Below are 72,089 nucleotides of genomic sequence, written 5' to 3' on the forward strand. Positions count from 1 at the left end.
TTTATAGGGTTTTTGAATATAACACTAAATTTAAAATTAAATACTTCGGACAGTTGTTGTACATTTCTGTGTTTTTTTTCCCAGAATGAATATGCACTTTTAATAAACATAGCTATAGGAACTGAGGTGGTCACATTTAAAATTTTATTTCGTAATTTTCACCTTTTGTTTTAATTAGCAAATGATATAATATGAATATTTTTCTTAACTTAGAGCATATCCGTAAATGAGAGTACATGCCTGCACCAGGTTAGAATTCAAAATATCGCGGAGAAAGCAACGCAAGGCGAAAACGTCGTGGTACAAAACATCGTGGAAGAAAAGAAAGCAAAGAGAAAACATCGCAGTTCTAAAACATCGTGATACAAAATATCGTGGTCGAAAATAAAGCGGTTCAAAAACTTCTCAGTTTAAAAACATGGTCATAGAAATTATCGTGGTAAAATTAAAGTACCTACAAATCATCGCATGACGATAAACTGACACAGATGCGTCTTTGAAATCCCACACTGACGTATTATGTAACTGTCGTCATAACTAAAAAATAGACGTCCAAAAATTGATTGTACGCTATACATGAAAATGTTAACGACACTTTAAGAGTAAATGGAAACAAAATAATATATAATTTTCACTGAAAAAATATCAGTTTAATAAATGTGAAAGAAAATAATTTGATCATTAACTAAGCAATTTTTATAGAGGTAACCTAAGGTAGGCTATTTATCTTCCTTTGTCTAAGCATTTTTAGACTGTATTTTTCATAAAAAATTATGAGCTAAACTTTATAATAAACGGTTAATTTATTAATGAGTTTTGTTAATTAACTATTTAAATTTAAAATTCTATTAAGTCATATAAGTTGCATTAATTTTCTACTCATTTGCAATTTTTAAATGCTTAATTTTCCTTCTTATGTTTTCACCAAAATTGATTAGTTCGTTCAAAAATATGAAATATAGAAGTAAAAGAATCCCTTTTTCCTTTCTACGCTCCCAAATAATTATGCGGACATGCATATACAACTTTTAAAACCTGAAAACGCATATGTGCAATGTTATAGTAATGCAATGATTTGTAGGTACTTTTTTTTACAATGTTACAATGTTTTACACTATGTTTTATAACTACGATGTTTTCTCTTTCATTTCTTTTTTTCCATGATGATTTTTACCACGACATTTTCGCCTTGCGTTGTTTTCTCCGCGATGTTTTTGGGGAACACCCAGCGACCTACACGATTGCAGAAATCCACATAAACAAGCTTAAGAAAAGGATGTATATCGCAGTACTAAATAATGTGATGTAAAATATATTGCACCCTAACATCATACTTTCCATTATGTCTATGAAGGCAAAAATTTGAAGTTTTAATTTAATTTCCAAAGATGCGTGAGAAATAAAGAAATTCAGTTCTAATATTGGCGCAGTATAACTCGTTGCTTCCAAAACTGGTAAAAGAACTATTGATTTCCTTATCATCAGCTATTTACTAGTAGTTTTTCCAAGTGCTCATAGCATCACAATGCTTATTTTACGAGCTTAGTGTTGGGATAAACTGAAGAAAGTAACGTAAATGCTAGAAGCAAGACAGTATGAAAACGGGGATAAGTCAAACACTGTCCACTGACAGCCGAAGTGTACAAACATACTTATGATTATCAATTTAGGGTGTGAGATCAGAGATTAAAAGCTGTCTTGCAACATCAGAATACACATTTTCATGCCCCATATTCAATTATAACGGTTCCAAACGATCATGCAAGTATGTGAGAAAACAATATCGGGGATCCCTGAACCAGTATACTAGAGCTTGTTGTTACATCATTGCATTTCGAAATTTAAGGCAAACCCTCTTCCCTTTGTCGCTGAGGAAAGCGAAAAGAGGAAACAGAGGCATGATTGTATTTTATATGCTACGCAGATAACTTTACTTGCATTTTCGAAATTATTAAATTCCAGTTTATAATGGAATATTTCTGTGGTAATATCTGACATGAAAATTATTGATCATTTATTGTCTTTGGGGCGCAATGATAGACTTTAGTTCGGATAACATAAATTATAGTAATTTTTCTCTTGGTTCAATAGTAATTCTGAAATTAAAGTAAGGATTAAATCAGTGCGTTAAATAAAAGTAACATATGGATTAAAATAATAAAATTACAAATGTATTGCTAGGTTTAAGTAACTAGAGAATGCTTTGAAGTATTCTTTAGATACAGCTTTTCTCTAATAAAGTTATAAAACTAAAATTTAAACATAGATTTATAATAAACTTTTACTGCTTAGCCATTAAAAATGTTTTATTTACATATACAGTAACACTACTTTTAACTGGCAACAACGTGAGGTCGCAGTCAGGATAAGAGGTTTCTGCGAAAAATTAAATATGCTTTTCTAGAACTTACTTCTTCGTGTTTTGTGATACTATCTCTTGGTATTGCAGTAGACGTCTGTCGTTCATGCTTTTTGATCCATCGGCCACAATTATATAAATAATATAAAAAATGGTACTATTATTTTAATGTTAAAACACTTGATTTTAGATTTTAGTAAGCAAAATTAAACAGTTTTTTAAAATTAAGATATTTATTAAGATATGAAAATTAGGAACTCCTTCTTAGTGTGATAGATATAATTTAGAATGTTTGCCTGCTTACACGATTGTCACCTTAAGTTTAAAAACTTCTTGCATGTACAATAAAGCTTCATTACGCACTGATATAGATGAAGATTTCTCGCAAATCTTATGAAAGTCTGCAATATTTCATTATGCAATTCTTCCGTGTAATTTTCTTATATTGTATATCATCTTTCTTTTCCTTCCCATCATCTTTCTTCTTTCCTAGTATACAATCCTCATATATATGATTATTTCAGCCTTATCTTGAGACAGTGTGATGAGGCAGAATTGTTTATATCCATCCGAGCTTGAACATCTTGTTTGTTAGTACTAACATTCATCGGACATTTATCCAAATGAAGATGTCTGCCGCGGCCTTCGAACATGCTTCAAAACCAACAGAATTTTCCGTCATTCAACTCATCATCTAAAAACATGATCTTAGACTGCAGTTTACGCCAACAGCGACGTAAAGGAATATTCTTTTCATCTTTCGGTGCAAAAGACGAAATAAATCTTGTCTCTTTCATTGTAAACTTCTTCTCAAAATCATAGATATGACCTTCAAATCTTACTCATCAACGCGAAAAAAGGATTAGTAGTTCGTTTTTGCATCCTAGATAATTCATTGATTCCATTAATTGGATAAGGCTTGTTATGCGTGGCAGCAGGAACTTAATGGTTTTCACATTAAGTATTTAGAATTAATATATTTGTTATATCATTAGTTATATCATAAATTTGGAATAAAGTTCGATCTTCAAATGAGGCATTATTTTAAAATTGCGCCGAGTAACTGGGTGATGGTTGCAAGAGATTTTATGGCTTATGCTTTCACATACAGGACAGAATGGAATGACATGGAAGCCTGACGCACATGACTATAGGATCAGTCCAGCAACTTAGTGTTACTCATATCTTAACCTATGAAGAAATCTTTCAGTTACGATTAGATCAGTGAGAATAGCATCTCAGTTGTAAATGAAGCATGAAATAGGTGTGATCTCCTATTGGATAGAAGTATATACTCACTTAAGATTCAACTTTAAAAGTAAAACTTTAGAGAATTAATTAAATATTATGTAAAAGTAAAACACACTTATGAGGTCAAAGATGTGGAATTAGTCGTTTCAATGTGCACAATTCAGTCCTTACCTAAAACCGGTCCGTAATTTAGTATTTTGGTATTTATATCGTATTGCTAAGTGTACTATTGGAAACTATAAGAAGGCATAGCATAAATCAAATTAATTTCACGCAAATATCTGCTGCTGAATTCCCCATTTTTAAAATTTCTAAGCACAGAATATTATTGAAATTCCTTGATATTTATTCACATAGATGGAAGTTTAGAATATGATGGGAATTCCAAATACGTTCTTTTGAATTCGTGTTTTCTTTACTCCAGTACGACGTGCTAACTACTTTCATCAATCACATCTTTTGAAAACTCTTTTCAAAGCCACATTTCCTTCTCCATTTTGCTTATGAATAGAATACCGGGAATGGTAAGTTTTAAATATCAAAGTATGCGTGCAATTCCAGTTTATGAATTTGTTAAACTCTTTTAATATAAAGGGAATTTGAACCTTTATCAACAAGCAAACTAGAAATGTGATTTAGGCATGTTTATACTTCTTCTCGTTTTAAGAAAATCTCGTACTTACAAATAATTGCGCTTAAAATCCTTTTTACTCTATAAAACTTCAATTTGAAAGGAAACTTTAAAATGTCTTCAACTGTTGAAACGCTGTAGCATTATTAGTCGAAATAGTGCGTTGCTTAAAATAATTCACTTTACTTCGATAAGATTGAGATTTAGGAGTTTTAAAATATCGCTAATAGACAGTACTACTTCTGCATCAATCTTAAATTTCGTAAAATACATAAATCTCTTTGCGGTGAACAGCTGAAGGCTGTGTGGCTGTTGTTGTTGCTGTTTGTTGAAGACAGTGCACAGCTGAGGTTTTTGAATAGCATTGCTAAAGGCTGTTTGTTCACGGCAATTTTCGAAATTTCAATTAGCAATCACCCTCTTGAGGCACTTTCATAATGATTATAGAACAAACCTACAAGTAGTTAAGAACATTCATGGATGATATCGATTAGTCAAACGAAAATTCCTATATAAATCTGCTTTGCCATCATGTCGTTTTACACCATAAGTCTGATACTGGAGACCGCGGAAGCAATTTTATGCTCCCCTCGATTAGATTTCAATTACGTGTTTGTTTCAAATACAGCGTTGCAAAGATTTCAAGATCTTACTTAATTGAAGTCCGAGTTTACATTATTTGCATTAGCATTTAAAACTAACTAATTGGAACTAATTAATTTACAATGTGATGTAAGATACTCAAAGATCTGAAAATACAAATATTACTAGCTTTTATTCTTGCTTCTGTCAAAAAAATAAATAAATTCAGTTATTAATTTTTGCACTAAGAAAAATCGCTTCGTTTGGGAATACATTTATATGTGAAGAGCTAGTCTTGACATTTATATATTTATTTATTTAGGACGCAGTCCGGCCTGCCTGACGAGCGAAGCTCGTCTTATGACACGAAGGAGCTGCGCTCATATTACATAACACACACGAAAAAAATACAATACAATAGTAAATCAAGCTATAAAACAAACAAACATTGTCTTATTGGTTTTTATAGAACAAAGCTTGTATATAGGAATTGGTAGTTGAAACTTTGGCTTGTTCAGATTTATCCACTTTATCTACTTTGTCCACTTTATCTGTAATTTCCATATTATGTAGATCTGCATTTTTCAGGTTACTAAATAAATTACACATTGTTACTAAATATATTGGTTTAAACAGCCAAACTGCAATCTCACTTCAGATATATTGATAAAATGCTACATCAAATTTATGACAAAGTAGTACTTCATCCGTTAAGATGAAAGCCTGGCTTCGTTTTCAAAGTAACACTTCACTTAATTCAGATGTGAAAATACATACCTGTTTAGCTGAGAAATATGTGCAAGATGAGATGATTCAATATTAGATATTGTGAAAGTGAACTAATTAAACAATTAAAGCACTTTATGTTAGTTATCAGCTAAAGTTCCTATAATTGAAAGCATGCTGCATAGTTGCTTAAACTTCTAGTTGTTCTCATGAATATGAATAAACACTCCTGCACCTGTAGAAAATCAAATTTGGTTAGATTATTTGATGCCCTGGAATAATATGAATTACTGCTTTTCATCATCATACTTAATTAACAAAGACAGTTGATAAGCGAAGTAATCAATACAGACTTACATGATACTGGAAATATTTTTGAATTTGTCAGAAATTTTTTTGAAGTAAATAGTAAGAAGATATAATAAAGGTGAGTATTTCATGTGTAGTATCGGATTAGCAAGAAAGTAATTACGGTTTTTTAGTGTGAAATAAAACTCAGTTATTTTCTATATAAAAGAAGACTTTTAAAAATAAAATATTTTCCATTGTGTTTGATGAACTTGTGGCATCTTTTTGGTAATTTAACGATTCCGCGCTCACAGAACTTTTGGTATTTATCAACAAAAATCTCAACCAAGTGTGATTTTAATTCAGCGTTTTTACTGAAATTTCGATCATTGAAGAAATTTCGTAAACTTCAAAATAAATGATAATCCGATAGTGTAAGGTCAGGGCTATATGGGAGATGTGACATTACTCTCCAACCAAGCTCCAATAATTTCGTACGCGTTGCTAAAGTTGTGTGAGGCCTTGAATTGTCATGGTGGAACACGACTCGTTTACTAATTCCAATTCTGGTCTTTTCTCTTTGACTGCTTTTTCCAGCTTCTTAAGTTGTTGGCAGTCACCAGAGTTTAACGTTTGGTTGCTTAGAAGCAGCTCAAAACACACAACACTTTTGTAATCCCAGCAAACTGACAGCATAATCTTTTCTGATGTAATCTAGTTTTCGATATGATTGTGCTGAACTCATCATGCTTGGGCTATAACGTTTTTTGGATTAATGCTACTGAAGACGATTAATTTTTTATCACCAGTGATAATTCATTTAAGAAAAGCATCGACTGCATTACGTTCGAAATTAATATCTCAAATATTGATTCGTTGTGTTAAGCGAATTTCTTTCAGTTCATGAGCAACCCAAATTTTCGGCTTTTTAAAGGTTTAGTTTGGTTTATTTAATTATTGCAAAGCACGCGAGAGCTGAGCTCTCTGTCTAAGGAATGGATGTTTTCATTGTGGACTTGACATTGTTTTCATCGTGTATACGAGGGGAAACTCTCGTATACACGTTACACATGGGGAAAACCACAAAAACATGGAAACCTCCATGAAGCCACTTCGAAAATAATGTCCGATTTTGACAAATTGCATACTATATTAGAAAAATGCTATACATAAATCTGGTTTATAACCTAAGTCGCGCTTTCAAGTTCTAAAAACGCCAGTTAAATTTCGTCAATCGGCTCATTGCTTCATTTTTCTTTTGTGCAAGATGTACAATATGTAGTATATAATGTTTCAATTGAACGTGAAATTTCTTGCTGATGATACAACATTTGAAAATGAGCCCTGTGGCTATCGACCGAAACAGTTTCAGGTAAACTCCAAAGAATAACGTGCCAAAATTGATTCAAAGTTTTTACGCTATATCAGACAAGCCTGATGTGCAACGCCTCCACACTTCTTCGTGCTATAAATAAAATGAATAAATTAACACAAGAGTGCGTCATGAATTGATGCCAGTCAAAAAGGCACGTCTTCCGGAAGTTTGTAGTAGTTTTACTGATAGTTTGTTTTCGTTTAAAAAATAACTGAGAAGGAATTTTATATTCGATGTTTAAAATATCATTACGATCATAAACAATGAACAAATAAATAGATCGTGTACAGTACTCATAACATCATCCTAAACAATTTCTTCACTCACAAAAGATGCTGCTGATTTTATGGCAGTCTACTGTTGAAATGATTCATCGTATTGTCTTCTGTGTGGGCGAAACTTCCATGGTTGATGTTATAGCGTTACATTGCATAAAAGGCAATACCAACCTGTCCTCAAGCATCAAAATATGATACATCTCTCTCTTGTTGCACGACATTATCTCTTAGCATATCAATGTAGAAATCTGTGCAGACTCTCCATAAACTTCAGTATGAAATATATCATATTTTTACCATAATTTATTTCCCACATATTTTCATTTTTTCTAATATTTTGAGTGCTTCTTAGTTTTAAAAAACTTTTAAAACGAATAAAGAGGTCCACTTTTCAGCTGAACAACTGAAAGCATCTCCGCAGGGCAGAATTCTGACTTCATTCTCCATTTGTCTCCATTCTCTCATTTGTTGGCAAAGCTATGATAGAAAAGTTCTGATGCTGAATAAGATTACTATGACTAACTAAAAATATTATTGGTTTATTAATTGTTTACTATTACATTATTAATTTAAAGCTGCTTGTCGGACATTTTATTCGCGTCAAATTAATATACAAATTAGTTAGAAAAGAATATTTGTATAGTCTTATAGCATTATCTTATGAACACTTATAGTAAAATGTGGTGAATATAAGCTATCTTTTTTAAATTCGTCTTATTGTCCTAGAATTATACATTTACGAGAAATTTGAATTATTTTATTATACATACTTTTGTTTAAAATATGTCTATGTGAAATGCATGAAAATACATTTCCGCAATCCATATAAAGAGCTATAAAGCTGCAAAACGATGCATAAAATTGAAGTTTTGTATATGATTATTACTGAATCAGTATTAATTATTTGCATAATAAATATAAATTTATATAGTGTGTAAATATTAAACTTTCCACAAATTTCTGTAAATAATGAAACTCATCACTTGTAGGAACATATAAAATGCTATGCAGCTCAGCATTATTATAGACAAATTCTAAATTAAATTTGAGAACTTAAATCCAAGAATAAATACGATTAATATATAATATTGTGGTGGTATGTTAATATTAATCATATATCACTATGAATATTGAACTAGAACTTATTGTGTGTAAGGAATTTGTCTCAAGATCTAGTAAATCAGATTGGAAAAGAGCAGAACGAAGTTATTTAACTCTGCCTCTTCAGTCCTCGATTCATTTTGTTTAAATAGTATCTGTACAATAATAAATCTGCTGCCATGTTTTATCTTACAAATTTATCAGAATATTATTTTATCCTTTAACATATGCTGTCATACTTAAATTACCCTAAAATCTACTACACATTTGAAAGTATTAGTAATTCATACCCAAAAAACATCAAATGATCTAGTTTTTCTTAAAAGTAGCTGATAATGAGTGAACTTGAAAAAATATTTTGCTAAAAAACTTTCAGGTATTTTCTAAAATACCGGTTTTCCTTTCACGAATAAGAGATCCAATATTTCTTGGATGTATTTGGAATTATTAACGGAAAAAACTATAATAAAGCGATTTAAATAATGTGCGCTCATGTGCTGAATGATCTTATAAAAGGAATATAAAAATCTGGTTTGATAGTATCTATAATGAAAACTGAAATCGAATTATAGCTACTTTTCATATCTATTAAATCCAGAACCATATCCTCCAAATGAGATTACAAAAAGTGCTCACAATGCATTAATAATACGTCTAATTCTCTACGGTACAACCTCAAGGAAGAAGATCAGTAATTTCAGTACGGACATTCAAGATTTTTGAAAGAAATATATCATTTCGAAATGTCTTAAAACAGATCAGAAATACCATTTACTCTTTGATTATCGTATCGTTTTCCATAATGATCGATGCCATAAAAATAAAATTCGGTTTTAAGTGCTCATAAGGGAGAAAGCGTAAGCATTAATGTCATATTTATGCAGATTTTATTCAGAATAGATCAGATTTAACTCCTTGAAAAGTTTCCTTTCATTATTATTTTTCACTCGATGAATAGAAACTTTGCTGATGCCTTTAGAAATAATTTCCTTTTTTTCTTCACGATTTTCTAGATTGGTTCTTTTCATAGCTGATTTTAATGATGGACACGTGGGGCAAGAACTTGGTTTTAAATCGAATTTCGATGCAGATTTCAAGAAATAATTCGTTATTCTAATTTTGCCAGAAAGTGCCATTTCTTGTTATTTTTAATCTTTAAAACTTAATTAAAGTTTCGTATTAATTAAGATGTTAATGACATTTTTCGCGATTTTCTAACATTGGAAATTATTCTTTGGTTATCGTTTCACTTAGAATACGAAAGCAGTTTAAAAGATTACATTCCAAAACGTAATGACAATATAATTAGATTATTTTTATCGTTATTTTATTAATTCTCAGCATTAAAAGGAGGAAGTTTGTGAAAATGTTTCTTTTGTATTTTAATTAAAAGATTAAAAATTGTTCGTCTTTATTTAACATCATTAATTAAGTCTAACTTTTAATGTATTCCGGTAAGTTCTCAATTTTATTAACAAATTATTTTTAAACAACTATTACAATTGTGTGATAAATGCGGCGCATCATTCCGAAACAAAATTCTAATTATAATTCTTCATCAGTATTAATTCAAAGAGATTTCAAAAGAATTTTGAGCTTTTGTAAGAATTGATTGTACATGTGTGTTCATTTAATGAATTCGTTACCTTTTTGATTTTAGATTTCTGAGTGTTGTGATTCAAATGCCCTCCTGATAGCATTTCCTTAACAAGTGTCAAATTATACCTTTTACTTGTTTCCATTTGCTTCCCATCCTTTTGAAATGTTTAATTCGTTTTTTACTTTTTCCCTAAATTCCTTCCGTTAACTTTTGTTAATTAGTTTACAACGTTTAGTTTTATTAATTAGTTCCCTTTACAATATTTTACATTGCCGAACTTAGTTATAATTTCTCTATATTTAACTGAACTGATCAATACTTTTTCTGCAATTCGTATAATAATCTCTAATTCAGTTATAAAGAAGAATACTAAGAAATAATGCAAATTGTAATGAGAAAGAGCTATGATGATACTTCGTACATAGATTTAATTCATATCAGGTATAAGAAAGGCACATTGTTATGAGAGATTATTTTTAATGTTCTGGTATGTTTATTGAACGTTTTAGTAGATTAAAAGATAACTACTGCGAGATAATGGAATATTGTACGAATATCTCTAAGGAAATTTAAGCATTTGGTTTTATTTGTTGTGATAAGAATAAATTTTATTAATGCACGCAACAGTATTGTTGAAACATTCATGACCAGTTTTTCATTAACACATAGCTTACCAACCGCTTTTTGCCCTTTTATAATCATATCATCATGGGCGAGTTGTTGGAATTGTTTAAGTTGTGTATGAACTATAGGCCTTGGTATTTTCATCAGAAGAATTATTTTACATTTTTTCCTGAATATGAAAATCGAAAATTATAATATACTTTTTAATAATGATAGATAAATGAATTCCAACGTACTTTTCGGAAGGTAATTCGACAGTTTAATGAGATAAATATGATTTTTAAATAATTGATATAAGAGACTTATATCTAAATTTTGACTAAGCTATTTCTTATTAACTTGCCAAATTGTGATGCATAAACACTTCGTAGCTTCAGCCTTTTTCGTCCGGCACTTAATGGTTGGTCAAAATGAACTGGTCATAATCCAAAATATGCGATAATCATTCGGTACTTCTCAAATCTGAGGAAATGTCTACATGGGTAATTTATAACGGAATGTATTAAACAATGAAAATTAGTCACCGAATATTTTCCTATTGAAAAGGGTATAAAAATAATTTAACAATACATGATTGTAATTAATATTGCCCATTTTGACTTTATAATGAATAATGTCCTTTTCACCGGTTAGCAAATAAAAAACTCTTTATCACATCACATTTGTATTTTATGAGCAAATAGAATTTTTACGAAATACAATAATGCTTTTAATGAATATTGTCCATTTTGAGCTTTCACCGTTTAGCAAATAAAAAAAATCTTTATCAAATCACATCTGTATTTTAAGAGTAAGTAGAATTCTAACTAAATAGGTTTTTAGATTCCATCTACTTACAGACGAATTATATGTTACTTACAGATCAAAATAAGTTCACCAGTATAAATATGAAAAGCACATAAAGAATCGTGTGCAGAAATAAACAGCGTAACTTTAAAGCTTAAAGAAAGAATGCGTTTTATACCTATGTTAAGCAGGGTAAAAACATTTTGGTCTGAAAAGCTTCATAAGATAAGATAATTTCTTCACTGTATTACATAATGAATTTTTACGACGTATGACGTCCACAAGCCATTTTGAATCACAGAGCTTGATATCCACTTACATATGGGAATTATTTACCGTTTGACTTCAGAATTATGCATTCCAACAACAAGTGGCTTTTGACTTTAAGCAGGCGTTTCTAAAACTTCCATTTTAATTTCGAAATAACCTTCCATTATTTACTAAAAGAATTTTTCCATTTAATAAATTTTGAGAACTTTTATGAAATATCTATATTTAAATTGTTAAATATATTATGTAAAATATTCATGTCTAGATTACTAAACATGAACATTTAAAATTTACATATAGATTTTTATTAGATTCGGAAAATACTCGTACTGTATTGTTCAAAATGTTCAAAACTTCCATTTGCGCTTTTGCAGCTGAGGATGATGGTTCGATAAAACCATCGAAACTAGTGCTGTGAAAGTTTAAAAATATAACCATGATTTTTGTTGTTTGACTATAAGGTATTTCACCCACTTTCCTAGCTTGCCTTTGTGGTGTAGTGATTCTGAACGCTGGGCCAGTATTCTAGAAATCCGTAGTTCGATTCCCGGCGAAGGCTTTGCTAATTTTTCATCTTTCCAGCCTCCAAAAAAATTCCTAATGTCTCTACATGACTTCTAAATTAGGATCATATTACTTACTTTGTGTTGCGGGTTTATTTTTAAAAAATCTATTTCGCACATCTTTTAATCAGACTAATTTGTGTGTTAATAAGAAATTCTTAAAAATAAATGATATTTTAATTTAAAAAATGCAGAACTTGTTCCAGTAGTACATAGAATGCACATATAAATATGGTTGGACTAGTTGATTTTAAGACTATAATCCTTACAATTGTTATTTCTGTGTACATATTACTTGGAGCTTTATAGACAAATTGCTTTCAATGCAGGAACAGCCAAAACTGTAGCTGACCGTACCCAGGTTGTAGGAATATAAATAAAACGCCTCTTCAATCCTATTTTCTCTACCAGTAGCATGGATTAAAAGATATGGTAAAACGTTTAGCAACATGGCTCGTGAGAAAGCATCGTTAATGAGAAGATATCCTCTGAGAATACAAAGGAGCACGTTCAAATGCAATCCTTCATTCCAAAAGACAAGAAAATGTACTTTGTTTTGTTAAATTGTGTTTGGTACATTCACGCATACCCTCAAACTTCGCAATATCAAGCTTTTCTTCCAGAAACAGTATTTTTAAGCTAACATACTCCCTTCCATTGCTATTGGGACTATAATGAAGGGCAGAAGAAATTGTCGAAGGGTAGCACTATTTATTTTCTCTTTACATACTTTTAATGTTAGGTTACCTTACTTTTTACCCTAGAGATCTTACTGAAAACATGGAAACATGGGAAATGCATCATTGTTTCAGCAATCGCAGTAAAACGTATGCAGGTTATAACGACTGAGTTGTCACTTATGCAACTAACAAATGTTTAGCTGAAATTCTATTACATACTTTATTATGGGTATATTTTCTACTTTTTATCATAATTTTAGATTTAACATGTATAAAATCTATGTAAGATTTTTTTATCCTTTACATCTATATTGTTCAATCTAAGTAACATGATTTGTGATTTATAACTCTTTAATCCTCGTTTTCTCTACTTTGCTGCTAACTTATTTTAATTTTTTTACTATATAAATCGCTTATTTTATTTTAATGTTTACTCGCTTATTTTAATTTTACTTTCTTAACTCCATTCCATGTACAGTGTGAAGGTATATTCATGCCATTTTGCTGGCACGATAATAAGAATGCCTGCTGCTTACATTTTTATGTCATTTCCATCTTGCCTTGAGGATTCAGCTAATAAATTAATTTAATTAATTGAAGTTAAGTTTCAATTGTTAAGTGCCATTCAGTAATATTTGTCTGTAATTTACTAATGTGTAACTTTCATTAATTAATACTTTTGTCACAATTGGTAAGCTGAATGAAATTTCGTAGAAGTTTGGCTAAAACTTAAAAATACTATGTTATTCACATTCTCATGAAGTTTAAAAACTTTAAAATCATTATCTCATATCCATAAAAAATCGATTAAACCAGAAATACTTTTAGTTTTTAATTCTATCCAAATACGTTTACGAGTTTTTACCAATTATGAAGCCTGCTAGTGTTCCTCGAACACAGATTCTATACGATTCTGCGACTGATATAGCCGTTTGAAACATATATATATATATAGATCAATACTTTTAATGATAATACGCATTAAAATGTTCACTTCTTAATTAAAATGTTCACTATTAACATTACAAATCTTTCCTTAAGTCGATAATTTATTTGTTAAGTATAAATGATAATATTTATTTTTTCAATTTGTGTACGACTCTTGAATACGATTTCTACTTAAAATTAAATATCTCAATCAATGGTTATCGTTAAGAAATTTTGTTAAGAAAATTTGCTTATTATGTCGAATTTCTAAAATGCTAATGGACATATTTTAATGAAATTTGGTATGAATATAGATTTATAACATAGAAAAGAGATGAACCATTGAAACCTCATTCTATGTACGAATGATTATTTCTAAAAGCTCATAGTGCAGCGATCTCCAAAATCCAAGTTCTGATATCGAACTGAAAATGAGTCTAATATGTGGCATGGTGCTTTCTTACAGACAGATAGAGCAGTGTGACGGCATACTGTACAGGGGGCAACTGAGCAGTCCGTGTGACAGTCAATCCGAATCTTATTTCGACTTTTTGCAAGTCTTCTAGATATGGATCCTGTGTTCGAAAACTGTTTTTACAAATTGCAGACTACAACTAACGTTACATTGAGATTTGTAACCCTCTGCAGCTGTGTTTGGATTGTGTCCAATTTTCCGACAGTTTTCCTTCTCATTCTTGTCATCCTTACATTCGTAATTACGCAGAATATCGTGAAGGAGTACGAGACACAAATGACAGAAACTACCTCGTCCGTTTAGATCCCTTCCACAATCATAGCTCCGCAGATAGACAAGGGTACGTTTATCTATTCGACTCTGAATAATTGCATAATTCTTCGGTGGCACAGTTAGTACCTTTGGTTCAATATTTTCCGTAATATTTGACATAATTTGCAGATTCTCTTAACTGTGCGCATAACTGTACACACACACACACACATGTATATATATATATATATATATATATATATATACATAAGAGGCTAAAATTTAAAAGCAAATTTTTATACTCACCCTGCGCTATAGCTGCAGAATTGAAGTAAAATAGACTTAAAGCATCTAAAGTTAAAAATAAATTGGAATCAAAGCAAGACAATTGCTTAACAATATTAATAATTGCAACCGTGTATAAGAAGTTTCAGGAATTGCCTTGCTTTGACTCCAATTTACTTTTAACTTTAGATGCTTAAATCTACAGATTGATATATATATATATATATATGCTATATATGCTATATATATATATATATATGTCTAAAATTCATCATTTAAAGTGCCTAAACCAAAGTAGACATTAGAGTTCTTTCTCCATTTGTGTCTTACTTTTCTATCAAGATATTTTTAACGTAATAGTTTTGACTCATATTTACAAGTTATTATTTTGGATAATTATTAACAGCTGTAGACATTTTATAGAAAGCTTGTGACAAATAGCATTCATCGTTGGTAAATGTTATAATAAGACACAAAATATACGTATTCTCCATGAAGATTTCGGATATTAACGCTTATCAAATTCATATTATTTCAATGTGCGTTTTTTAACTCTATATTTTCTTGAATCTTGTTTGAAATTCCCGAACCTTCTCTAGTTCCAAATATTCGCCCTCTATTACCCTTTTCACCCTTAATTTATGAATAGCAACCTAAAACCTTGTTCTTCTATCAAGTACAAAGTCAAAACTTTTCCGCAAATTTCTTCTCGCAACGTTCTGCATTTGTTACGCTACAACAAAGCATTATATATAATATGACAAGTTAAGTCATAAAACAATTGAAAGCTCACGTACAGTTCTTATGCACCCGAAATACTCTGAGTGAAATTTTATCGCACATGCATTGAAAATAAGTCCAAAGATTTGATAACATGTTTCTGCGTTTTTAACACAATCCGGAAGTTTCTCGTAAATAATAACAGAGAGTGGCCTATTTGTTTAGTATAAATAGTAGGAATGCGTGTAGAATGTTAAGAATATAGCATTCTCTTCAAGAAGAATAGCTCATTCAAGCATTTGCTTCAAAGAGATTTAACTAATTAATACGTAAGTATAACTTGCACAACATTTAATTTATAAATCTTAAGTTGATACGTGTTTGTCTTTTTAAATTTCTACATTAATAATGGAATGTTTATTTTTTGGGTGATATTCAGTTTATTTATTTGCGATATGCATGTATTTTAATCTTCAAACTAATTTTAAAAAATCAAATATATATATAATACTTAAAATCGTATAGGCATAGATATAAAGGTTATTTGAAAACGTATAATTTTGAAGCATGCACTTGAAGCTCTTAAGTAGTTTTTCGGTATTAGTAACGCTTAAGACTACAAGCATATTTTTTGCTCTCCTTTATGAATTAAAGAATAATGTAATGTATTCATGTATTCACTGTTGTAAAAGATGACTAACAATAACATCATGAAGACGAAATTTCGAATTAAGTAAAAGCAACAGTGTCTGTATCTTATTAACCTACTTACTTTCTTATTCAATTAGGTTAATTAATGATAAATATTTTTACCCGAATGTACAAAATCGTACTTTTAATGTATTTCTCTCTTTCCGACCTACTCTCAACTGCAAAATAAATCCATCGTAATTTCAAAAAGGAAATTAGAAGAAATGTTACGCAATACAACGCAAAGAGTAGCTTCAGCTGGTCTTGGAAAACATTCGAAGAATAGTTAAAATTCTCCGTTAAACATAGAACAAACTTCTGAAAATATTTTAAACAAATGCCACAACTGACGTTAAAACACTTTCATATAGAATAGTGAACTAATAAATTTAGAATAAATCCTAAAATTAAAAATACGCATTACTGTAGAGTCATCTGAATAATACAATTAACATATCTGCTCTATGTGTTTTAAAAATTAACATTTCATATAAACTGCAAGGCATTTCACAGCTCTTACCTAAACTTTTAGATGGATGCTTTGTTTAGCTGTGTGATTGATGAGCTGTGAAATATTAAATAAATTTGCAATTTTTCATTTTTACCGGTGCACCTTCTTAATAGCATAAAATGCATTGTTAAATTTCATTATCCCTATATATGTATATCTACATAAATATATATTACAAATATATGCTATTTTATATTAATTTTTATATGCTTCTCTTATCAAAATAAATCACTCGCAAGATTCTATGATTATAGATTTAATTTTTGAGAATTAAACTAATTGTTAAATCTTCTAACCTGCAGCGTTTGGTACTGTAATGGCATAAATCATTTCAGGTATTTTACGAAGCTTTATTTTGATATTTCAATTTTTTTTCCCTGCATAGTTAATTTTGGATCAAAATTTAAAATTTTACCATGCTTTAGAATTCCGAAGAAAATATATTTTTTGAAACTTGCGAGAGATTTCAGTTAAAATGAATATAAAAATTTTAATTACTTATAACATTTATTAAAAATTTAAAACTAAAACAGTTCAGAATTAAAAATATAAACAGTATTCGTAGCAGCACAGTATTAAAAAGTAAATACATTAGTTTCATTAATGAATATCAGTGTTCTATTGACAGTGAAATTGTGAGAAAGTTTACAAAATATGCATGATCCTTCTTTCTCTCAAAATTTTCTTATTACGTAGTATAATCATGCTTAACGAAATTTAATAGATTAAGAAAGTTTATGTATAACTGTCTTTTAAGCAATACTTAACTGGTATTTCTAGTTGAGATTAATATCACATAAATTTTTAAAATTTAACTTCTTAACAGATTGAAACTTTGATGCAATAATTCAACAACACATGAGAAAATTAAAACAAAATTCAAATTACAATTTCATTACAAACTTAATTATTTAAAAATTCATTTTTACGTTACAGACAAACATATCTCGAAATTTTTTATCCGTCTGAGCTTTCCTTCGATATTTTTGAGTGAAAATAAAACTTGAAAGATATTTAAGTATTACCCATCATAAAAGAAGAAAACAGACCATTTTGAATTAACCTTACATTAAATTAAAAAAGGTAACTAATGTTACTGCATAATATTTAGCATAAGCAGGAAATAATGTACTTCGAAATGGAAGTTACATCACTCTTAAACAAAAGCAAATTTTGGTTTTTAAGAATCTAAGTTGACGTTAGTAAGAAATCAGATCTATTTGCATTTGCTTTACACATTAAAATAATTTGAAATTTGGCCATAATTATTGGAATATTATGAAGCGAAGCTTTTAGAAATTTTACAGTTCCGCACTTTCAAAATTTGTGGAGATACAGGTGATATCTATTCATCTATGTATTTTAAGCAGCAGAATCCTTACAAAAACGCCCACCAGCGGCCGAGCGGTAAAGTCGCTGAACACTGGTAGTTCGGTCCGAGGTTCGAATCCCGCGAACGGGCTGGCTGCATGGGTGTTTTCGTGGTTTTCCCCATGTGTAACGTCTATACGAGCCAGTTTCCCTTAGAATGTCCTCCACGAAGGCATCCCTCCCCTTAGGCAGATAGCCCTAGTGTGCTTTGCCATAATTAAATACACCACCACCATACACCACACCACCTTACAAAAACATTTGAAAAACGTATTTCGCTTGTATGCTTAAATAATAGGGAGAATTACTGTGATGACTCATAACAACTGTGAGTTTGATACAGTCCTATTGTTACCCATAAAATTTAGATAGAAATTCTTTGAATTTTTTCATCTTTTTTAATTATGTATTTTCTTTTATGTATATAAAATTTAGAAAAAAATGTTTTCTTCAAGTATTTAGAGCAGAATGGCTTTTCTAATTTCTACCATCGGATGGATTGTTATCGGCGCATTGGTGCTAAGTGTTGGTGGAAACAAAAGGGATGCATGTAAGTAATCCTACATTAAATGTTTATATTTCGCATTTAGTAAAGCCCTGCAATGCTAGTTCTAAGGACCTCCGTTTCATAAATGATGTTTTAATAACATTATCTTAATATTATTGCATAATTACAATAACTTAATATGATTCTATTAAGGATAAGAATATACCGATTGCCCATATTTAAATCATGATCTTAAGTGCAATAATATTACAAAAATATTTCGTAAATAACTATAACTACAGGAATGTAATAAAGAAGGAATGCTTTGTAGCTTGTTAAAATGTAGCAACTTATATTCTATGCATTTTTTTTAGAATTTATAGACTATAATTTAAGTATGTATAAAGGGTAAAATGCATGTATGTATATAGTATTTAAATTTTACCCTACCTGTCTGGGCAAATGTTATTTATTTATTGGCATTTTCTTCATAATCTGAAATTTTAAATAATAGAAATCAAAAGACACCACTGCACAATTATTAACAGATGTATTTAAAATATTTTGACAACAATTCTAGAAATATTTCTGCAGACATCATTCTTCGTTTTTCATTGCTTCCTTAAATAAAAGGCATATTTGGTAATAATAACATAAAAGATGTATTTGATAACAATAACATAAAAGGCATGTTTGATAATAATCTAGCCTAATTAAGACTTTGAATATCGAGCATTTTTGCCCCATGACTTTTATGTCTGATATAGCATGTAATATAAATTATTTGAAATATTCCTAATTTTCTCATCACAGGAGCTAACTAATAGTCATGTAATCAAATTTATTTAATCTACAATTTTTTTCTTGGATGCTATCTCCATTGCAAATTAAGTTAACATTTCATATCGTCGTATCGAGACCAGTGGTGTTAGAAGTTATAACATTTTTGTTTTAGTTTTATTAAATAATTTAATTGATTTAAAAAATTTTTGAAGAAAATTTAATTATCATAATAATGATATTACACTTATTTTATCAATTTAATATATCCAAAGAGATGAGTTAAAACATTTTCCCAAAATATTTGTTTATTGCTTATAAATTGCAAACGCAATGAAAAGAATATCTTTAGCTGCTTATAATGAGAATAAGAAGAGAAACAAAGAAAGAAATAAGAATAAGTATAAATGAAAAATCCACCTTCCGTGGTTTATTTGTTCAATTTCAAGGTCGTATCAGAAATTCGGCAAGTTTCCAGTTCAGGTTCCGTTAAAATAAAAAGTTTGCGAAAACATTTTTAGTTTTCAACAAGAAATCCTATTTGCTTTTTCAGAAGGATATCTACAAGTGTACTCTTATGATACTCTAGCATTCTACTTAATAATTTGAGGTAATAGTAAAGCTCCCTGTTAATGATACAAATCTTAAGTAGCAGTGGCTATGTATATGAACTTAAAATTTAATTATGGTTCAGTGAAGTTCTGATAAATAATTCGAGTGTTTTACGGGTTACATATACGGATTATATTTTGAGTTTTTTACAGATCAGAGTTATTTTCACTTTATAAGGTATAAAAATTATAGATCTTGAACGCTTTTTAAGGTCAATGTTTGGTGCATTTATGCATGAAATATTTTTACTTTTACATGTGTGAATATACTAATCGTCTAAGTAAATTTCAATTAAAATTCAATCTATATTAATGTATTTAGGGTACAAATATAAGAAGCCTTTTATTAAAAATATAAATAGTCACAATATCAAAATAGTTGTATTGCGTTTAACAATTTAACTTTATTATTATTATATAACAGTAATTACTACGCATCATTTTAGGTAAATAAATTTTGCTAGTTCTTCTTATAAAAATAATATAAATTCTGGTCAACGTTTTCGAACATAACTTAATATGAAACATTGAAAATTTGGCAAGTTAATCCAATTGATAAGAATGTGAACATGAAAGTATTTTTTTCCCTCTTTTAAGTTGAATCGCGTCAAATGGGCGTTCCAACTCAACCTAATATGCCAGGAATGGATGTGCCTACACAGCCTAACATGCCAGGAATGGATGTGCCTACACAGCCTAACATGCCAGGCATGGATGTACCTACGCAACCTAATATGCCAGGAATGCCCGGCATGGAGAACGTGCCAACTCAGCCTAACATGCCAGGAATGGATGTACCTACGCAACCTAACATGCCGGGTATGGATGTTCCTACACAACCTAACATGCCAGGAATGCCAGGAATGGATGTACCTACACAGCCTAACATGCCAGGAATGCCAGGGATGCCAACACCACCTAACATGCCAGGAATGCCGGGCTTACCTTCATCGCGTAATTCTAGATCATCCGGAGTTTTATCTCTGAAACGTCGTTGACAGGGAATATATTTCGGGCCATTGATAACTTATGTTTTGGAAAAATAGTAATGTTATCTCGATTTTTAATCAGGGATATATAATGCTATGTTTAATGTATCAAGAATTTCTGATTTTAAATATGAAATAATATAATAGTTATGAAAAAAATACAATTTTGAAAAAGACTTGACAAATGTTTATATAGCTATTGATTCCTTCTTGGTAACCTTTATAATATTCCTGTTGTATGATGTACTAAATCTATATGAGAGTTTTGAAATAAACAATATACAGTATTTAAATAATTAGCATAAATTTAATGCAGACACATATTTCTTTAGAATTAAATAAATACTGCTAATAACTCATTTTAAAATGATCAAATAATAGAAACAATATGAGATATCAAATATTTATTACTCACAAATAAAATTTTATTTTCAGAGTAATTGGTGATATGATACACTCAAGAAAATAAAACGAAGTTTGACGCAGAAACCAATTTTACATAGTTTAAACGAAAGTCCTATGAAAGCGACAAAGTAATGAATAAAATAATGGAAAAAAAAAGAATGAAGTATATGCTATGGACAAATATGTCACATCAGAACCGCTTGTACTATAAAATAATTCAGTTCTTTTGCATTTCTTAGCCATTTGAATTAATGAAAAAAGAATAAGAGTTCTTAGAAAAACCTAATTCTTCTTTGATTAAGGAATTTATCTATTTCTTTACTAACAGACTACGCTAAATATATGGAGTATAATCAGCCAGTATAAATGGAAATTAACTTAATGTTCAAAATAAGACATCATCAAAAGCATGTTTAGTATTTGCAAAAAGAGAAGATTTCTTCGATGCAATACAAAATTTATTTTAACATTTCGAAGATATTTAAGATATTTAGAACATCTTTTGAAATTCTTAGACTTTCGACACCGAGATATTAAAAAATGTTTACTTAAATATGTTTATTTGATCACTCATGATCTCCAAAAGTCTATCACAAACACCGCCGATGTTATTTACAAAAATTACTTCAACATTTTGTTTTTAAATCTAAAAGATTTCTAAACGCTATTTCAACTAAGCAAAAAGGAATTGTTCAAATGTTTGAACGTTTACTGTGGGAAAGACTTGTATTTGTAAAACATTGTTAAATTTAAATTATTATAAATAACATAAAACTTTTCTATTGCGTATTGCTTCATTTAAGTTCATTATTTAGAGTATTTTTTTAGAAACCAAACCAATTTGTTGCATGAATAATTAAGTAGAGATATGCTTTTTAAATATTGATAAATATTTAAAATAAAATAAATTAAATATGATAGGTATATTTCAGTAGACAAAATTCTGAAATGATATTTATTTCACAATGTTTGACGCAGAAGCCAGTTTTACACAGTTCAATTACTACTTATTTATCTGTTGTAGACATTTCATATATCAGTATATTATTGTAATGCATTTGATATAGAAGCCATGGAACATTTAGTCAAAATTAGATGAATGACAGCATTGAAAAATACACAGACATTAAATTAAAAAATAAATTAATAGATTAGTTTGCGCTAAAACGAGCGTATTAAAACACGAAACGTACAGTAAGTACACAATAGTTCAAATAAAATACAGATATAATACAAGAATAAACGGCTTGCTTATTGCTGTTTTGCATTAAAAAACTATTTTAAGTTGATGTTTAACAAATAACGTAATATGATGCACTACATCTTTAAACAGGAAAAATATCAACGAAATTAAGAAATATGTTGCAAAGATAATTAGGCTTATTTAGGTAGCGAGGTAAAACATAAAGTATGTCCAGATTTCGTTTATTTAGTTATGGCAAAGCACACGAAGACTATCTTCGTAACGCGACGGAGTCCTTCGTGAAGGACATTCTAAAGGAAAACTGGCTCGTATACACGTTACACATGGACGAAATCATGAAAACGCTCATCCAGCCACCCCGTTCGCCTGGAAACGAACCCAGGTCGTAACTACGAGTATTCAACGAACGTCCGCTTGTGAAGCTTCAGCTAGAGGGTGTAAAAGAAATAAAACAGGACAGTATTTAAAAGCTCACAAACATATAAAATGTAACTAGCTTTTCAGTTTTATCCTTACATTTTTTATAATAGAAATATTATCTAACCTATAAAAATAAACGTAGATTATTTGTTACAAAACGTAGAATATTATATCATAAAAAATGGTGCTTGGCTTTTCAAATAAATAATTAAATACTTTATACAGTGATAAAAACATTTAATGAACATTATACTGAAAATTTTATTTCCTGGTTATATAAGAATATAAATTTATTTTAAGCTTAAATCCAACATATAAAGAAAACCCGTCTAGTCCAATTATTTTAGTTCTTGTCACAATTTAGAAATACTTGAATTTTCCGAATTTTGAGTTCCCAGTCTTCCCTTTTGCTCTAAGTTTCAGTCCTTTTCACGTAACTGATTTGAAAAAGTGAAATATGTAAACATTCGTTTCTATTTTCTCGGAAAAAGATTGTAAGGAATTGAATGTTAATTTACCAGACATCTACAATTTCAGCCTTTACTATAAGGCTTTCTCCTTTCCACATTCCTCACCAAAATGCGAATGAGTATCCAGCATTTAAATTGAGATTTTTGGGTCATGTCAGTTTATTGAGTGCTGTGATAGTTGTCATTATTCAGATTTGCATTCTATCACATCCCCAAGATTGTAGACTCCACCGGCACCAACAGATCGAATGGAAGACACTGAGTTCATTGGAGACACGATGCCTGTTTTAGTGAAAGCAATAATCTATTTAGCAATAGCCTTTGACATTCTTAATTTAAATCTAAATGCAATCCCTTTCAAAACATTCGCAGAGATGTCATTCTTTCCCTGCAGCATTACGCACTGCAAAAGCTTTTATTCAATTATAATTCAGAACTCAGTCAAACAAAAATCAAACTTACAAATAACTTCGATATTTGTTGCTTTCTTCTTCTTTGTCGCCTGCTATTGTTTAGTTAATCTCTGTTCACCACTCTGTAGTTCTAAAAATGTAATTAGTTTTATATAGAACTGCGGAGTGCAAATTGCACACATTATCCTGAATGATGTTAACAGAATGTGCTCTTACAGAGTTGCTTAGGTTCAAAAATAAAATGTATTCAGCCATCAAGCTGGTTTTGTTTTTCCTGACTTCCAGTCATTTAACACATTCAAGCTATGCGCTAATACCGTTCCTACCGCAACGGCAACATCACTGATTCTATCATTATTCTTATTACCATAAAATTCCAAAATAATTTTATTTTTTATTTTTGCTTCTCTTTTGGATATATATAGGTTGCTGTTGAATACATGCAAAATTTCAAAAGCTTTTTGATCAGGATCAAGGATATGAGGAAGTAATTTATTTATTTAATTCCTTTATTGCATTTCTCTTGAATTGATATATATTTAAAAATTAGCATTCTTTATTTTGAATTAAATTATATGCTATTATCTTAATCAAAACTACCATTTATCATGTGTTAGTATCTTAATTAAAATAATTAAAGTATCATTAACTATATATTTTTGTTTTAAACAATGCAAAGCAACGTAAAAATAACTAGATTTCCAAAAAATTTGGTTAGGAAATGTTAATATAAATTTTAATGCGGAACTGTGCTTGAAGCATTCTTTGAAACAACTCTAAAGCCCTCAAAACTGCGTCTGTCTCTTAGACATTTCCGACTATTTGACATTCTGTTCCTGCTGAGGAAACTTCCTTTAAATCAAATTAAAGACTTATGATGGAGCAGAAAGATAAAAGGAAATCAAATTAAAGTCTCAAAACTAAGCATTATTGTTAAAGCTTTTCTAAGGTTATTTACTTATACAGAACCATCTAGTAAAACAGACGACGCAAACGAGCATAAGGAATGTTTTTGTCTTTTTTATAATTTACTACATCGCTTGTTCGGGCTTTTAATATCACCTAAAATAATTCTGTCTGAAAAGATATCGCAGATCAAATTCTGTCAATTGTTCTGACTGAATTTGTTTATTTACGAACATTTTTAAAATCTTAAAGTACTTTTTGTCTTTTTTTTTCCCGTCACTACGTTTTAGGGTTCTTTACTGAAATCTATTTTTGTTATAACACGTTAAAGAAAAAGAAAAGTAAATGCCATATGACAGTAAACTCTTGTCAGATACTGACTTTCGAAGCGCGATTTTACGTATGCACATTATCTTATTTGTCTGCATTTAATTTGTCCAATGCAAGAATTTCAATTATTCGTGGTAAGCTGTAAGGTGTTAGCGGCGTTGTACTAGTCATCTTTAATGACTGGTTTGGAAATTCATTCATTAAAGAAGTCAAGCTTTGCTTACAACAGCAAAAATAAGTTTTCTTAGTTCTTGATAATTCCAGGACACGGTCCTGAAACCTTTCCAGCAATGCATCTAAAGGGAGAGGTTTTTATTTCTTCCACTGAATACTATTTCTTTAATCCAACCACTAGATCAAGGAATCATAAAAACATTCAAACCCAGTTATGTCAGGCATGTTTACATCTCTTGTTAATAAAGGACTATTTGAAAGCAAGTCAACATAAGACATCGCACAGAACTGATTAAATTCAAATGGGAACAAGTAAATTCAAAAATGAATGCTTGCTGGCATAAGCTCCGTCCAGAAATTGTCAGTACTTTTAAAGGATTTTTATTGATTGAAAAAGAAGCCAAAGAAATCGTGAAAATTTCGTGACAGGCGAAGAAGGATTTTTAGATATGGAAAAAGGATAAATCAAATAATTAGACTAGAAATGATAAATGAAGTATTAGACAATCTTATAGCACTAGCAGGTGGTGAAACCAGAGATAGTGAAGAAGATGAAAGCCTTTAATGTACAAAAATGTATAAGGAATGTTAAAAAAAGGCACAGGAACTGTCTGTTTTTGTAATGGAGATTTACTCAAATGAAGGACGAAAAGGGTACTTTATGAGAGATATTGGAAAACTCTATACTTATTACTCCGAAACGTTTAATAAATTGCGTCAGGTATTGTCCCAGCAAAAATAAACAGCTAGTTCAAAAATAATTGTAACGTGTATTTATTTCTTAAGCTGTAATAAAAATGTTTTCAATTAACATTTGTTTCACTTTTCCCTTTTCATTACATTAATATTTAGGTTTGTATAAAATATACATGCTTTCTTAATCTGAATTATAACTAACACCCTTTTTAACTTTCTATGGCAAAAAGGGTGGAATGCGATTTTGGCACAAGATGATTTTGCCGCACTTTATGGAACGCGATTTTGCGCAATGTTTTAATGATGGAACTCTCATGTTCGGCCAGAGTTTACTGTATATAAAGACCTGCTATAATATAAAATCAAAATCCATAATGGAATTATATGGACAGCAAATAAATGTACTAAATGCTGTTTCCATACAATTTCTTGACTCACTATATTTGATTATCTATGAATTTGTACGGTTAAATCTGATTTTACTTAAACTAAATAACTGTTAACTTTCCTAAGCTGCAAAGGAATTTTAACATCCTGTCTTAACCTAGATTACAGAGTTAATGCAAAATAGGACAATTACAAATTTAACACAACAGTGAAAAGAAATAAAATAAGAAATTTAATTAAATAATTAGCATCAGTAATTTAATTAAATAATTAGCATCAGTAATGAAATTTAATTGCTGATTTCAGTTTTATTAAACTTAGTCCAACTTGCTTATCTGGTATCTGTTTTTATAAAGTTGCACGTGACAGAAGTTTACTGCTTGATGTGGAAGTTACAGCATTTGATGGAATAACAGCCAGAGACTGGGCTCGGAATAATATTTTTTCCACAGATCTGATAGCAATATAACAGAAGCTGTGTTATTAGAGTCAGTTGCTTTACAAAAAACATTTCAAGTTCCTTATCTTCCTTTCGGGCTGTTATCATAGCCATAACAATGACGGCTGTGGGAGGTTGTTGAGTTCCCTAATTTGCCAAAATATCCTAATCGCCTTTTATTGATGAAGACACAGGTTATGTGCGTGCATAAAGGGACATTCGTTACGCCTATGAAAGGCATATTTTTAAATAACAGAGTATAACGAAGTTGCTCGGCAGAAAACCTTCAGAAAAATCTAAGAAAATTCAGAAGAATCTAAGAAATTCGTCTCAGGAGTAAAGTGAGCAATAATTTTAACCTCCCAAAATTATAATTTTTTAATTTTTATTCCAACTGTTAGATTCTGTTGAAGACTTGTCACTTTATTTTTTTAACATATTGTATATGATCGTTTTTCTTGAATTTTAAAGATCTACGGATTTCTGCTATGTATAGAAAACTTCGTCAGAAGGAGTTTTGTAAATGCCCATGAACTAAGGCCTATTTTTCGGCTTACTGAAATTGAGGACTTGATTTGATTGACACAGTGTTTAGTTTTTTTTATAACTGAAAATAGTATTAGATAGTTTCCTTGTATGATCATACAGTAATAAATCATGAAAAATAAATGTTCTTCCCTGTTCCCTGAGAAGCTTAATATTAATAAAATGTTTATGGGAGTAATGGATTAATGATGACAACCTTTGCATCAGCATTGGCATTTAAATTTTGGAATCAGACGCCCAGACGGTATAGTGGTTAGGGAAGCCGACTGCGATAAAAGGATCTGCGCTCGAGTCCCGGAGATTGCATGGATGTAAATTGTATGTCCCGTCATAGGAGGCAATGGTAGCCGCCCATTAGGTGCCTCCAGAATAAAGTGGCCACCACTTCCGGTCTTAGGCGTGGCCAATGCTAGAAAAGCAAGCGCCTGCCCAAAATGTCTAACAGTTTAACTCTTTCACTTTTTTCAGTTTTTTAGATATATTTTTATATCTGAATTTCAACTGAATTTGAACCCCGCGTGAAGCTGTTTCTGGTTGCAGTTTTATCCAGTTAGTGTATTATACCGAATTCTTAAAGACAGCTTTCCGAACCTCGTTTGTGCTGCGCTAGGTAGTTCGACCTGATCAGTCTGTTACATCAGCAGGATTAAAGGATCAGAAGACATAAATATTTATAGCAACATTTTCCAATTGCGTTCATAATACAAGGTGGTCAAAAAAAAGGTCCCCAATGTATGAGCCTCTATGGGACTTTTCACTCAAACAATCGAAATAAAATTTCAGATGTAATTATTTGAAGATATGTGCTCTAAATTTTGATAGTTTAAGGCAACAGAGCACTAGTGGTTGCACTTACAGTGAAAACATTTCGAACGGCAGCACCCACTTGTTCCCTCCGCAAATTGATCAGCGCATTGAAAAATAGTAAATGGCGTTCTGCCGGCGTAAAACAGTTGCAAAGAAGAGCATTGCAAGTGACAAATGACAATATTGAGAGGAAATGCAGCGACTCACTTTGCATAATACACAGGAATAGACAACAGAATTACCAGTTACTGAACACCATGTGCAAAGCATTGCTTATGGAGAACTTTTAATAAGCAATGTGGGAAGACTGTTTCTTCAATCAAATGTCCGAACTATCTAACAAAATGATACTTACAGGGAAAAAACGAAGTGAATTGATGACGCTATTTTATCTGTACGAGGAAAACAATCCTCATATGCCGAAAAAACTGTAAGTGATTTGGTCCGAAAATCTGAAGAAACTGGATGCACATGTGATACGTCGCGGTCCGGACGACCATGTATTCCTGCTGACGTTGTTGCGAAAGTGCATAATACATTACTTTCTCCACTCGTTGCCACATGTGTTTGGGAAGTGTTGCAATAGCACTTCGGAGCATTTCCTGTAACTTGTGATGCCCGCAGCAGATGTTTTCCTCGTGGGTAAAGAGAACAAAACTGCGGAGGTTAAAATAAAATCTGATATGGACAACTAATGGCTTATTTAATTATACAGTTTTTCTGCTCTACTTCATTTAAACTTATTTAATTATTCTCACTTAAATAACCCATCCGTCAAGGCAAGTGGAAAACGACATCAAAACCTACATATTTTGAAATTAAAAATCCGGATCAGTTTTTGTCATAGGGGAGTCAAATTTCCTATAATTTTACTTTTTTTCATAACGAGAATCAAGTTTTCCCAAATATAAGTTTAGAAATCCGAAGACCGCATAAAAAAGTAGATTTCACTATTTGCCCATTTTTTTTTTAATTTGGCATTGACAAAACATGAATCTTTTCATCATTTGAAATACTTGTAATTGGATATATATGATTATGACTAACGACTGCGAAAATGCATGACCACTAAAGAGATTGAGTATTATATACATATTTGGTACCGCCGATTGCAATAGAAAAGGAAGTTGCAAAAGTAGATTGTTATAGCAGTCCAATGTAGAAAATTTCGACGTTCTACCGCAAATCCTTTTTTAGTTAGATACACATATACATACTTATAAAGAGACGTCACGAAAATATTAATTTTAAATCCTTTTTGAATACATTTTAAATCCACTTTACAATCCGTTTTGGAAAAACAAAATCATTTACTTTATCCATACAAACAGATGTCACGCAGAAAAGTCGTCCAAATGATCCGAGAACGATCAAAATGATACCCGAAATATGAATATGATACCCGAAATGTTTCGTGATTACAATGCTTCCATATTTCGTACAAGGAAGTAAAACATATAGCAGTGTTGCAGTGGCCTTTTAGCGTAGTACTGAGTACAATCCGTAGCCGAGTGTTATGGATTACACCCAAGAGTACTCCTCCTGGAGAGCTATCTTAACTCTTACCTTTTATCATCTTCGGATAATATTTAGTGTCACAACTTTATGTTTTAGATGTTTCACATACAGGGAGCAACCGAACTGATATAAGTGGTATAGAACATGGCGAATTTAACAATATATATTCGTATTGCACTGCCTGGTGGAATGTGAAATGTGAGCGACAAAACATAGTAAGTACAAAGAACATGGTAACCAAAAAGACGTTTTATTTATAAATATTTACAAGAAATAATGTGTGATGTTTACAGGAACTGTTAAACTGAATGACTTTTAACTGCAATATATGCTCCTAAATGGTGTGTGATCTCTTTTTATGTGATACAAATTGACTATTCTGAAGACTTGTCACCAGAATTAGCGTTGCTGCTGGAGAAATACGTGATATACGAATCATCATCTAAAGTGTACGCCAATCATTTTGTCATCGCTGTGAAGCATGTATTGAAGCTGGTGGTCGTACATCTGAATAAAGTTTTATAGGAAAGAACAAAGGTACTGAATAGTCATGTTCAAAACTAATAAATACAATATTTATTCTTATTTCCAAATCAACAATTTTATAGTCAAGTACAGCCACAAACTCTTAACCCAGGTTCAAGTTATGAATCAAATTAAAGTTCTTGAACAATGTAAGTTATTTTCTTCCCTTTCAGCATATCTTCGAGGTGTAACTGGAAGCACACTCCAAGCGTATTCAGGAGGTCCGAAGTTCGAATCTCGGTGAGCGCACTGTAAAATTTTCTCGTATCTGCATCGATCTGAATGTAAAGACTTTTCAACTGTATTATCGTAGACAGATAATCATATAATCACGTCTAACTAAATATTCATTTTTTAAAGTCCTGAAGTTTCATAATTAAAACACATAGTTTATAATAAGCGTACAACTGATGACATTTTCCTAACCTTGGAACCTCTCTCTTTAATTCTTCCGCATAAAGGCCAAAATCTGTTGTTCTCAAACTTCTGAAATTTTGCAAATTTTTTGTCGAATTGATTTCCTTCCCCCATGTCAAGTAAAATTTTGCAGTGTTAATAATAACTTTATAATGTTACCCAAGACAGAAGCGATTACTTCTCCATTGGGGATCTTTGTGCTGTATCAACTATTGTGTGCAGTTTTTCTTTAGGACAGGATTGCAACCGCGAATATCAATAACTTTCAACAAAGCAGAGGGAAGGTGCATTCAAATAAAAGAACTACTTTTAGTCATTTTGAAAGAATGATTGGCTTGTCATTTATCAACTTCCGAAATCAATAAGCCATGCACTAATGTGATACGGAAAAGCACCAGGTAGAGTATGGCGTTCGGGGAACTTGCCTATGTCTGAATGTACAGGAATTTTAGATGACTTCACTGTAAAAGAATTAATGTGTATTAACATAATAATACTTTTTACATCACCGCCTCCACCTACTACGGGAAGGTGAAGAATATTAACGTGGGCCAAGTTGGAGTTCCGGAAAATCCAGAATAATTTTCTATCAAGCATATGTTCAGGACTGATACTAGCATGTTAGATATTAGTTTTGAACAGTTTCTGTATATACGCCGTAGATCCGAACATCACCTACTGTTCTCACAAATTTGTTGCCACAAACAGTCACAAAGCCTGAAATTCTCGATGAAATTTCACTAATTGGACTTTCACTAATTTTCACTAATTGATTATTATTGTGATCATCTCGCATATGCTTCGCATTGTCCATCTTACCACGAAGAAACAATAAAAATCAATAGTAGAACTCAAAATCAAAGTTAAATAGAATATTTCTGTACCTCTGATAAAATAGAATATGAATCCAATAACTACAAATATTATACAAGCACATTTTCTCAATAAAAAAAATGCCTACAAATAAACTTACAAAAAGCTAGAACAAATAAACTTACAGAACATCTGCAATTAAACTTACAAAAAGTTTTCCTAGAAATAACTGGGCTTTCAATTGCTCTAATTTCAATCTATTCACCGCCTACTGCTTCACTTGATGGAGATATTTAGATTTTAATTAGATAGTTAAAGTTTGAGAACATAGAATGGATTTTTAAATTCCATTCTATGTTCTCAAACTTTAACTCATCAGCTTTTTGTTGGTGAGTTCAATGCCCACAATACCATTTGAGGTTACAATATAGCAGATACTAAAGGCCGCCAATTAGAAGACTATATCATCTTAAAAAATCTTATAATTCACAATAGCAGAGACGCTCCTCCTTCTTTTGACCGTATTTTTGCAATAGGATGTCCTGACTTAAAAATATCGAATCAAACCTTAGCACCATATATTCAAGAATGGACAGTCTCTGATGAATATAGTCTTTCAGATCATAAATATATAACCTTCCAATCGCACAAGTTTCATCTATCATAATAATGAAAAGATATAAGTTTACTGGCAAGAAATTCAAATATTTACAGAGAGTATACGAGGACACCTTATCAGGTTCAATGTTCCGTCTTACTTTCTTCGGGAACATGCAAGGACCTGACTCGGAACAGAGAGCTTACTAAAGCTATGTTCAATAACTGTGGGAAGTAGACAGGATACACAAGAAGGGTATACAAAACCCTTTATTTTTCTCTATTTACAATAACTTCCGTACTTCGGAATACAAAGACCCACTACTTGTGGTCTAAACGTAAAAATATAAAAATAAAACTAAACTCTAATTTAACTTTAAAATAATAAACGTGGAAGATTGGCCTTATATTAACAGGAAGCCGTATGTAGTACAGAGAACTGTGAACACTACAATACGTTTAAAGTTATCAAGAGGATTAAACCTCTGGCCTGGAAGGCAACCAGCAACTGAGTAAAACTTCTAAGGTAGGCGGCCTGCTTCGACTAACTGCTTCCTCTCTCTCGCTTGGCAAAAAGCCACAACTTAAATACTTGGCGTTCGCCAGACAAACTTTGCATAAATACGTTAACGCTTATAATTCTGGCCGGAAGTAGAAAATAAGAAGTGATAGTAAAGATTTAAAATAAAATAAACGTTAATAAAACTTAAGATCCTTACATACTTCCCGCCAGAGTTAATTAGTTTGAAACTGAGGTCTAAAACGACCTTGTTGAAAACTTTTAGCTCTAGAATCTTACGCGAGGCCAATCTTTTACAAACATTTTTCGCTAGAAACTAGAAATTTAAAAGAAAGAAATTTGATTTTACAATAGCAGCTCCCAGGACACGCAATTGTTTCATCTGTACTGCATCTAAACAGGTGCTTTTATTCAAATCTGGTTCCTTCCAGATCTCTGGAAGGAAAACTAGTTTAATGAAATGGTACACAATGAAATGGCAAGTAACATGTATAATTATATTTCTCTTAACATTCTTATTTCATTCATGACTATTTTAATTATCTCTCCCCGTGCTCTCTGACATGTGTTGTAAAAGAACACCAAACACGAATGTGTTTATGTCTATGTGTTCAACACTTCCTCCTACAATCAAAGCACTAACGTGTTAAAAATTCAACATACCAAGACCTCGTAACACACCCTAACTTCAACTCTAAACCCTGAGGTACTATTCTGAAAGTGGCTAACTCTGAAGTGTAGCGTCAGAGAGCCTAACTACATTCATTCAACCTTTAACACATATTCATCATAATTTAGTCTTTTTACAGTCACACGAATAAAAAAAAATTTTAACATTACTTTCACTTTTACCATATCACGGTATTTCTTAACATTTGAAATAACAGTTCACATTGTATATAAGAACAAATTAACATGCCGTTAATTTTACGCATTTGACAACATACATTAGTAGTACATTGTTAACTTCTATTCTTTTCAAAGCAAGTGCCAATTTTTCTACATTGAAATACTACATTTCAAAAAGTCTTTCAGACTAAAACTTCTTTCTTGCCAGAAAGTTTTAAATAAAATTTATACAATAAATTTTACAACTTTTAGGTATTTACACATCGCTATTATACATCAACTTTAGTTTTACGCGCGAGTAATTGAAAAACATAATACCAAAATCGGTAACAACTCATTTCTCGCCCTTTTGGTGATAAAGGTAGACCTCGCATGAGGTAAAACTTCTTGAAATCTGCCACTTGCAGTAAGTGAAAGATTAACTTAAGTTTGCAAAGTAAGATAAAATTCTACTTATCTTTGTGATATTCGGACATTCTTTTCTGAGCCCAGTCCTGGAAAGTAGCGTAGATTGTTGTTTGATTTATCCTCCTTCGTGTCCGGGCTCGCCCTTCAGTGCCTTCCTCTAGAAGCTTTCTTTTTTTTCCAGTTCGGTCACCCTTGAATACCTTCTTTTTCGCCTCTGCCTGTGGTCTTGGCCGTTTTATGGCAGCTGGTCTTGGCGGAATCGGGAAACTTCTTTCGTGTTCCTGCTTGGACCTCGTTGCTGGCCGTTCAAATTTTCCTTGTAACTTTTCCTCCGCCGCTGGTGGCCCTTCCGCAGTTCGGCGACATTTGCTGCGGAGAGTCCTGTCGGATGAGTAGATCTTCCGTTTTAGAGCCGGGTTATAGTTGCCGTCATTTCTCCTGGCTCTCTTTGCATACGTCGTCCTTCTCCCTTCTTCATTCTGGGGGTGTTCGTGAGCTCTCTTTTCTGGACGGTGGAACGGCTTCTTTTTCTTGCTACCTTCAATTTTCCCGCGGGGCAACTTTCTTTTCACTTGCTCCTGCCTCTTAATGGCTTGCCCTTGTACTTGTGGTTGTTCCACCTCTGGAGCTTGTGCCTGCGGTGTCTGCCGTGCCGGATCCTGCAAAAGATCTTTGAAAATTTGCATTTTATTACGATCATAGTAGGGTTTGATTTGATCAATGTTTGCGGAGCAGGTTTCACCATTTCTAGCTTTTAACACTACTACAGCGTGAGTTATTTTTTCTATGACATATGGTCCTTCAAATCGTGGAAAAAATTTGGCAGTTTTATCTTCTGGTGCTGAAGAAAGTGAATGCTTAATTTTTAATACTTCATCCCCTACTTTATAAGTTACTCCCCGTCGTTTCAAGTCGTAATACAGTTTTTGTTTTCTCTGTGCTACTTCCATATTCTTTTTTGCTTCTTTAATTAGTTTTTCTATATCACCCATTTTAAATTCTGGGGCTCTTTGTTTCACATAAAATAATTTATCTAACGGCGTTATAATCTTTCTGCCTAAAAATAACTCAGCAGGAGTTTTGCCCGTTGTATCATGTTTTGCGGTCCTAAGGGCGAAAGCAAATTCATTGACATAGTTATCCCAGCTTTTATGAAAATTTTTAACATAACTAAGGATAATTTTCACTATATTTCTATTGACCCGTTCCGCTATATTTGATTGCGGCCGATACGGGACCATTTTTAAATGACGTATGCCCAGTTTTTGGCACATGTCTTCAAATACATTACTTACAAATTGAGGACCATTATCCGATATAACTTTTAAAGGCGCCCCGTATTTTAAAATATATTTATTTAAAATAGAATCAGTAACTAATTTCGCGGAGGCTCGTTTTAAGGGAACAATTTCGGTCCACTTACTAAAATGATCAACCATAACAAGGAGATAGCGACTTTTATTTAACTGACTTTTTGGAAAAGGGCCCAATAAATCGATGCCAATTATTTCATTTGGAAATTCGGATTTAATACTATTTAGAAACCCGGCCGGGCGGAAATTAATATAATTAACTGCTTGACATGTTGGTCAGGACTGGACATACGCCCTTGTTAACTTTTGCAGTTTAGGAAAATAGACTGCCTCGCGTACGCGTTGTATAGTTTTTCGAATACTAGCATGAGAAGCTAAAGGGCTGTCATGGAGCTCCTGCAGGATATTTAATCTAAGACTAGCTGGGATAACAGGTCGAAATTCGGTGTTGGAATTCGTAGTTTTTGTATAGAATAATAGACCATCTATTAGTTCGTAATGGGCCGCCCTATTTCTTATCGCCACAATATCTTGGTGGCTAAAATTTTCAGGATCCTTTAAATACTCATAAATGCTTCCAAACTCAGGATCCTTACCCAGTTCGGTTATTACAGTTTCTCTGGAATTTATTGTACATGCTGTAAGCATTGCCGCCTTTACGGTATTACCTTCTTCATCTATTTTAATTCTGGATAGGGCATCTGCTACGATATTTTCCTTTCCGGGGGTATGCTTGATTACCAGATTATATTCTTGTAGCTTGAGTGCCCATCTTATTAACCTTGGGGATAAGTTTTTCCCTGAGTACAATATAGTTACCGCCGCATGATCAGAGTACACTGTTATTGGCGCCTTTCCAAAATAGACTCGGAACTTTTGCACTGCTAACAAAACTGCAAGTGCCTCTCTCTCGGTCGCGGAATAATTTCTTTGTGTTTGATTTAAAGTTCGGCTAAAAAATGCCACGGGCTGCTGATTTTGCGAAAGTACCGCTCCTACCGCATAATCCGAAGCATCCGCTGAAATTTCTAAATTCTCATCCTTTTCAGGAAATTTCAACACAGGGGCTTGCGTTAATGCTTGTTTTAATTTTTTGAAAGCACTATTGGCTTCGGCCGTCCACGAGAATCTTGCCTTTTTCCTTTTTAATTTTAACAATGGTTCAGCAATAGCTGCAAAATTTTTTATAAAGGACCTATAATATGAACAAAGTCCTAGAAAAGAAGAGAGCTTCTTCGCCGTGTTTGGAGTCGGATACTTTTGTACAGCGATTATTTTTGATTCGTCTGTCTCGATTCCTTTCTGAGATATTTTGTAACCTAAATATTTTAATTCAGGGGCTGCAAATTTGCACTTTTCGACATTAACTTTTAGACCGGCCTCATTTAATAAAGCAAACACCTGTCTTAAATCCTGTACATGTTGGTCGAGATTATCACTAGTAATAATGATATCGTCTAAATAGATAAATGTGGACTTTCCAAGAACAGGCCTTAACACAATGTCCATACATCGCTGAAATGTTGCCGGTGCCCCTGAAAGGCCAAACGGCATACGCAAAAATGCATAGGTGCCAGACTTGGTTATAAAAGCAGTGTTAGACACGTCCTCAGGCCTAACCCCTATTTGAAAATAACCAGTCGTTAAGTCTAAAGTCGTCATATATTTGGTGGATGTTATGTTCCTTAGAATTTCTTCAATAATAGGTAACGGATATACCGGATATTTAGTTATGGAGTTTAATTAACGGTAGTCAATTGCGAATCTCCAACTTTTTGGATGTGTCAAAGGATAGTCATTATTTTTATTACATAAAACCACCGGGCTAGCATAACTACTTGAGATGGGCGTTATGAACTTTTTACGTAGCATATCGGTGATATGCCATTCTATAATTTTTTCCTTTTTCTTATCATACCGGTATGCTTTGTGGCGAACTGGCATTGAATCTCCGGTGTCAATACTATGGTTAGTAACCTGAGTAAATCCTGGAATATCACTAAATAACGAAGCTAATTCACTTGTCGGATTCTTCGCTGTTCTTCATTAGGCAGGTGGTCAAGATTTAACATCGGCGGTTCAGCCTTTTCTCCACGAACTGGTTTCATTGTCAGCTTAAGGGACGCTTCATTAAAATCCAGCGTTGCTTATGCCTCTGAAAGAAAATCTATTCCTAAGATTATATGTGCTTGCAGATTCTTTACTATAAAAAACATAACCTTTACTTGTTCGTCCTTGATACGGACATACAGCAGTAATTTACCTATACACTTACATTTTTCTCCTTGCGCCGATAACACTGTCGTATTATCCGAATTATATATGCGGTATTTCCGAAAATACTTCCTAAAAAATCTTCTGCCACGCAGGAACACTGCGCGCCTGTATCCAGGAGTGCGGTGGCTGGGATATTATTCACCAACACTTCAATCTTCGAAAGAGTCAAATTTTTCACCATTACTGTATTTAACTTGAAGGAAGAGGGGTTTTCTTGGCCTTCGGATTTCCGCACCCTCCCGTCAGCAGAAATCCGTTTTAGTTTAAATTATTTTTCATTTCCGTGCTTTCCTTCTTTTTCCACTGGCCTTGAGATTTTTTCCTGGATTGCTATTGAACTGTCGACGTTCGCCGGCTGTTTTTGAATGCTCGGGTTTCCTTGCCCACTGATTCGCTTTGCTTCCGTAGCCGTGTGCTTGAGTTTGCTGTAGTCTTGGCGCACCAAATTGGTTTCGCTGTTGATATTGGCGTCTTCTTTCAATGTTCGCCGTTCTTCTACTTTCAAACTGGATTGCTAGCTCAAATAACTTTTCCAGTGTAGTCGGATTTCTTAATTCAATAAAGTCTTGCACTTGGGGCAGTAACCTCGGCAAAATCACTTGAATTATCTCAGGATCTGGACGGTTTCCATACAAGAGTGAATTTTTCTTAAAATAAAGCTTGAGAGATTTTCGATTCTTTGTTGATATATGCTGAAAAGTTCCGTTTCTAATTTCGCACGATCCCTTACGACAGGGAAGGCTTTTAGTAGGGCAGTCTTGAAATTTTCGTAAGTATAGGTGCGACTTCCTGCTTGACCCAAGAGACTTCTGCCTATACATTTGAACCAGTTAAGCGCTTGGCCCCTCAAAGCGCTGGTGGCTAAGGTAACTTTTTGAAATTCGTGCACGGGGTAGAGCATGAAGTGGTCATCCAATTTTTCCAAAAAACTGGTTACCGGTGAGTTTCCATTAAATGTTGCTTCTGGTTTCATCGAAGCGCGCATGGTCTGGACGATGTAACCAAATCCTTCCAGGGCGGCAGCTGGCATTTCTGGATTCTGAGCCGCTTCTGCAGGCAGCACAGGTTCTTCTTGAAACTCGGCCATGGTTATTCTTCTTCGTTGGGCGCCACTATGAGGTTCAATGTTTCGTCTTACTTTCTTCGGGAACATGCAAGGACCTGACTCGGAACAGAGAGCTTACTAAAGCTATGTTCAATAACTGTGGGAAGTAGACAGGATACACAAGAAGGGTATACAAAACCCTTTATTTTTCTCTATTTACAATAACTTCCGTACTTCGGAATACAAAGATACTTCGGAATACAATATTTTTACGTTTAGACCACTACTTGTGGTCTAAACGTAAAAATATAAAAATAATTTAACTCTAATTTAACTTTAAAATAATATTAACTTTAAATTAATAATTAAACTCTAATTTAACTTTAAAATAATAAACGTGGAAGATTGGCCTTATATTAACAGGAAGCCGTATGTAGTACAGAGAACTGTGAACACTACAATACGTTTAAAGTTATCAAGAGGATTAAACCTCTGGCCTGGAAGGCAACCAGCAACCGAGTAAAACTTCTAAGGTAAGCGGCCTGCTTCGACTAACTGCTTCCTCTCTCTCGCTTGGCAAAAAGCCACAACTTAATAAATACTTGGCGTTCGCCAGACAAACTTTGCATAAATACGTTAACGCTTATAATTCTGGCCGGAAGTAGAAAATAAGAAGTGATAGTAAAGATTTAAAATAAAATAAACGTTAGTAAAACTTAAGATCCTTACAACCTCTCCAGTAGGATACCACAGCTTTAACAGGGGATCTTAATAACTTTACTTAATAGCCTCTTATTATATATTCATTATATATTATATATTATGTATTATTTATGTAGTACGTAATTTATGTATTCATTCCAAAACGGCTGGCATCACGTAACCAATTAAACAAATGGTAAAGGTGTGGTGCCCTTCTTCCCCGTTCCTAATCCTAATTGGAAAGCGGAAGCAGCTCCGAAAGTACTCTCGGAATTAGACGGTGCAGGTAGAAGCTCGACGTCTTTCATCACATTCCTATCAGAAGCAGAATTATAGGTCACGAAGATTCCCAGAAAACGGACTCCTTTCAAATGTTAGTAATCTGTATAACTTCATCACTATTGGATAGGAATCTTTATCTTTCAGTCATTCAATAAATATCTGTAAACTGGAGCACTTCATCACCGTTCAACAGGAACCTTTACCTCTCAATCATTTCAAAAATTCCTATAAATCTAGAGCACTTCATCACATTCCCACAGGAATCCTTTATCTCTCAGTCATTTTTATACGTCTGTAGAAATGAAGAATTTTATCACCGTAGGAACAAATCCTTATTAAATCAGTCGAATCCAAGTCATCTCCAGTAAATTTTCTTTCATTTCCCGCATTCTTGGGAATTATTACTGCATTATTCCGGTCTCTCTCCTCCGCTTCTACACACACTTCTACCAGTTATCATCCACATTCTCACTTTTTTTTCCTTCTTCTTCATTTGCGCAACACTTCGAATTTCTCCATCCTTCTTTTTGCCCACGTTTCACCTGCATGTCATTTAAGCATATTTTCTTAAGTTTCATTAGAGATATGCTTCTCATGCAATAATTTTTCTCACTCTGCAGCAAAGCAAAAATACGTAAAATCTCCAAACATCTTCATTAAAAATTTTTTAATTAAAATGAAATTAAAAACAGTTAAAAAACAGTTTTTGCAATTAATATTAGAGTTTGTACTCTAATACAAGCAATTCGGTCAATAGGCAGAAAGATAAAAACATTCGGTGCATTCAAATTTACAACCACTGTGCGGAATGCTGTTGCAATTGGTGCACCAACTGACTTAATTCACTGTACTACCAAGGGTTTCCTATTCAAACAAATTCCGCCTCCTCAGGCTTAGCTCCACTCTTAAACTATTGACAACTCTACTGCTATTGCCTACAAATTAACTAAAGGTATGGAAACCTAACCCGGAATATAAGAAAACATTGTTCAATCATTTTTTTAAATAAAAAATGCACAATTTACGGACACATAAGAATAATAAAACAGGACTCCAGATCCGCGTAAGGATAAGGGTTGGGAACTCAACGTGTAATCGTATATGGCTGTCGATTGCAATAAAAAAGGGGAGCTGCACAGCTGAATGATATAGCAGACTCATATACAAAATTTCAACGTTTGACAGCTAATTGCTGAGTTATGTGATATGCACACGTACTTACGAATTTATTTTAAATCCATTTGACAAAAAATAGTCTTTGTTCTGCCCGTACGTATAGACGTCAAGCAAAAAAACCGTCCTTTCTGTAATTGTCAAAATGGATATTTTCGTTGAATTATAGTACCCGAATTTTTTCGCCATAATACTACCTTTACTTTGTACAAGGAAGTAATAAAAAACGTCTTCCTCTGAAAATATCAAAGAGCCTTTTCCTGACAGTATCTTTCCTATTTAACTCCTGACCTAATTATTTATCAAAAGTCATTTTTTGATGCAGCTACGTTTCATTTGATCTTAATTGGTCAGTTTCAGTCACTCCACACTTTTTCAAACCTGTTATGATCACGCAATAACTAAAATTACGTACAGCACTTTTTTCCCAGCTTGTACTCAAGTGAAAGTGATTGGTGTATTTCATTCATGTTCGTGGAAAGTCCCTGAATCCGAAACACATGCCTTAATAATAGGTTTAGGCAGATATTCCGTTTACATTTTTTTTCCTTAGCATTCAAACAATGAAATAGTACCACGTTCCAGGGTTGCCTTTTTTTGCCTTTTTTTGCCTATCACTGATCTTCTACGGCGAGTTTGTTTACACTATCTTCTACTTTCTCTAAGTTTTCTTTTTCTGGAGTCGCCTTCTCCATGATTCAAAACGATTGCTCATAAAGGTAACAGAAAACATTCTATCTCCCCACAGAAGGCGAAAAGATCCTTTATTAACAATCCCGTTATTTTCTCTGTTCACCGTGAACTTAACTGCTCTACTAGACTTTACTTATAAAGGAATCGGAAACATTTTAAAGTAAAATTTAAAGCCAGATCTCTACATTAACAATATTTTTTGTAATCATCGACGATTATTTTTACTCATTCCACCGCATATGGTTATTATGACAATTGTTCATTTTGATGAGTTCTAGTGCTAATTGAAGTTGTGACTAGCATTTCTGTTTCACCTTGTATTATATGGCCGAGTGTTATTGAGGCTTAATGCCTTCGTCACAGAGCATTTTCCAGTTATAAAAAATCACTTGTAATGTCTAGTTACAGTTTGAAATCACGATTTTGATTACAGCCTGAAATTTATAACATTCCATTAAAAAAGAGGCATCATTTAAGTAACATAAATATAGAATTGTAAAAAAATAGAGTCGAATTAAATTTTGTTCCTTCACGTTCAAAAAATGATTAATACGGAAGAAATATGTTTTGCATGATAGATGGATACATACCTTAAATGACATAAAATAATGTAATTTGCATCGATAAATTATAAAAAAAAATTTCTTCACAAAAGTTGGAGCCATTATTTTGACTGTCAGATTTTAATCTATCTAATGCGTTTTCGATACTTTCCTGAATTTTGTCAGATCTTTCGGATGATCTTTATGTGTTAACTTAAAATAACAAAGACATGTTTCCACTTTTTTTAGGGAAAACAAAATAAAATGAAATTCTCTACATATCTGATTCATTTTTAATTTTTTTTTCTTTTTCTTATGTATTTTTTATTTCGAAGCTATCAAAAACTGTGAATACTGGCTTAATGCAGTGTACGTAACAGAAGCAATAAATGTTCAATATGCACCATTTTTTCTTAAATAATGTAACAAACCCTTGAAGGTTTTTAAAGGTTTAAATTTAATTTTTTTAAATGCTTTTGCTTTCACAAATGCCTTACTGAGACACCTTTTTAAAATTCTAAATGTTTCCTAATAATCTTCGTATATTTGGTGTATAGCTAAGGACATACATGTTATCTTTAAGCTCAAATTAGCAATTTTGGAATCCCAAATGAAGTTGTGTTTCGTCTGACTCATTTCGGTGTGCTTTGAACTGTTTAATATAAAATATTGCTCCAAAGCTTATATTGCCAGATACCAGTTGAAATTCAGACTTTCATATTAATGTGTGATTATAAACTTAGGAGATAATTTAAATGGTATCTTCATAATCATTCACAAGATAATATAAAAAGAGAGAAGAATTGATAAGAATTTAAAAGAAAACATACCCCAAATTATAATTATAAGTAATTATAATTTATATTAATAAATTATAATCATATTATAAATATAATTATAAGTATATTTACTTTTATTTAAATGAAATAAATTTATTTTTTCTGCATCAGACTTCTGATTTCAAATGTGTAATGGACAAAATATAAATCGAAATATTTTATTTAATATGTACTGTAAGAGAATATTGTAATTCATACTGTTTTAAACTAACAAATTAAAGCAATATGAAAAGTTACGATATCATATGAATATAACAATTAAGTGATGGTTATAAACTTAAAGATTAATTGATTTTAATTATAATTAGCAGAATTAGAGATATTAGGCTAAGTTAAAATGCAGCGTTAAGAGTTCCAAAATCAGCATTGCATACGAGGTATTGCAGTAGATTTAAAATCGTGTATAGGTCATCGATAATTACCGTCAGATTGCTTTTTTGAGATATAAAAGCAGTTCCTAAAGTTCTATAATCTATCATTTCATGAACCATGTAATTAACATTAATTCATGTGCTATGAGTTAATAGAGTTATGAAATTAATGAAATGTTTTCACATATTAAAATAAGTATAATCAAAGTAAAAAGAGTGTATTTAAATGTCATTATACCTTACTCGGATTCACTAAACCCTTTTTAGAAAACAATGGCTCGTACTACAATTCAGAGACCGAAAACTTTGAATAGCAAAGATACATATTTGCGTAGCAAGTACTTCCAGCGTAGATGCACAAATCAGTGTTTCTGGAAGATATTATAATAATAATTTGACTTTCATTCTGGTTAAAAAAGTATTCTTCCGAATATGCTCCTTATTTACATGGAATGTTTGATTGAATGTTCATATTCATCCGAGTACGGAATGCCTATTTTTGTCTTTAGGGAATGCATAACGAAGTTGTATATTTGCTATACATTATTCTCATATAAATTGCGCCTTTCTACAAAAGAAAGCGCGAAAGCATCATTTTAATCCGATAATATAACTTCAAAAACAGAGCTTTAAAAGTAAAATATCTCGTAACTTAATGCACTATAAATTCATTTAACCGGCAGCAACAGGACTTCGCCGATTCCGGATAACTGAATGTATATTTGTATAACTTACTTCTTCATACTTTGTGTTGCCGTCTATTTAAACCTCAACATGCGAACTCCGTCGGTCGTGTTTTTTGATCTATCGGCTAAAATTAAATAAATAATATCGAAAACCATACAGATTATTAACAGATGAAACACTTAGACATGATTTTATACATCAGAAATATAACAGTACTAAATATCATTTTAAAATTACCATATTTATTATCATAAAAAAGTTACAAATTTCTTAGCGTGAATGCATGTAAGTTCCAACATCTGCCTGCTTATCAGATTGTTGTCGGGGCTCTAAAACTTCGATGTGTAAACAATGAATATTATAATATTATGTATTGACATACATGAACACTTCTTGGCAAATCATATAAAAGTCTGCAGTTTTTATCAGTGTTCTTCCATGGAGCTTTTTCTCTGCAATTGCTTCCATTTTCATCCTCGTCCTCCAGGTCTTTCGCTTTTCCCATTTCATGTGCGATTTATTTGACGATCATTTTAAAAGAGTGTAATGGAAACAGAATTGTCTTTATCCACCCAAACCTGAACTTCCTCTTCACTAATATTAACTTTCTCCTAGCACGTACGTAAATTTAAGATGGCAATTCCACGGGCGCCGAACTTATTTTTAAACCAAGAGAATCTCCGTCACTTGATTTGTCTTCTACAAACATGATCATAGGGCACAATATACGATAATATCGACGTAATTTTCCTTATACATTTCCAAGCAGGATACGAAGTTAATCCAGAGTCGTTCATTGTTAATTTATCTAGAAAGTACAGACACTGCATTCAAATTTCAGGTAACGACGTACTAGAAATGATCGATATGTCCTCTTTTTATCCTAGATAATTCTTCTGTCCATTGATTGGACAGGCCTTATCGTAAAAAGAATAAATGAAAAATAATTTACACATTTAAATTTTCTCTATTATTTATTTTTATCTCATAGGTTAAATTTCTAAGATAAGTTTAGATTCAGAAGTTACGTTGAGGGAGATTTTACTGTATTGAGTAAGTATATAAATAGCTGTCGAAAACCTAGCCATAAAAATTTTTAAATAGATGTTTCCAAAATATACTTCTGTTTCGAAATTATCCAGGTTATAAAATGTAACTGCATTTAAACGTTGCTATTTCTGAAATAAAAGTGTCGCTTTTGAGTAGAAAGTGAAATTAGTGCGCAATTATTTTGCATCTACTCACATAGCGCCAACGAATGGCTTAATTATACTTTCAGACGGCATTTCCAAGTTTTAATCCCAGGTTTTAATTTTTAAAAGCCACATTAGCGTCGTAAAAAGTACTCTCCGGCCAGAGACGATGCGTCATCATTTAGACTTCTAATTCCTTTCCTACGCCATCTGGTGGCTTTTCATGGCATTATTACCGTGGTTGTAAGGATTAAAGTTTGCACAGCTTTGAATGCCACTTTTTGCTCTTTTTAAAAACATACTTTGAACGATCTCGCGGAAATTATTTTTCATTGAATTGCTACATTCATATCGTTAATGTTTAAAATCTGAATGATAATTCCAACACATTTTAAAGCTCAATCGACTTATTTATAGTAGAAAATGTTCTCAGGTTAATTAGCGCAAATGCATGTTCAGGCTATGTGCAAAGACGGTTGAAAAAATTGTGAGAATTTTATGAACAGGATGAACATAAAAAAGTTGAATATGAAAAAAGAAAAGAACAACTATGATATAGTAAGGAAAACTAAAAAAAAAGCCTTCAAAATAAAAAAGAAAGATTTAATTGCATATTTTCATTTATTTCGGAAAAACAAATTTATTTTGCAGCCATAACATCAATTACAACTACTACTGAACCAAAGCACTTTTATTATTTTACTAAAATTTTTTGTCCTTTCCGCAATTTTTAACAGCAAAATATATCCCTTTTGACAAATAAAAGTGACAGTATTGCCGGACATTGAGTGCATTTTCTTTAAAAACAATCAGTAGAATCTTACCAAAACCTGCAATTGTACCTTTTTCGAATATCTCCTGCACTGAATTTACTGTAATTTTCGTTTTAGCCATTTTAATAGGTGACACTGTACAGAAAAAGTATATACACTCCTTAACTGGTATAACGGTACTTACGGTAAAAGTACTAACTATCTAAATGAAGAAGCAAACTAATTTATTGATGGGATGTCCGCTACACGTAAGTGATCATTATTTTGTCTTAAATAGTCTCCTTAGCCAGGGAGGTTTGAATCCCGCGAACGGGCTGGCTGCATGGGTGTTTTCGTGGTTTTCCCCATGTGTAACGTGTATACGAGACAGTTTCCCTTAGAAAGTCGTCCACGAAGGCATCCCTTCCCTTAGGCAGATAGCCCTAGTTTGCTTTGCCATAATTAAATACACACCTTAGCCAGGACACAGCGCTTCGATAAGCAGAAAAATTACAAATGAGAAAACATTTTCGAATATGCGAAAAGTCGTTATATGACAGTAAAAGGAATCTAGTCATCAAGCACATAGGAAAATGTTGTAAAAATGTATTTAATTAAATATGAAAATGTGCTCATAAAATAAAAATATCTTGGTTAAAAGATTCATTTAACTAAACAATTTATTCATTATAATCATAGGAATTTTGGTCGTCAGAGATAACAAAATAAAAAAAAAAATAAAATCTAATCCTGACACCACATGACTTCCTTCTACGGCCTATTAAATTACTCACATATTTTGCTGCATTTCATTTAGAACTATTTCCTCGAATTTCTTTAGACATCGATTTCTTATTTAATGAATTCAGCTCTCATTTCGCGGCAAGCCAAATATGCATAAAAGCATAAAAAATATCTTCATTAAAAATCATAAAATACAAAAACCTAAATCATCGAATACAGAATTAATTTTTGCAATTAAAGTTAGAGTAATTCGGCCAACGACAGAAAAGACAAAATTTTCGGGGCTCCAAAATTAGGTTAGCTTTTGCCCCAGTGAGTAGAAAAATTCTGAAGTTGCCGCACCAATAGACTTAATTCACTACTCTGCTAACAATACGTAAGCTAATTCTTCCTCGTTAGGCTTAGTTCCACTTACACATTAAAATAGTTAATTATTCTACAGTTGCTGCATGCAGGTTAACTAAAGCCATAAATATCTTAACCCGAACATAGGAGCAACATAATTAAATAATTTTCAAAGCATAAACTGTGCAATTTATGAATATATAAGAATAAAAAAACAGAGCTTACCCAGACGAGTAAGAGAGTGGGTATATATATATATATATATTCAAGAGCAGGAATTTTGATGGTGTAAAAGGGTTGATCCATAATGACTAGGAAATTGCAGTCGAAAGCAGATTAAATCTTCAGTTTTGTTTTCAGCAACATGTTGCGGCTACACACAAGTCGGCACATTAAATGTGCCTGTTCCAAAGAGCTTACATTTTTGATATATTTGCAGCAAAATAGAAGCAGTAGACAGACTGCAGTCCAGCTAAGGCAAAGCGTAGAAAGAAAGTGCGTAATGTTCAGGATAAATCTTAAGTCAAACTGAGTTAGTTTTGGTTCTCAAAGCATTTTGATTGGATATCTAATATTGCTGTAAAATTATTAATGGCTGCTTTAGTTCAATTTACATCAGCAGAATTACGTAAGAGTCATATGACATAGAATTTTCTCGAAATGAAAGAGATGTTGCTATTTTTAGAATAGAGAAAGGAAATTAATTTACGCTGCCAGTTTAATCTTTTACATATTCTTTATTTTTCTTAAATGAAAATTATATTAATTTATAATAGTTATAATATTTTAATTAACTCTTGTTTGGGGTAAATCCAAAGGCAAAAAGCTTTTCACATCAAAAAAGTACGGAGGCTAGAATATCTATAGAAATTTTTTGATACATTTAATTACAAAATGTACAAATCTTCAAAGCTAAGTGGACATCTTTTCTTACCTTTCTTTACGGTTTCAGATAAGTTTATGATTGCCTCTTAATTCAAAGATTCCATTTGATACTCGTCACCAGCGTTTTTAATAAAATACTTAATAAATTGCGTGGGTTTGTTATTTTCTATAACTATTTGTGTAATCTGTCTCATCTTTTAAGTCGTCAACGTTTGTACAGATTTTTTTAAATATATTGATTTCATTGCGTATTGTGCTCGCAATGACTTTCTTAGATATATTTAATCTCTAATTAATAAGTTTAATAGTAGAAAAATTTCTCCTTTTATCATGATTTCTTTTTACAATTAATGATTAAGATATTGTATTTCTTGTCGATATGTATTGGTTTTATTAATTTTTTAGCAAGAAGGTAGATTGGAAATTTTTCTATGGCATCATAATTATTCAAAGTAATTATATCGTCAGTATGTTCTCGGTCAAGAGATGTTGAAACTGAAATTCTTTGGTAAACAAGTATAAGTCAGAAAGTTGTGTCAAAAATATCGTACTCATAGAAATGCCATTTGTTTAAAAGTGATGTTATTAGTATGATTGTTAAAGAATATGCAATTGACGTTTACATTTACATTTACATTACGTTTTATATTTATCTCTTTCATTTGTGGAAATAAATTTAGAAGTTGTAATATTTGTTTCAAACAATTCTGAAGTTATTAGTTGCCTTATCTATTTTAATGATAGCAATTTATTTTTAAGAGCTTGGGTTGTGTGGTTAATCTTGTTTATTTATTGGTAGATTAAATTTATTAGCTGTTTTGATAATAGAGCCATCGAGGTTACTTTCGATTTTATTAAGACAGTATAAGTTTTTAATGATACAGACTGGTGTAAATTATTTCCTAATTTCACCAATTCTCTTGATCCTTTCATCAAATGTTGATCTTGGACAGTGTTTAAATTAACTCTGATGATTGTGCTTATGGTGTTCATTTAGAAACGGAAGACATTCTGGCATAGTACAATAACAGGTTACAGAGGGATCTAAATCATGGAGGTTAGTGGAAAATAATTTGATCATATTCAGAGTGAAGGCAATTTATTTTAGTGTGATACTGATTTGTGTTTATTCTTTAGTTTTTAATGGAAAATACAGTCTAAAAAGTTTGAAAAAGGAAGATGAGTAACTGCATGAGGTTACCTCTATTAATATTGCTTACTTATTCATCAAATTGCAAAATTACGTTCTTTCACCTTTGTTACCTCGCATTATATTCTTTTAATGAACTTTAAATCTTGTTTTGTTTTAGTTCACTCATCTTCGTAAAGTGTCATTAACATTTTCATGTACAGTGTGCAGTTAATCGTCTGGATGTCGATTTGTTAGTTATCATCAAACATGACAGCTACACAATATTTCAGCACTGAACTTAAATTCTGTCAACTGCTATAAGTAGCGTTCATTTTCTTGTCATTATCAGATTTGAATGCTTAAGTTTCCTTCTTTTTTCAGCAAAAATTTATCAGTTAATTAAAAAGTATGAAATATAAGAATAAAAACGTATCTCATTTATTCTCACTTCCCCAAATCATTATGTGAATACGCATTTACAACTTTTAAAACCTGAAAAACGCATATTACTGTCATGCGATGATTTTTAGGTGCTTTATTTTTAACAAGATATTTTCAAGGGCGATGTTTTCAAACTGCGAAGATTTTTCAACCGCTTTATTTTCAACGATAGTATTTTCTACCGCGACGTTTTAGACCTGTGATATTTTCTCCTCGCTTTCTTTTCCTCCCACTACGTTTCCTATGATGTCGTGTTCTCCTTAAGCTTTTTTTCTCCGTGACGTTTACATTCACCGCGATATTTTCTGTGGACACTTATTAAATATATGATTTTAAAGCGCAGATTTTTGAACAACGGAAATGAAATATTTGACAAATATAGTATAGAATTATAAGTTGCTTATACAATCCGAATTATAAGTTTTCAACAATTTTGAATTAATTCAAAAAAGTAGAATATAAAGTTTTCAACTTTCAGCGATACTGGAAGTTATGACTTCAAACAGGGAGTATTATAGAACACAACTGAGAGATATATTGCAATTTAAAACAGAACAAAATTTTGGTAATTGTTGGACTGTTGCACCTATTATCAAGACTTTAAATCTTTACAGAGTATCAAAGGAATATGAATATTATGTCAATATCCACTGTGACACAGGGTTCAGGATTTGTATACCTTAGGAAGAAAGAAATTTAATCCAATCACAGTAACTGCTGAGGTAAGAGGAAAATGTCGTCCGAATATTAAACAAAGTTTTATACAAGAAGAGTAATATAATATTTCTTTGTTGTATCGATGCAGAACTCAACATTGTTCTGGACTATACTCTCTGTTGAGAGCGAAATAGGATTCATATTAACAACTGAGCAGCTACATTAAGTTCTTTGATAACTAGCGCCTATGTTAAATCTCTCTTCGCTTTTTTTTTCCATATCGAAGAGTTATTAACACACATCTTTCATAAAAGCGAAATGGCGCACTCATACACAGTCATATCCACATCACTTTCTACTTCTAATTCTTTTCTATTTATAAAAAGAGAATAATGATGATACTATATAAAAGTCGGTCGTAGTTTGGAAGTGGAAATTTATACATGTTAAATGTTCAATATTTCCAATCAAAGACAGTTTTATTAGCAGTGAAATCCTACGAGCATATTATGTATAATTAAACTACGTTCAAATATACATGATATGCGTATAGATTTAAATTAAGTGTGCTACAGAAATGTATAAACTTAACATTATTTAATTTAGAAGTCAAACAACAAAAATCAGAGTTATATTTGCAACTTTTCACGGGACTAGTTTCGATGGTTTTACCAAACCATATCATCCTCAGCTGCCAAAGTTAATTAATGAATGAGATACGATATAGTGATTAGATAAGATAAGATAAGAATGACTGAACAGCAGTTAAGCTTCTGGCGCCATCTATTGATAAAATGAGAATTAAAACATAATTTCCTTAAAGGCTGAAGACAAAGATGGATTTGAATTAGGGTCGTTAACTAGAACAGAAAGAATTTTGGAAGGTGAAACGCCTCCAGAAAATCTAATTCACCAATAGAAGATGTTTCTTGAATAATTTTGGCTGCAGCCAGATTGAAAGTGTAATTTTCCGACCAACAATGCTGGGCAACAGAGGACATCTATGTTTCCTTTTTCTAACATATACCTTGTGTTCGTCAGTGCGAAATTTTAAGGCACTTTCCAATGTAAATTAAACCACACTAACAAGGAATCATGTAAATTCATATCCGGAATGGGGCCCTTGATTATGGAACTAGGAATTTAATTGATAGGAGAATAAACGACCCGAAAGTTAAATTTCTCTAAAATTCGTGCAATTTTATAGCTAATTGATAGAAAGAGTTTCCATTCCAATTATATTTTCTAGAGGCGTTTCACATTCAAAAAATATTTCTGCTCTAGTTAACAACTCTAATTCCAGTTCATCTTTGCCTTCAGCCTTTAAGGAAATTATGTCTTAGTTCTCATTTCATCAATAGATGGCGCTAGTAGCTTAACTTCTGTGCAGCCATTCTAATCATTATATCTTATCTTATTCAGACTTGCGTTTTATGTTCAAGTTCTGATTTAAGAGAAAGATTGTTTTAAATCGCTTCAAGACTGTTTTAATTCAAACCAAATGAATATTTGCTCCAAGTCTGTTAGAAGTCTAATGCAACTTTATGCTACGAAAGGAAACCAAACTCTATAAATTTTTCAATAAAGAAAAGATTTTCATTCTTCTGGAGTTAAGAAACTAGTCCTGTGAAAATTTGTAAATATAACGCTGATATAACGGCGTGTTATTTTATCTTAGTTAACATTATTTACTGAATAAGTGCAATGATTTAAACATTAATTTTACCCATAGTCACCTGGCCCTGCTATATATTTTCCCTAACGTTCAGGAAGTTTCTTAACTCCAGAAGAATGGAAGTCTTTTCTTTATTGAAAAATTTATAGAGTTTGGTTTCCATTCGTAGCATAAAGTAGCATTAAACTTTTAACAGACTTGGAGCAAATATTCATTTAGTCTGAAGTAAAACAGTCTTGAAGCGATTTGAAACAATCTTTATATTAAATATGAAACTTGAACATAAAATGCAAGTCTCGTGCTTACATATCAATCACCACTTGTCACGATGAAACTTAACGTAACAGTCAAATTTAAAACTAAGTCTAGTAGTCAAAGATAACGGAACTGATTTTAAATTTTAAGTTGGCTTAGAGCTTGTTATAGGTATAAGAATTTAATGTCGACAGTAATAACGCAAACCCGAAGAATTATATTCTTATCTGAGCTGGCGAGACTTAGTAACGTGGCCTTGAGAGGTCTTAAACTCTGGACTTAAATATTTTCTAAGTGATTTACATTCTGGTGAGGAAACGGAAAGAAGAAATGATAGGAAAACTGAAATTATAAATGCCTGGATAATTAAAATAATAATACCCCTATGAATTCTTATGCAACATCTATAACCTGCTTAATAAAGTTGAATTTTCTGCCTGCTAATTTTTTTTATGAAACTCCGATTGTGCCAAATTTGGACTTGTATTGAATGAAAAATCTAATGATGCTCAGCTGAAAATTATCGTGAGTGTATTATTCGGCATATTTATTACAACTAACAGTGAAGATGGAATGAGAAACTAGCATTATTATTTATGAAGTTCAAGCATGTATGCGTCTGTTCAGCGAAGAGTAATTACTCTGAAATCAAGAGAGAGAAAGGAGCAGGAAAACTTTCGTTCATAATTGAACATTCCTGTAGCCTTAGTCTAGTTAACATTCAGATAATTTTGTAAAGAAAACAAAATGCATTTTTTAGGCTCCATAAAATAATCCGATTGTACTTTTAGTATGTTTTATATATTAGTTAATATTTTAGCATGCTTATAAAATATAGTATAACTTTACTCAAAAGCCGGTTCCCTTTTTATATAGGAATGATATAATACTATCAGGTTCAGTGTTCCTCCTTACTTGTTTGGGGAACATTCAATGACCTGACTCGGAACAGGGAGCTTACTAAAGCTATGTTCAATAAATGTGGGAAGTAGACAAGATACACAGGAAGGGTATACGAAACCCTTTATTTTTCTCTCTTTACAATAATTTCCGGACTTCGGAATACAGAGACCAACCACTTGTGGTCTGAACGTAAGAATATAAAAATATTAACTAAATTCTAACTAAACTAACTTTGGATTAATAAACAAGTGGCTACTTGAAGGTTGACCGTATATTAACAGAAAGGCCGTATGTAGTACAGAGAACTGTTAACACTACGATACGTTTAAAATTATCAACACTACGATACGTTTAAAATTATCAAGAGGATTAAACCTCTGGCCTTGAAGGCAACCAGCAACCGAATAAAACTGCTAAGGCAAGCGGCCTGCTTCTACTAACTCCTTCCTCTCCCTCTCGCTTGGCAAAAAGCCACAACTTAAGTACTTGGCGTTCGCAAGACAAATTTGCATAAATAATTTAAAGCTTTTAATTCTGGCCGGAAGTAGAAAATAAGAAGGGATAGTAAAGATTTAAAATAAAATAAACGTTAGTAAAACTTAAGATCCTTACATTACGATCAATAACTGCAGATGTACACAATCTAAAATACTAATTAATAATCTCTTGTGATAAATGGATAATTTTTCTTTCTACTCTAAAGTGTATTAATTTAAGTGGTTATACATTACGGGTTAATTTTTATCGCTTAAGCAAGTCAGAAAAGGAATGAAAGCCTTTATGTTGTAGCCTTTTACCTCGATTAAAAGTGAAAAGAAAAACTTAAGGAATATTAATAACTGAAATATTAAATACTGGATACAAATTCTGGTTTCCCAACGAAATAAGAATTTAATACTATTTCTTATAGGAATTTATGACTTGGATTTACATTTTATATTTTGTAGTAACTTAATAAGACATGATATATATTATTCATACCAAATATTTCTTAATTAAATATTTACAAGCTCTATCTCTTGCCTAATCATTTAAATGTGTTCATTTCTGTTTCAGAAAAATAAAGAATTCGTGACTGAATTCTGGAATGTACTTTTTTCACAAATAGAGAGAAGATACATATTGTAACAAAAATAATCTGTTTTATGATATTTTCAACTATTTGCTAGTTAGGAAGATTCTCGGATTCTTCACAAGCTCAGACACATTAATTTCCGTCTAAGCAATCGTTATTGGTCAACGCAATAAATGGTATTCTTTTAGATTTTAATTCTTCTGCAGTTTATAGCAGTTTTCAGACTAAGATGACCCGACTAAGGCGTTAATTGCATCAAATACAACTGATCTTTTAGCAGCAAAATAGAAATTAATAAATCTCCTACGATGTAGTTTACGAAATTTGGTCTGTTAACTCTTCTTTAAATTCAGTTTAGCTGTGTTTATCCCAAAAAAGCTTTTCAAATGATAAAACTTCATTTCTTGAAGCTTATCACATTTACTAGTATCCTTAGAAGTTGATAATTAATCTTGCTTCATAACCTTATCTCACTCATCTTATCCCGAATTTATAGTCGTTGTGTTATAATTGCATTTGGCAAACTGTTAGGCTCTATTGATTTAAACATTTCTCTTTTCTGTTCTCTCAGATATGTTTCTTATATAGTATTACTTATTACACTGTTATGCATAATACCGGGTGTCTCAAAAGGCTGTGGCCAGGACGCCTATTCTATGATCACTGGATCTGTCTACAACTTGAGCGAACAATATTGACTCAAAAGAACCGGTATGGACAGCCATCACAACTTATCGGAGAAAGCCATTCTGTGGTCCTCAGTTGGAGGGCGAGTGACGAAATTTATAGCGCGCGCTGGATGAAATTCTAAGAATATTCTCCCATTATTTCACTAACTCACACGCTGCATTTGTAGTTCGAAAAAAAAATTGCACAAAACAGTATTATGACCAACACGCAGTAGAATATGCTGCTGTGTTATGTGAAAGAAAATCTCGTTTTTTAATGGGAAAGTTAACGCAGGAATTTAGAGGTAAAAAATAAAGAGTGGTATGGGATACCATGAAAGCAATGGTAAATAGATAAGAGTAAATGAATTAAGCTTACTTCAAATCCTTTTAGAAATAAACAATTTTAATTATTTAAATTTATAATATGATTAATTTGCATTACAATCTAATAGCAAACTAAGTTTTTTTTTTTTTTTTTTTTTTATTTTTTCTTTTTTTTCCCATGTTTACATTAAAACATAATTTATTTTACAGTTACTATTCGAAAAATATTTCTTTAAATAAGAAATTAGAAAGAAAATATTTCTTTCTTAATATTTCTTCCTTTTTTTTATTTCCTTTTTCTATGAAAATTATTTCTTTCAGGAAAAGAAATAAAATTCATTCGCTATTATAGTATGGCCGATTGCTGCTGCATTCAATTATCACACACGCATCAAAATGCTTTATTTTAAATAATTTATTCTATAATTAACATGAAAGAAAATATTTTTTCAATATAAAATATATAACCAAAATTAAACTAATCTATCCTGTATGTGTGATTAATTCGTTTTGCAATTTTTGTCACACAATTACTAATACCTTTTTTTCAATATTACATTGCTGTTATTTTAATTTTGTATATAAGAACTGCTCAGTTTAAATATTCTTCCTTCTCAAAAGATTTTGTTCTTTGAAAATAATTAAAAGATAGTAATATTTTCACAATGGAAGTACTAAAGTAAAAATAATCAGTGTAGGTCTCCTGCAGTTCAAGTCCTTATCAAACCAGCGTTTCGACACATTTTAAATAGAAAACTAATAATAATCAATATCTCTTTTACAATATAAAAATGAGAATGCTATGAACAGTATTTTAATTTATTATTATTATTTTTTTTTAAGTTTGCAAAGGAACAATGATTTTTTAATACTATAATAGGTTACAAAAGTACTATTCCATGAACAAACCCTCAGTCTTATAGCATTGTTACTTTATAGCATAATACAATAATAATACAGTATAATTCTGCTAACAAGCCCACCAGCCGCCGAGCGGTAGCGTCGCTGAACGCAGGTAGTTTGGTCCGAGATTCGAATCCCGCGAACGAGCTGGACGGCGTTTTCGTGGCTTTCCCCATGTGTAACGTGTATACGAGCCAGTTTCCCTTAGAAAGTCCTCACTTAGAAACCAGTTTTAAAACGTATTAAAATTACACACACACACACACACACACACAAAAAAAAAAAAAAAAAAATCTGAAAGCTTTCAGATTTTATATTACTCCCAAAGGGCCATTTTTTTAACGTTTTGCGTGTTACCTTTATTTATTAAATATCATGTTTTTCGCACTTAAACCATAAAATTCAATTCAACAGCAATATCATATAATTTTAAAAAAGCATATTTTTAGAATTTCCGATACATAGTCTCGCGCGCTAGAGATGAAAGTGTTTTTTGCCATTGCTCGCTTTGAAATCGTTGGGTTTCTTAATCAAAAACTCATAAATGCTTTACAAAATATGATATATGAAATGGATAGTAATACAAATTCCCAGTTCCAAATTTGGGCCTCCAGATGCCTATATTAGGATGGAGGATTACGTTATTCAGAATTTCATGGCTCTAGGTACCGTTGTTTTATCACAGTGCGAGAAACATTCATACATTCTGCAGATTCCTCATTATTTAATTTCTTTAAATATAATAGAGTGCGATAATACTTGGTGGCAACGATTTGAAAAGTGAAACGCCATTTATCGTGAAACGCCACAAAATGGCAAAACGAAATTAATAGCCCCTCTGGGCTAAAACTTATTTTTAAAAGTATCACACTAGTAGTAGTACAACTACTGAAAAAAATATTATAAATCTATTTTATAGTTTTATAATTATTATTATTATTTTTTTTTTTTTTTAATTTTTATTTTAGTGTGAATTTCGCGTAATAATGAACGACATTTTTTGTGTTCACAGTATTATTCGTAAGGTATTCAACTGTTAGATTTTAAAGTAAACGTAATTCTTGCTGTACATAAATCGAGTAGAAGGCATCGGATGTCTATATTTGTATTAAATGAAGAAGGTTTATGTGCTTGATAAACTTATTATCTTCTACATTTTTAAAGCGTACAATTACAATTTATATCTATAATTTCAGGAATAGTATAACCTTTCTTTCAGTAGAAATTGCGTTCTTGTTTTCTGAATGTGGCTCCAAATACTCTCTCAGTTCATCCCAAATTAAAATAACTATAAATTTTGGCAATCTGAAATACGCAATGAAAACATCTTTTGGCAGAGCAAAAGCATCAACATATTTTCTATAAATTCGCCATCGATTCAGAGATCTACGACGGTATTCTTCGTTTAAATATGAAAAAAATCAGCGGCGAAAACACATACAAAGCCATTGTCTACTTAGTACGTCAACTGGACAACCCTGATTGACGACGCGGCAACACTTTTTCACGCGCTTTCGACAACTTCCGTACTCAGAGAATATAGGATGTTGGGCAAACCTGTTTTTTACTAGCAGCGACATCTGGCGGCCCACAACTTGCTGTCGACTCTCGTAGCGTAGAATAACCGTCCAGGATTAATATAAAAACTTGAGTCCGAAAATGAGAACGGCGACCGCTAGAGGGTAATATTCGCAAGCGATAGAGGTGAAGAAAGAAAGCATGTCGAAAGAGGTGTTAATATGGCTTTTATTAAAGAACATGGTTAAATCACAGAAGATGTTCCAAAATTCCTTCCATACGCCACAATGCATGCTTTGCACCGTCGACGCATGGATTCACGGACCCGTTCAAAGTGGGCAGGTGTGTCAGGGACGCGTGCCATCACATCCACCATCTTAGAGATGAGGTCCATATCCGATGTTATGTTCGTCTCGTACACCATCGAGTTCATGTATCCCCACAGGTAGAAATCCACGAAAGCCAGGTCGGGGGATCGCGGTGGCCATGCGACTGCTCCACCTCTTCCAATCCTGAGATCAGGACATGTCCTATCGAAGTATTACCGTACAGTGTTGTTAAAATGCGGAGATTTACACAGGAAAATGTGCGCTACATGATGCTGAAACTAGATTTTTTGATGTGTAGCTGCTGGGACGTCAATCATGAGATCAGACAATACTCTTTCCACAAAATTTCATACAAGGTCTCCGTAAAGAACTGAGTTAATAAACCGATTCATCGTTCTCCTGCAACGTCCTCGCCTGACATGATCACGCTTCACAGTCACTGCGAACATTGCCCTCAAGCGGTCGCCGTTCGCATTTTCGGACACAAGTATTTTCCTATAAAAATCTTACTTTTCATGATATGAGAGAACAGCAGGTTAAATTTGGCAACGACCTATTGAGACACCCTGTATATAGCTTTAATATTTATTTTAATAGCATGAAATAAGGAGAAATGATTCCAAAGTTACTTGAAAAATAAAATATATTATTTCACACAAAAAGGCAGAAAAATATCAAATGAACAGACATTTTATGACACCATGTGAATGACAGGCAAATCAGAGGATTAATTTAGTTGCCAGGTTGCATTTTTACAAATTAAAGTAATCTGTGTGTGGGAAGAGATTCAATGACGTGTCGTTATACTGTTGGAACTCTTTAGCTCCAAACACGGACTTAAAATAAATTGAGGTTCTGACATTAAAGTGATATTTTTTAGATCTGATAATATTTCAAATTTCAAAAACACTAGATTATACTAACCGGAGTTTAATACTTCAGTTTCTGTTCTCCTTGTAAATTTTTAAGGCGCATTTTATAGATTTCTTACTGCTGAATCTAAAATGACACATAATTTTCCCTATTTCAATTATTCATGCAAACAATACTTCTATCAATACTGATTGAAACACTCCACTCAATACTGGCATACGCACTAGCTTTATAAGAATCAAGCAATCAAATTTAATTCTGTCAAGATACTGCTCTTAGAATCGCAGCACTTTCTAACATATGTTTAACGGAAAGACAAGTTAGGCCAAGTTTTAGATGGTTATATATTTCGACGTTGCCGACGGTAAAAAAAAATCCTTCTTTTATGAACTATGCTTTCACATGCTATATTTTTATATTACTCATTTTTTTTTCGGTTCTTTTGCACATGTTTTCAATAATACAGCAAAATCTACACGATGAAGATCATCAGTGAAATCTTTGGGCTTATTGTATTGTTATATATTGCAAGTAAGTTTTACTAAAGTTGCTGTTTTTTATATAAATAGAAACCTTTGCGAGACAAAAGCACTGAGCGCCGCCTGAGATAACCACTGACCTGACTTTCTTGTATAAATCTTACAGTGTCATTCATTTTTCATCAAGCACAGAAAGGTGAGACAATGAACTGATCAACTAAGATACTTTATTTTCTACCCGGGCAGTTAAGCGACAATCATGTTGAAATTCACTTGAGGAGCAGAATGTGAGGTGAAAATCTTAAGTGTATCTAACAATCTTGCCTTGTTACACGCATTTTTACTTCAGGTGTAAAGAGACTTTTTTGGCCACACATTACTAAGCGAGTTTTGTGTTCACAAAAAGAAACAAATGAAAAAAAGCATGTTCACGCATGCTCGTCTTGGCTTTGAATAAGCGTAAAATATTCTTGCTGAAATAGTATAACCGAACTGGGGCCGAGCAGTAACATCGCTGAAGACTGGTAGTTCGACTTGGGTTTAGAATCTTGGTGAACGGGCAGGATGCATGGGTATTTTCGTCGTTTTCTCCATGTGTAAGCGAATAATTCCAGTCTTCATTAAAAGCAGGAAGGCGTTATTCAACTTACGCAGATATCCTATGAATGCTTAAAACCACTGATAAGAGAATCTGGGAAGTTTATGGGGGATTAACGTGATCTGAACCTGGTAATTAGTCAAATAACCCAACAGACGTAAAGCGAATTATCTTTATATCTGGAATAATTATAACATTGTGGAAAAATTTAAATAACCTTTCTATTAAAACAGTATTTAGAACAAAAATACACTTATTTGTATTTACTATATCAGCTACAGCTCGTGGTGATTCAACTAAAAAACAGTCAAATTCAGGTTAAAACTTGAAATAGCAGTCAAAGACTACGCAGTTTAAATATATTCTAAACTGGCTCGGTAATTCTAACCGGAGCATCAAAATCAATGTGTAGGCAACGATTTAACGCAAAGCCGAAAAATAACAACTATCAGAGCTGGCAGGAACCAAACGGAACGTCCATACGGCTGCCAGAAACACGCTCGGTATTAAAACTCCAAAATCCTCAATTTAAATTCTAGCTAATTCATTTGAATGTTGGTGAAGAAATGAGAAAGTTGAAATTATAGTAAAGAACCAAATCATAATAACTGGTTAATTTAAATAATAAACCTTCAAATGAAATCATGAAAACAAACTTAAACCTTGGTTGAAGTATTTTCTCTAAACACTTTAACCAAGGTTGTTACAGTTAATTACATAAAGTAGCATTTAAAATATTAAATTGGTATATTCGGAGGAAGCATTAAGGTTTTCAAAGTGTAGGGTTTATATTTATTTTAACTAACATTTATTTTAAGTTTAAACTATCTTTCCTGTCAATCCTTACTTTCCCCTGGAACTGCCAATGCCAGAATATGTAAATTTGAGTAGAACGCGCAAGCATTCAAATTATCAGCGGAAGTAGTATGATTTAAATAGAAGGAAACAAGTTCGGTGAGAGAGAGTTATTCTTACTTAGCGAGCGCGGAGGTAGTTATAGAGATTTGAAAAACCCCGCGTTGCGGCCTATGTGCTTGGCGGGAAGCAGTCGCAATTGTTCCAGTGAGCTTCAAGTCTGCTGAATTAGCAGCTGTATTGTAAAACGCGTTGAGTTAGTTATTTGAGAGAGCCTCGTAGTTAGAATATTGTCTTTAATTTCTTTTCAGGTTTTTATTTTTATTTTGACTGCCGAGTTGGCACCGTTTGTAAGCGTCAAGAGAACGCAATTGTAAATTAGTACGTTGAATAAAAAGGGACTTAAACCCTTTATAAGACTCTGTGGTTTATACAAGCTTTCACAGTCACCTCTTGGTTGCGTGCTAGTTACAGGCGCGCAACGTTATATTGGCGCCCGAACACTTATCGAACTGAAATGGCCGAAAACTGGATGGAAGCCGCTGGACAACACCAAGAAATGACAACGCAGTTAGAAGGATTTGGATACCTGGTCCAGACTTTGAGAGCATCAATCAAGCCAAACGTCTATTTTGACGGAAAAAATTCGGTGTCCGTATTTTTAGAAGGTATAGAAAACCACTTTCAGCTCTATCCTGTGCCCGAAAGACAAAAAGTTGCTATCGCCACATCAGCACTAAGAGGACAGGCCGCGCTATGGTGGAAAAATATAGGCAAATTTCTTCTAGGTGAATTTGGAAGCCCGACGTATACTTTTGAAAATTTCAAAAAATCGTTAGTAAAGGCCTTCCCCATAGTGAAAGATCGCGCACGGCTGGAAGCCGAGCTATATAGTTTCTATCAACGGGATACAGCACAATTGACGGACTTTATTTTACGAAAAATCAAGCTAACGGATATGTTGTATGGGGAAAAAACCCGATGCGGAGATTATTGAAATAATATTACCAAGATTGTTACCCGCTGTCCAAGACTACTTTGAAATTAGAAACCCAACCACATTGCAGGAACTTTTCGAATTGGCGGTGAAGTTTCAAAATCGCAGAATCGCGGAAAGAGCGAGAGGGGAAACATATTCTCAAAGTACCAGAAGGAAGGAGGAAACAAGAAATGGAAATCGCTCATATGGGGGAAAGAACTATCAAGCTAACGCATCGAAACTTGAAGGGCAAGGCCCAAAAAGAAAATTTGAAAATAAGCATCCGCGTACCCAGAAGACACAGATTGAAAGGAAAGCTTTAAACGACTAGAGGGGCCTGTGAAAGGGAGGGTCCAGACCCCGGAAGTTTTAGAAAAACCCTCAAATAGACATCTAAATACAGTCATCGTAAAAAACTCACAGCTACCAATTATACAAGTCCTGGTTGGCGATGTACCAGTAGAAGCCCTCATCGATACAGGGGCAGAAGGCAATTTCATGAGTGAAAAGTTCTTCAAAAAGAATTTTTATAGGATACGACTCTTTAAAACCAGAAATACGGAAATTATAGCGGCGCAAGGAAAAACATGTCACTGCATCGGGAAAGTAGCATTAAACGTACAGGTAAAAGAGGAAAATCTCAAAGTATTAATTTTTGTGGTGAAACACCTCCAACACTCTCTTATTTTAGGTATGGACTTTTTAAGGGCCGCGAGGGCCAAATTAAATTTTCAAGATAGTTCCGTGGTGCTGGAGATGGACCAGAGGGTGGTGGAACCGGTGGAGACACCTGAATTGGACCTTAGCCATTTGAATGACCAGGAAAGTAAAGCAATACAGCAAGTGGTGAGTAATTTTTCTCATTTGTTTTCAGAAAAGCCGGGAAACTGTCAGATTGTAACTCACAAGATTCAATTAAATGCCGAAAAACCTTGTAGGACTAAACCTTACCGCTATGACAAACAAAAAGACGTAATCATCGAAGAACATATTCAGGAGATGTTAAAGAATAAAATAATAACGCCCATAAATAGTGAATACGCGAGTCCAGTCGTACTATGTAGGAAAAAGAACGAGTTTCCTCCTTCGGATAAAAGGGCTTGGAGGTTTGCTATCGATTATAGAAAACTAAATACCATAACTAAATTCCCAGTTTACCCTTTGCCGGTTATAGACGAGATCATTAGACAGATCAAATCGAAGAGATATATGTCTACTTTGGACTTAACGTCTGGCTACTATCAAATAGCTATGAGACCCGAAGATATACATAAAACCGCGTTTATAACAAAATCGGGCACTTCTGCATTTTTACGCATGCCTTTTGGGTTGTGTGGGGCCCCGTCAACATTCCAGAGAGCTATGGACATTGTTCTAAAGCCTGTCCTAGGAAAATCAACTTTAATTTATCTAGATGATATAATTATAACGAGTAGTACGTTGGAACAACACATTAGTGATCTCGAACAAGTTTTTAAATTATTAAAAGAGGCCGGTCTTACAATTAACGCCTCAAAATGCAAGTTCGCAACTAAAGAACTTAAATATCTCGGTTATAAAATTTCGCAAAAGGGTATAGAAACGCAAGATTCAAAAATAAAAGCTATTAAGAATTTCCCACCGCCCAACACCGCCAAGAAACTTTCGTCTTTCCTTGGACTATGTTCTTACTATCGATCTTTCATAAAAGATTTCGCTAATATTGTTGAACCACTCTTAGTAATCAAAAGAAAAAAGAGTAAATTTACGTGGACAGCGGAAGCTAACACGGCTTTTGAAAGATTAAAAGAAGCGCTTATTAATGCCCCTGTTTTAAAATTCCCTGAGGGGGACGAAAACCTGGAAATTGCGGCAGATGCATCAGACTATGCGGTGGGAGCGGTTCTTATGCAAAATAACCATCCGCTGGCATTTTTTAGTAAAACATTGAATCAAACACAAAGGAATTATACAGCTACAGAAAGAGAAACATTAGCCGTATTAATGGCTGTACACAAATTTCGAGTTTATTTCGGCAAATCGCCAGTAACTGTCTTTTCGGATCATGCGGCTGTTGGTAGACTTTACTCGGGAAAAAACCTAACGCCCAGGTTAATAAGATGGGCTTTAAAACTCCAAGAATATAATATCACAATAAAATATAAACCGGGTAAGGAAAACAATGTAGCTGACGCACTTTCTCGTATAAAACTGGACGAGGAAGGTAATGAACTTAAATGCGCTGTGTTGACTTCAAAAATTTTAGATTCTAGAGATACGGTTATTACTGAACTGAAAGCTGATTCTGAATTTGGAAATATCTATGCTTATTTGAAAGACCCCGAAGGCTTTGAGCATATAGATATCGATGCGATAAGAAATAGAGCAAAAAACTATGAAATAATAGATAATTTATTATTCTATACGAAAACAACGAACGAAAATCTTGAGTATAAGCCAGTCATCCCAGCCTCGCTTCGATTAAGCATTTTGAGGGAGTTGCACGAAAAAAAAACAGCGGGCCACCTCCGGGTCAGAAAGACTTTAAAAAGGGTACGCGAGGCGGTATATTTCCCGCAATTATACAAAATAGTAACGGCGTATGTCAGGTCCTGCAATCAATGTCAGTTAATAAATGATATTAATTACAGCCCGGCCGGGTACTTAAATAGCATTCGCGCTACATTTCCGAATGAAATTTTAGTCATAGATCTCCTTGGTCCCTTCCCCCAGAGCGAGTTAAATAAAAATCGTTTTCTTTTAGTAATAGTAGATCATTTTTCAAAATGGATAGAAATTGTTCCACTTAAACGCGCGTCAGCCAAAACAGTCGCAGATGCATTCTTACACAGATACATTTTAAAATACGGTGCACCGATAAAAGTCATTAGCGATAACGGAAAACAATTCATTAGTCAAATATTTGAAAACATATGCAATGGACTTGGCATACGCCATATCAAAATGGTTCCGTATAGACCACAGGCTAACATAGCAGAAAGAGTTAATAAAAACATTGTAAAAATAATTCGCAGTTACGTTAGCACACATCACAAGCGCTGGGATGGCTACATAAATGAATTAGCTTATGCTTTAAGAACGGCACATCATGATACTACGGGAAAAACTCCAGCAGAATTATTTTTAGGCAGAAAGTTAATTACGCCTTTAGATAAATTATTCTTTGTGCAACAAAGAGAGCAGGAATTCAAACAAAAGGACGTGCAAAAACTAATTGATCAGGCGCTTAAAACCTCGGATACGGCAAGAAATAGGCAGAAAATTTATTACGATAAAAAACGCCGTGAAGCAGATTTTAAAGTTGGTGATAAAGTATTGAAACGGAAATTTTCTTTATCAAGTGCCCCAGACAATTTTATGGCAAAGCTAGCTCCAAAGTTTGAAGGCCCCTATGTAATTCAGGAAATCAAAGGAGTAGTTTTATATCTTAAAAACGAGAGAGGGGAAATCTGTAAAGCAAGTCCCGACCAGGTGAAAAAATACTATAATCCCAATGATTTTGAAATCCTTAAAAGTTTCTTGCAGGACTCAAGTCTAAACGAAATAGAAGGGCCAGAGACTGCAACAACTATTCCACCACCCAAGAAACGGAGAACTGAAGAGAGACCTAGCACTTCTACAACCCGGACGTCGGTATCAAAAAGAAAAAATGATTATCAAACTCCGGCGTTTAAGAAAAACAAAAGTACAGATGAACCGGGTAAAGAAACCGTGGTAAAAAGAAAAACACCACCTACAAAGGATGGCAGGAGGAATTACACATCAAGAAGAACGCGCACACGGCCACAGAGTCAGGTGCCAGCAAGGCCGCCGTTCCGGAAACTGAAACGCCAACAGGAAGCACAGAAGTACGAGGAACAGAAGAAATTCAAGGACTCCAGACCGGAGGACGTCAAGACCAGCCGTCCCAGGCAGAAACGCAAAAGCCAACAACCAGACGATTACTCCGTCAAGAGGCCAGCATGTAGAGGACGCAAAAGAAAGATCAACGGGGACGACAATTGGAGATCAACAAGGAGAAGATTGACATCCACGACACCTCTAACTTGGGATCAATTTTGTCAAAAACGGATGACGGAGTTTCAAGCATCGAAAACTCAAAGATAAGTTAAAACCTTCTATAAATATTTTTCTCTTTTGTTCCGAAATGTTATGCATAAGTACGAAGTTCTATGTTTTGACGAAAGTCAATATGTCTCGGTTGAGACTTAGTTTTGTTTTACTTTATTTAGCTAAGGCAAAAGTATTATTTTCTTTAAGTGTAAAAGCTAAAAACAAGCATTTTCTGTTGGTCGAAAGACTAATTCTGTTATGTTAAAGCCAAAATTTGGCCGGAGATAAAAATAACTTCGTATTCTTGTATGTACTAATAAGAATTTTAGTTTCAGTGCCGCCAGCTTGGCGAAGGATGAGTAAAGTAAAAATTTATTTTCTCTTATTCATTTTATGGTAAATTGTAAAAAGCATATGTATTAAACTTTTGTAAATGTATGTAAATACTTGCATGTTATGTAAAAGTAGAATTTAGTCTAGAAGCATAAAATTTTAGATGCTAAAAGTGAATGCTTAAAAGCAATGAAGTCAAAATTTAAGTATTAAACTGTAAAGTCATGCTTTAGAGCGAAAGCCTGCATGTTTAAAAGATGAATGAGGGGGAAGTTAGAATGAATGTGTTTTGTAGGGTTCTCCACCTACATTTGAATTTTTAAGAATATTAAAGTAGCTCATTGAGTTGTAGAATGTCGAGTAAGGTGTGTCTATTTGGTTGTTGAATTCTAACAAATCATGGTGGTTAGGGGAAATGTTGTAAGACTAAAACACGAATATTCCCGTTTGACACCACACACGGTGGAGAGCCAGGGTAAAGTTAAATTAATGCTTGAAAAATTGAATGAATGTGAAGTAAGCAATAACTAAGAAAAATGAAACGTTAAAAACAAAAATTTATTGTGTCAAGAAAGTGTAAATTATAATGTATGTAGAAAGATACTGATACTTATTCCTTCCAGATGCTGGAAGGAAAGACCAAGATTGATTGATGAAGTCCAGGAAAAGTTGCTGTAAGAAGAAACCTTTGTAAAGAGTAACAGAATTTTAATTGTTACATAAGATTATTTTTGTGTAAACGAGGCTTTCGCCAGTTAGTTCAGAATTAGATAAACTTACAACAGGTCGTTCGTAGGACCTGCTTCCAAGTTTTCCAAATTCTGACAGCGGCAAATGTAGGGTTTATATTTATTTTAACTAACATTTATTTTAAGTTTAAACTATCTTTCCTGTCAATCCTTACTTTCCCCTGGAACTGCCAATGCCAGAATATGTAAATTTGAGTAGAACGCGCAAGCATTCAAATTATCAGCGGAAGTAGTATGATTTAAATAGAAGGAAACAAGTTCGGTGAGAGAGAGTTATTCTTACTTAGCGAGCGCGGAGGTAATTATAGAGATTTGAAAAACCCCGCGTTGCGGCCTATGTGCTTGGCGGGAAGTAGTTGCAATTGTTCCAGTGAGCTTCAAGTCTGCTGAATTAGCAGCCGTATTGTAAAACGCGTTGAGTTAGTTATTTGAGAGAGCCTCGTAGTTAGAATATTGTCTTTAATTTCTTTTCAGGTTTTTATTTTTATTTTGACTGCCGAGTTGGCACCGTTTGTAAGCGTCAAGAGAACGCAATTGTAAATTAGTACGTTGAATAAAAAGGGACTTAAACCCTTTATAAGACTCTGTGGTTTATACAAGCTTTCACAGTCACCTCTTGGTTGCGTGCTAGTTAGAGGCGCGCAACGTTATAAAAGAAAGAGACGTGAAAAATTCAATGCTGGTCTCTCCAGGATTGAAACCACGTATTTTCTAATAGTCAGATGGACTCAGATGAACTAGATTGCTACCATGGAAAAACGAGTAGAAGAGTGCGATAATTACATACAATTTCATAATGCGATAACTATTTACATATTATCATAAAATATCTTAATATCCATTAAGACCCTATAAGCAAGTGGTTAAAATGCTGGTAGATGGACCTGGTTTGAGCTCGAACCCAGGCGAATGGGCTGAATGCAGAGTTGGCGTTCGTGCTTTTTCTCAATATACAAGTAAATACAAGCCAGCTTCCTATAGAAATTCCTCCACGAAGACGTGTTTCCTCTTAACCAAAGAGCCTTCGTGAAACTCCTATATTCAGATAAGCTAAACCTTTACTGAGGTCTTTATACTGGGCGTGAGTACATGATTTCCGGTTTTCTTTGTATATTTTTATGTTTATTTTAATATAAAATACTCTACTTAACAAATATTTTCGGCAATCCTAATCAATTTCCTTAAATCTGGATTTTACTGCATTGAGATTCTTTTAAAGGACTGGAACTAAGGTGTTTGAGGATCACATGGATAGTCTTCACGTCAATCTACATTTTAGTTTATTGTAGTTACACTTTCAGATTAACATATCTCTACTAAATCAGATTAACTTATCCCTACCACTGCCAAACGGTTAAGACAGCTTAATGGTGGTAGTTTCGTTTGGTTCGAGCTCAGTCCCATGCATAAAGGCTGTCTGCATGATTTGGTTTCGTGATTTCTCCCATATGTATTGTCAATATGATCCCACTCCCCTACCAAAGTTTTTCATGAAGGGCATCCCTTCAATGAGGCATCTAGCCGTCGTGGTTTTGCCGAGCATATTTCTTGACCATCAAAAGAAGTCAGTTGCTTTCACGAAATACTTTTTATATCATTCATGCGTTCATTTAGCACTAAACGTTAGCTATGTGAAAAATGTAATCAACTAAAGAGTAATGAATTGCTGAGCTTGAACACAGAAACCTTTATCTTAGCGCTGTTTGGTTATAACGTGTGATGTAGAACCATAATTAAACTTGCGTTATTAGCTAAAGCTACCCCTCCCCGCGTTATACAGAATTACAGAATATGAACCTCTACATAAAAGAAAGAAATTATTTAATATATTCTTAGCTGAAAATAAAGTAAATTGATTAACAGATTATATACGTGAAAATCAGCAAATAAAATAGTTAATAACAAAATAAAATAAACGTTTCCCAAAAATTAAATACAAATGGTTGTACGTAGTCCTCTGGTGTATTTACATGAAAATCAAACGCGCATTTTATATACGCGTTTCATGAAATCGCTTTATAAAAATACCACTGAAATTATCGTCTCGTCATTTGAGCTGTATATATTTTTTAAAAACAAACCTCTTAATCATGATTTTACAGTTTTAATACAATATATATATATATATATATATATATATGTCCTAAGTTTTTCTTGATTTTAAATTGCTTCGGCCCATCCCATTATGTCTGCTACTCTTCCATTCTTCTCTCGTTCTTTATTTCATCAGATTCTGAAATTTTTTGATTTTTTTTATTATTCCAATGCAATTTTGAGCAATAATCACCTTATATACAAAAACGACATTTAGAGAACAGCTTTATTAGCAGGATAATATTGTATTTTACACTGCATAGTTTACATTGAATTATCAACTTAAAGTGTTTCATCATTCTGCTCTTTAATACCCAGTAGACTGAGTATTTAAAAACCTGGCAAGAATTACAAATAATCTGCATACTTTCCATGATAATTTATTTTCTTCATTCCAGCTCCTTAATCTAATTCAAAGAGATCAGTCAAGTTGTTTGCTAAAAAAATCTTGAGCTTAAATTCGGGCGAATTCTTCTATGTCATAAGATATCATAACGTCTTCGAAATATTTCAGCTTAAAGTCACGGTTATAAATTATTTGCAGAGCATGAGAGATTAAGAAAAACAGTTCGTAAACGAAATTATGGAAGAAAGAAAAAACATACATCAAGGAATAAGTAAGCTAGAAACATAACAAAGGATTTTAAACTTAAACAAAAGAAAATTGTTTTATGAGGTGGAAAGCCGGCTGAGACCGCTCAGAACAACTCAATATTTCTCCGAACCATTTATTGCGAGCTTTCTTTTTTGTTCTTCATTTTTTTCATTTATTTTTTTACCTTCTTGGGCGGAATTAACTTGATCCCTAAGTTCGTAAACCAGGGTAGTAATTAATTTTCTCGCTGTAATTCTCGCCAATTTGTGAGCCAGATTTCATTGATCTTAAGCCACTAAACACAAAGCCGAGAAGACTGTTCGAAGTAAGTTAGGAAACTGACCGCAAGAGGGCGTAACTTTCTTCCCTCGAGGGACAATTATTCAACATTCATGACTTTCTTGTAATCACCAGCGTTGTTCCAACATTCTTTTAGCTTCAATATGTGGAGTTCTTCTGCCCCTGCAATTTTTGGTGCCCACAGGCGAGGGATTTTCGTCTAACAGCAGCAGTCTAGTAATGGAAAAGCTTTCTGTCCTACGCTGAATCAGCTGCTGAAATATAACCAGCAAGTTTGGATCAGAATTCATGAATTGGTTAGAAAGAGACTAAGCTGAATGATAGTGTAAATCAAATTACAACCGCACGTGATTGCACTGGTAAATGGATTGTTCTTTCAAAGATATTTAGTTTTTCATGCAAAATCGTGTTTTTAAATCTTTTCATATTTTTCTTTGTCTAACTAATCAAAAGGAAAGAAAACACCGAAAAAAAGAAAAATAATCCAGAACAAAACCTGAGTATTTCCTGGAATAGAACCACATTTTGGTTGCCAAAATTGTAGCTTTGACAATATTTTAATGACAAAATGCATAAATAGATAATCTATTATTTAAACGTAAAACTTCAGTACAAGTGTTCAGTTAGAGGATTTTGTTACGGACACTTTTCATTTAACTGAAATATTAAATGAAAAGTTAAACTAAAGGAATATTTTATTATTCATGTAATATTTCTTTTACCAGTTAATAAGATTGATATTCCTTTAGTTCTAAAACTATTTAATGTTTACTTCCTTCTGACAGAGCAAAATGCTTACAAAACCTACCTGTGTCGATATCTCATTTCTTCTGGTACTGGAATACTTATTTTTATATGCATTAAAAGTAAAGCTAGTCAAAATGCATTTTCATTGGCATAGATTGTGATTAAAAATCAATCGCTTTTGAGATTTATCTGGCATAGGATCCTCTTCTTCAGAAGGAAACAAATCAAACATAAGAGGTTCAAGAACAAATTTTATGAAGAGATTAAAAAGAAAAAATATCGCTATCTATGAACGAAAACAATAATAAAATTTAGAAAACTAAGATAATAGAATTTTGAAGAAGGAAGAATTTTGAAGGAGTTAGGGAGAATGGCGTTGGAATTAAAGTCATTAATCTAAGAATGTAAATTTCTGTGATGGTGAAATGTTTAGATTTTTATCGGTTCATTACTATTTTGCTTGAAAGATGGCATTGTGATCATTGTTCGCTTTGCTCATCCCGTTAGTTAATACGTTGTTGTTTATTTTCCCACTTACGCATTTTCTGTCTCTTTTTTATCACTAAGAAACACTACTTATTAGCCTTGATACTTCCTTTTTTGTCCCGATCTCTCTTGTGCCTAAATCACTTTTCAGACAACAGGATCCTGCTACAAATGTCATTGCCATGTAACATTTTGACGAAATAATAGAGCGAAAACAAGAAACTATACAGCAACATTTAACACTCCATCCGGAATTTATTTATTCAAAATAGAATGTTTTTTTTAATAATTTGTGTTGCTGCTCTTTAATTTTAAGTGGCATAAATCAAGAGAGTGGTGTTTAATAAGAAGAAAGTTAAAAAGACAAAAATTTAATAACTGAAAAACAAAAAACAATTTTGGAAATACTTTTATCGAGAAAACTAATCATTGATAAAATGAACTGAGAAAAGACTGAAAAAAGCATTTTAAAACTAAACTGTGTGGCAGCACTATGAGGAATTCTAAAAGCATACTGCTTTGAAACACTTTGGGATTTTTATGGTTGAATTTCATGGGGTGTAAGTGTGAAGAAAGCGATGTTTAATAATAAAATTAAAAAGGCAAAAAAAATTGCATTTAATAGAATACCTTTGTAAATGGGAGCTCATCCAGAGACTAAAAGCCTTAAAAATCTCTCTGGTGCGACATAAAATCTGAACCCTTTCAAATTTTCTTACTTTTACTATTTTCTTTTATTTATTACTGTTATTATTTTAGAATCTGAGCCGATCTAGGATTGCATTTTAAATTCCATATTTACATATTGCTCTTTCTACTGTATTGCATTAGAAATCAAAATTTTCATTTAGTACGATATCTCTGCTGCCATAGATTTTTTTAACTTCAAATATTTTTTTTAATTTCGTTTAACGTAAATTATTATTAAATTTTTATATCACCATATTTTAAAAATTTTAATTACTCTTTATTTATTGTTTTATTTATTTTTTACATTTTTGCTCGTGGTTCCTGTTCAATTCGTTCTGCAATTTAAATATACATGGTCCATTACTAAAACATTAGGACTGAGTTCATAAAATGTTGCGGAGAGAATAAAGCAACATTAACACGGTGTAGAACTACTAAACATATTTCCGTGTAGATACATTTTTCCATAACATTAC

At 32.6% G+C, this 72,089-nt stretch overlaps 1 protein-coding gene across 1 annotated transcript; it reads left to right on the top strand.

The window, feature by feature from the left end:
- The first annotated feature begins 15,961 nt into the window (after positions 1 to 15,961).
- Positions 15,962 to 21,508, top strand: LOC146997565 (uncharacterized). Its single transcript, XM_085815031.1, has 3 exons — positions 15,962 to 16,102; positions 18,801 to 18,895; positions 20,821 to 21,508. Exons 2-3 carry the CDS (start codon positions 18,814 to 18,816, stop codon positions 21,219 to 21,221), a joined length of 483 nt encoding a protein of 160 aa, XP_085671157.1. The 5' UTR covers positions 15,962 to 16,102; positions 18,801 to 18,813; the 3' UTR covers positions 21,222 to 21,508.
- Positions 21,509 to 72,089: the final 50,581 nt, after the last annotated feature.

Source organism: Stegodyphus dumicola, chromosome 4, assembly GCF_044657685.1.
Source record: "Stegodyphus dumicola isolate Sdum_Otavi_A_Nest chromosome 4, ASM4465768v1".
NCBI classification, from domain to species: Eukaryota; Metazoa; Arthropoda; class Arachnida; order Araneae; family Eresidae; genus Stegodyphus; species Stegodyphus dumicola.

What these genes read in the sequence shown, in the direction of transcription:
- LOC146997565 (XM_085815031.1), top strand. Translation starts at nt 18,814, where the DNA reads ATGGCTTTTCTAATTTCTACCATCGGATGGATTGTTATCGGCGCATTG. An exon ending in TGGAAACAAAAGGGATGCAT is followed by an intron (nt 18,896 to 20,820) that starts GTAAGTAATCCT and finishes CCCTCTTTTAAG; the next exon opens with TTGAATCGCGTCAAATGGGC.